Here is a 71,107-nt window from a genome sequence, read left to right on the forward strand (position 1 = left end):
ACTTGGGCTTCACTAAAACATATTTGGTTTTCATTAAAATGTGTCTTCAAATGCGGGCTGCTGGATTAGCGCAGAAGTGAAAGTCCAGAGGCATTTGGAGATGACACAGTCTTGGCTAGATGCCGGTTTTGAAGCAATCCAGTGCAGGGGCACTGGTGAAAGATAACCATTTTTACAGAGTTGCTCTAAGGTAGGACAAATTCACAGCAGAATGCTGAGATGATACATGAAACAGAAAGGAGATACATGAGATTATGGCAACACATGGGGACAAAATTAGCCAGCAGCTGTGTGCCACTCATATGAACTGAAATTAACGTGTAGTCACACTTCAATACCCACAAAGTGGCTGTAAGACCCAGGAACTTTTCCAAAACCCTAAGAGAAAGGAAGAGAGCTACAATCAGGAGATCTGGTTCCACTAAGCTCTGACTGGCTTTCATGGCTCCCCTGCACTCACTGTTGTAGCACAGTTGTACAGTGGACAGTCTTGGTGCGCTGGGTGCTCACCAGCAAGAGCTTCTGCTGAGGAAACACCAAACTGAAAGTCTTTAGTCTGTCTATGATCTTTCTAACACAATTCTGACAGAATTAGATGCTCCTAAGGTGAAAGCCCCGTAAGGTTCAGGTCTGAAATTAAATGTGGGCAAATGGCATCAAAATTAGTGCATAAATCCTGATCACAACCTCATGCTCACATAGGAGGTTTTTAGTAGGAGGTGAAGTTAGTTTGTGCATACAATCTAGGAAATCCTTAGATTCTATTAGCGAAAATGTTCTAGTTCCAGTGCACTGTTTTCTTTAAAAACTTAGAGAATCCAGGTAAGTCTATGTTAGGAAAATCTCATTCCCTAAATGTAGAATTAGTCTTTATACTATAAAATTGCATGAACTTCCTTGATAATATGAAAGTGTATTAGCTTTGACTTTCTGACCACAAAAAACTGCTGGTAAATGTGTTTTTAAAGACTAAGGGTAAATGTAACTGCAGTCTAAAAACTGCTTGAGGGGAAATTGCAGAGAAAACCAAAACCTCAGTAGTGGTTGATCCATGAGAAGAGAAGAGAGTCAGAGGCTGAACAGTTTTTAACAATAGAAAAAGTTTTTCTATTTAGTGGATGCAGGATAATGCAGCATTGGAAGACTATGGAGAATCTGTCCTTTGATATTTTCAAAGCATAGCCAATGAAAGTTGCAGCTGGTGAAACTCCTGCTTTAAACAGGACATTGGATCTGGGACCTCTGGACATACCCTTTTCAGCTAACACTTCTGTAAACAGTTCCTCTCGTGGATCTTCATTCATCTCAAGTTTAAATGAATGTCTGTTTCCTTGGTTTATCTAAAGATGTTACACTAAAGAAAAAGAGAAGGAATTTATGTCAGGTATTACAGGATTGTCCTGTGGCTTGTATGACATCAACTTGCCACTGTTTTATGAGTTTGCAATGTGACCCTAGAACAGACTTTGTACACACAAATGTAAGACACAACAGTAGTGAGAAGGTGTTACAAATTCATAGTGGCAACCTCTCCCTGCTTAAACCTAAGGCAGTTTCACATGACTAATGCTTGTGTGGAAAAAGTACATCATTATGAATTGCTTTGCTTTATATTCTTACTTATTTCAATTTAGAGGTTTTTTTTATTATTTTTTTGTTTATGTTTGTTTCTTTTTTCCCTTTTCTTCTATTTTATTTTCCCTATAAATGCTCTTACTTTCAGAACTTTAAGAGTTCTGGGGACTATCATTTTAACTAAATCAAACTTAACTTTGACTCCATTATGCAGCTGTATTTTACCTGACAAATTATTGCTGAGTCAGTTGAATCCTGAATTCCAGCATACTTGGGCTGAGCAATTTTAACAGAGAGATTAACCATGGCACCATGTGCAGGAGTTTGGCCTTATGAAAATAACTTCAGACAATAACCTATAACATATAGAGGTATGGGGTTTTTTGTTTGTTTGTTGTTTGTTTTGTTGTTTGTGGGGTTTTTTTGTTCCCTGGGTGAGATACTTTGGATTCAAATCTCTTTCTAGATCTGATCCCCAGCTCAGCAATAAAATGCTTCGCTTTTAATGAGCTGTGATAAAAACTACATTTTAATTAACAATGGGTGATGCAGCCACTAAACATGATGTTTTAGAACATGGGTTTCCTTCCAGGAGATTTCTAGAAACTCCTTATCAATTCTATTTGACACTAAAGAATCCCCACTAGTGTCTGGATTATGTTGCAAACAACTATGAGGATGGGGTTAACTTGCTCATCCAGCTGCTACATGTCATGTTTAGGTATTTGGCATAAATATGCATTTAAAATAATTAGACAACCCCTACACTTTTACTATTCTATTTAATCCCTCTGTTTGTACTGCTTCACGTTCGCTGTGCTTGGGAACATACCCGGCTGGAAACCAGTCAAGGAATAAAAAGGGGTTTGGTTGTAATGATCAAGAAGAAGGAACAGATCAAGGGCTGCTGCTTGATGAGGAATGCTTAAAATAACACAGCAAAAGAAGAAATTATTATTCAAATCTTTTTGGTAGGGCTGAACTATTTCTAGGAGATCTTCTGTTAGAAAAGAGACAGCTGAAGGTTCTCCTGTGCAGGAGCTCATTTTTCAGCTCTGATTTGTAGCAGTCAATAAGCTGTACCTGTGCTGAAGGGACACTCTCATCATGCAGGAATGGTGTCCAAGCTGAGCATCTGACGTAAATTGTCTCACCATTTAATTAAAAAATGTGTGGCCATCACCATCACCATCTAAATGCTTGTAACACACAATTATGTAATGTGTATTACCACTCACTGCTTAGACCAATCCTTTGTGCTGTGGCCTCTTCACATCTCTCAGCCCTCAAATTTCATAATTAGAAGTAAACATTCTTATTTTATTCACTTCAAAGAAACTGGTTGTTTTGAAAAGGGCAAATTCTCCACTGAGCCTTCAGGAAAATATATTATGATAATAGTAATTAATTAGGCATGCCCTTTTAAAGATCTCACAGAAGATTTCAGAAGATTTTAAGAAATTAATCCTTAGAACATTACTATGACTGAGGGAAGATGCATATTTTTTTTTTTTTAATTTAATTAAAAATATTAAGCTTTTAGCATAAACTCCTTGTCTATGTCCAGGAACAAATTTTGGCTGACTACAGATTGGAGTTCAACCAGAATCAATGATCTTAACCATTTGGTGCTCATATCATTAGAAATTTATTTAGTTGGCAAGTTCAGTAAACATAGTGGGGCTGACTTCATAATTTGACCATAATTTTCAGAAAACTGAAGAGTTGGAAAGATGCATCCAAGTCTTTCTCTGTGGGCCACAGTCTTGCTCTTTAAGTACAGATAGGTGTAGAACTGTGCAATGCAGAAAGCTGAAAAATTATGCAAAATCAAAAAAGATAACCCTACTTAGAGTGTTTTTCCATCAAGTGAGTTTTGAGAGTCTGTTAACAAGTCCTGAACAAGTTCTTCATGAGAAGATGCTGACTGCAATGTGATCTACAAATGTGAATTTAGGGGCTTAGAAATGTTTGACCTTCTCTGCTGTCAGGAATGTACTGTAGAACAAGATTTCTGGCCCTGCTAACACTTAAAGCACTTAAAACATTTCTCCTGAAGTGAGAAGATTTTTATTTGGTTTAATTAGCTGTCATGCACAAGTACCAGTGGGGGTTTGTTCTTCTCTGCTTCTAGAAATGTATTGTACAACTATTAACCCCCACTGTGGCTATTTGGGTACTTTCTGCCGTGGCCCATCTGACTGAAAGCCAACACTAGGTATACCTTGATCCCTAAATGTAATTTTTGCTTGGTTTAAGCTTATATTCTTTCAGAGGTTAAGCCAGGACACCTAAATTATCATCTCTGGGTGAAAGATTTCCTTGACTGTGTATGTAAGTAGATTTTTCATGTGACTCTTCACTTGTGGCTTTCCTGTCATGACTCTTACTCATAATGCACAAGCTATTTTTGTGTCTTTTCTGACACTTCACCTTGCAAATAGTTCTTTGTTCTCTTACACTAGAGACTGTTTAATTGGAGCAGTTTTCCTTATATGTGTTTCTAAAAATTAACCTCAAATCTGTCTCTGGAGGGTCCCCATGATGTGCTTGGTACAGCTTCTCTCCTGTGCTTCAAGTCTTTATATTGTAAATCAAATTTTTAAATTCACAGGCTATTGTGATGATTTAGGAGAAATTTCATGTGTCCTGAAAACAAGATTTGAATGTAGCTTAAGCCATGCTCTATGCTTGCTGTACTCTCAATATTAGAATTATTATTTTTTAGCTTTGGAGCTTTAGTCCCATATTTGTTAACAGCACAGGTGAAACAGTCATGTCAGCAGTGCAAGGATTTAACTTTTATCTGTTTAATCTAGCAGAAAATATGGGATGATCCATAACCATTCAAAGTATATTTTTAAACAGGCAAAGAAAAATAATTTATATTGGTTATAATTTGGATTACTTTGGGGGATCACAAATATTATAGTGTATGTATATGGGTAATAACAGATAACTGTGAAACAGAACAATTTACACAGTGGCTATGCCAAGCCAGTGAACTTTTCTGACCCTTCTCAAAATACAATGTTTTTTTTTATAAATATCAATCCATTTTATGCAAAAAACACTTTTGGCTCTCAAAAGTCAAGACAAATTTGAATCAGTGGCACTGTTGTGGAGGTAGAAGATTTTCAGCCTCAGTGGTTAAATATTGGTCCTTGATTTATGCAACTTTCTGTTTTAAAACTCTGTGTCAGAATGACAAAATTCATCAAACTTTATAAAAAGAAAGTCATTCCATACAAGAGGTCTTAGGGATGTCACCTCACTGGAAATCATGACACAGGTGATTACTGTGTTCTTCCAAGACTTCCAAGGCTTAAGCATTGCCTTAAAAAGTACCAGGTTGCAGGTTGCCGTTTGTGTCTTTAGCTGCAGGCATTGGTGCAGTCTATGAAACACTCAAAGGAAAAATCTCTGAAATCAAAAACCCTCAACAAAACAGTGGGGATTTTCACCACTCTCCTCCAAAGAGCTGAATCAGGATTGCAGATTCTGCACCATTTGCCAAGACGATGCCTTAATGGTGGTGAAGGTCCAGAACACACGGCCTGGGTTGAGTGGAATATTTGGTCCACACCCTGCAATTCTGGATTAGAGACCATTGTGCTAATTGAAGAATATTTTGTGTGAACATGGTGCAACCAACATTTGTGCAAACTAGGAACATTTAAGGGTTTTTTCTTAAGGAATAATTATAGTAAGTACTTATTTTTAATTAGTGGGATTACACTGCTCTTTCTTTTCTTTTGTTTTTAACTATTATTATTATTATATATTGTAAGAACTGTTTAGGTCATTCATGCTTAAAGAAAAAAAGAGGATCTTGTGTTCCAGCTCTGTGAAGGCAGAGATGATTTCAGCATTGAAGTGAATGACATGGAAGTGTCTAAAAAGGAATATTATGGTGAGGCCCTCACACAGGCAAGAAGATCCCAGTGGCTTTTTCCCTTGGTGAAGGCACAGAGTAAGAGCCCCTGCCCCACTGCCAGCATTTGCAGTATCTCATCCTTACCTGCACACACAGCACCCACTCTTTGCTCCGGCCCCAGTCACTCTGCCTGTCAAACCTACATATACACTCATCCTCAGAGCTTGTGTGAGGTAGAAAATTACACCCAGGAGGATTTGGGGAACAAATCCAGTTATTTAGTAGATTCAGTGAGATTAGGAAGTTAGTCTATATATAGTACAGATATATATATATATATATATAAAAGTATATTTCTATATTGTTTCTGGACTATATACAGCAATCCAGGCTACCCCTGCTTCTCTAACTAGACTAGACACAGGGTGCCAGTGGTACTGAAAGCTGCTGAGACATAGGGTGGAGCCATGCTTGGTGAACCAGGTGGGAAAAAACCAACACCTTGATCCTTTCAGTGTCCCCTGAGCAGCATTATGGCAAAAGATCTGTCATTCAGAGGTAGGTGGGGAAATGTGAATGGATTCAAGTATTGAAATGGGGGTGATCTGTCCAACAATCCCACTTAGGAGGAACTGCCCATGGAGGAGTCTTTCACCACAGCTGAGAGTTCGTGGCTAAACATCCTGTGATGAATGAGGAACTCACTTACAGACCCTTGTTCACTTTTCTTCTATGGGTAAGTTAGACAGCTGTTTCCTTGTTTGTGCTTTGTATGAAGGACCCATAGTTCACACTAGGAATTATGTGATATATTAAGAATTATTTCAAAGCCTTGCAGCACTTAGGGGAGCTATGAAGGTATGGAGTTAATTAACTTGAAAGTGACAATTAAGAAATGGGTGAAAAATCTGGAACTTAATTGGATTTCCACAGCATAGGGAAGCCTCTCTTAAAACTGAGCCAATTTTGTACCTTCTTAAGTACCTCACACTGGCACTCCCGTCTTTAGTGCTTCTTTCCCTCTTTGATCCTTCTGATGCTTATTTGATATTTCAATAATAATCAGAGTACTGGACAGCAGGTAGCTCAAAGGCAGGAGGATAACAAGTGGAAGAAGATATTCTAGTGGGAAAGGTACAGAGGATTTTTACACGATCAGGGGCTGAAAGAGATTCTGGTGATCATATCACTACACTGCATTTTTAATGTCTGTGCTATTTTATCTGCACCCTTCATTTCAAGGGTTGATATCACAGTCAGCTATCTTGGTCAGAAATCCTGCAATCTTTTCTTTTGGAATTAAAACTAATTTAAGGGAAGCATGACTGTGGGAACTCAGTGATTTGCTGAGGTCAGTGTAAACAAGTAACAAAATATCTTACCAGCAAGGAGACAAAGAGGACAAGGGGACTGGTACTACAAAGAGAATATGTAAAATGTTAGGAAAAAACATGCTATTGAGCAGAAAACAGGAATAACCTTGGGGAAACACAGATTTCATTGTAGAAAGAAATCTAAAAGCTCAGGGCTGATAGGAAAGGCAATATGAATGGTCATTAGTAAGAGAGAAAACTAATAGCTGGGTAGAGAAAGTGAACTGTTACCTGCATAGAACAGTGATCTACTATAAATTAAGGATATTTTTACTCTTAAAAGGTAAAATGATAGTAGAAAATAGAACAATAGATTGGAAAATAAATTGGTGGGAGTTGTTTATAAATCTTAATTGTTGTTGGAGTGCTGCCAGAGTATTTTCTGAATACTCCTTTTTGTAGAATTTTTCTCTTCCCCGTCTAAGCAAGTCTAAATAGTATATAAAATGTAAAATTCATCACAAAAGCCACACTCTCAGAGCTTTAAGATTCTTGACTAATTACAGTTGTTCATCCCTTTGAAAAAACACAACCTGTAAAAGTGAAAAAAATTACTCCACTATTAAGATCCTCATGTGGCTTGTTTTGTAATTCAAATTCAAATAGATATTCAAACAAGGAGGATACCCAGCTTTCATTCAACTGTGTTCATGAGGAAACTCTTTGTGTCTCCTTTAATTAACCCACTTGGTTTGAGTATATCTATCACAACCTTGGGGGATAGAGATTCCTTATTCACTATTTGCATGAAAAGAACTACACCTACACAACAAATCAACATCAGAGTACCAAACAGCTAGCAGCAATAAGAACATCTGCATACAAGACCTATCCTGCCAAATATTTCTATCTCACAATTCTGGCTAGTCAAACTGCTCTTCAGACTGCCCCAAAGTGAAATGAGTTGAAATAACAAAACAAAAAAGATTTACCTACAGAAGAAACAAATTTGTGAAAGAATTGTGAAAGAAACAAGTGAGCAAAAGGGATAAACAAAGTATTTCTAAAGGTCAACTTGTTATTGATTGTCTCCTGTTAACCCCTAGAACTACAACTCTGTTCCCCAGCACCATGCCATTTCACTCAAAATAGCCAGAAGAGGAAGATAATTGAGGAACAGAAAGCTCATTTTGTTTAGTTTAATTTCAGGGACCAGAATTAGTCAGATTCCTTGGTATTATATGAAATTACTAATTTTCATAGGGATGTGATAACTAAAGAATGACATCAAACAGGAAAACCTCACTATTTCTACTTGAGGTCTGTTGCCCATCTTTTGTACAGTTCTTTGTTCACTTAAGGATTTTCCTTCTTGTGCTTTTCCACTTCAGCTTCTTAAAAAATATTTGGTGGATGGCTGATTTAAACAACTTTTTTGAATTGACATAACTGACACACAGGTTTCCTACTTCCACTGTTGCTTGTTTCTTCAAAGAAAACTCTGAGACATGACTTTCCTTGACAAAAGGGAGGCATTTATTAATTCTTCCCTGGGACTTACCTATTTCCTTGAGTTATGTCAGAACCAAGTTCATATCACCTTCCAGCTTCAAATTAAAAACGACATTTTCTGTGTACTAAGACTGATTTCAGGCTCTGTGATTAATGTTTGCATGTGGACCTGGAAGACTAGATATTCAAAAACATAGTCATACTTTTTAAAAATTTAAACTATTTAAAAAATTAAATACAGTTCTTCTCAACTTCAGCTACTTAAATTTTAGGTCAGAAATTAAGAAGAGGCATAAGTAGTCTAAGAGCAGTTCTTCGTATTCTGACATAGGACTAGATTATAAATAAAATCTTGATGTTTCCAGGCTCCAGAACAGGCTGTAGGAGTGGGATTTGTTATGCTGGCAAATGCACCTTTAGTGAATGGGATGAACCTAAGCACAGGTGATGAGTGATGCACTCTTGGCAAAAGTGCTTTCATTTTTTGCAAAAGTCTGGTGGTTAGGAATGCAAAGTTAGGGGCTGGAGAGTGGTGTTCAGATTCTCTCCCGTCCTGTCTCATTTCACTCCTTTGTTGCTCAAAACACCATGCAGTGGAACCACAGAGAGGAAGACAGGACTTAACCATCATATATCCAACTCAAAATGCACTGAAGAAAAGAATCCAGTTCTGCTGTGCAAGTCTTCACCTTGGTAGAAGAAGATGTGGTTACTAGCAGATGACTGGCTATTCTTACCATCTTATCAAACCTTTTCCACTTTCACATTGCTGTGAGTTTCCATCCCTCTTAATGTTTTCTTGTGGAGCTCTTCCCCCCCAGATCTCTGCTCATAGCAGCTATCTTCTTTCACTCAAAAAACATTGAGCTTATGTGTAAAACTTTTTTTTTTTGTTTTAATTAAGTTTCTGTAAAGATCCATGATTGTGTGTCTATATTACTCTAAGTGTTGAAGTACAGTAGTTTCCCACTGAATTTATCTTGCCTTGTATCTGGGCCTCTTCTCTGAATGTTTTTCTCTTTTTTTCTTCCCTTCCACCTGCAGCAAGCAGCACTTAACTATTGTTGAAATATGTCCTAGATTGTCAGTGCTGCTCCTTCAATTTCCTTGATTGTTACTCATCTCCACCAGGAAACCTGGCAGACAGCACCACTTAGAAGAGATCTGCTCAATGGTTCCAACTGCAGCTCTAATGTTATGATTTGCTTTCAGTTCTTGATAAAATTACTATAATAATTTTATCTCACTCTTTAAAATAGGGCAATATTATCTTAATCCTTTACCTGAATAATTTGGACTGTATTCTAAGCAATGGATTAATCCTCTACTGTTTTGATTTATTTCTAAGGCCAGAGCTATAATAAAAAACATTCCTGGTCTTTTCTGCACTGCATTCCATGTAAAGCAGAAAAAGCTAAAAGCTCTTCTTCACAATGACGTGGAATACTGTAGGATGACATCTATGTGTCCTGTGTCTCATAAAGAATTTTTAATTTAATCATTTGTGATCATGTTTTTCCAGGCTATGTTTCAATTTGGACAGACTTTGAACACTTTTTATTGTATCTTCTCTCAGATAAATTCTTGGCGCCAGAGAGAATTACAGGACTTTGCCTTACAATTGATTTTTTATGCAAATAAAGTGAGGATGTGTGCAAGAGTATTCATATGGTATGCTGGCTGAATTGGAAAAATCCCAGCCAGCTATTCACTGCACTGAGTGTTGGACTTACTATTGTAGATTGAAATGTCTATCCCAGCTAAAAAAGAAGATAACTTCCTACACAGAAGGATACATACTCCTCAAAAGATGATTGCAGTTATTGTACTAGTTTTGATCTATATAAACATGGCTTGGGTTTTGTTTTGTATAGAAATTTAGCATAGAAATTACAACTTAAACACCCCAGATAAAAAGTTTAATTTAAGCAATTGTCCTGAGTTCTTATTGAAGTAAAAAAGCACGTCTGCTTCTCTTTACCAATCACATCTGAACAGAACAGACTCTTCAACCATAGGTCATGTAACTGAGCTTTCAGCTTTCTCCAAACATTAATAAATTACACCGAATAGCAAAACAATCTCATTAAGCCAGTTTTCATTCCCATCAGCTCAGCCTCACGTACTCCAGTTGTTTCTTCACAGCAGCTATCAGGAAATCAATCACTCAAAGCAGGTGTGCTGAAGTGGGAGGCAAGGAAGGAAGGTCGGGATCTGCAGTCATCAGTCAGAGATGTCAGTTCAGCCCAACTTTTCTGTTTTAATGAAGGCATGACTTGGGATAAGAGGAAAAATGAATAATGTGGAAACCTTGGAGCAGAGTAAGATACTTGATACCATTGAACAGCTCAGATAAGTCTTATTTTAATGAAACAAACACAATAGGAAGCCTGAAAAAAGTGATGATGACCGTGGCATGTCATGAAAACAGATACTCTTATAAGCTCTCACAGTAAGCAAAATTATAATCTTAAAATCCTGTTGGTTGCCTTATCCCTTACCAAAAAACCAGGATTTACAGTGAAAACCTACATGAGTCTATCACAAATGAACACAACCTCACGTTTTCAAGAGCCTACAATCCATTGTATTGTCATAAAAACTATTATGAACTGCCTTGTGGTAATACATCCATTCTCTTGCTTAATAAAGTCCAATTAAATACTTCTTGAAAGGAGTTTTATTGCTTTTAGGAGGGTTAATATACTATATTCTACTACTCAGCTGCAACTACAGCATTTATAGGTTTGTTTGTCCATCAAGCCTTCAGTGGCTGTTGAATTATTCCTTTTAAATAGGCCAGTGTTAGATCATATATGTGGTATGAACTAATTACTGATTTAGGCAGCATTGTAAGTGACAGAGCTTTTAATTGCTAGATGGATGATGAGACACCAAAATAGCAATGCATGAAACAAAGCAATTGAGAAATCCTCTCTTGGATCCTAACAACACATGCAAGGTCAGGCCTGTCAGATTCATGATTAAGGGTCGTCTTCCTTGTTTTGTTCACGTACTTTTCTGTGCAGAGAAACCCTGTGCCACAGGGAATCACTACAGAACATTTTCTTTGTAAGCAATGGGGTTTTCTTTTTCACTAATTTCACTTACTTTTATTCAGATTCTTTTGAAAGAATAGCTGGTTCCTTAGATGCTATAGATACAGCTGCATATTCCTGAACATTGCCTTACTTTTTCTGTTAGAGTACTGCCTGAAAATCAGTGCAAGGTTAGAAGAATCAGAAATGTTAATCCATTAAAACAATGCTGTTTATAGAACATTTCTTATATCAATTTCCTACATTTGTGTGTTTAGAAAATGTAGGAAAAGGAATTCATTTTCGAGGACATTCAGAAGTAGTGTATTCTGAGTTAAAAAAAAAAGTTGAAACACAGAACCCCCCACTGAAATATAACAGATCATTAACAAAACCAAAGGAGGAAATCTGCCTCTCCAGGCACTTTTTGGAAGTCTGTAATAATGTATTTTATGTAAAAGTATATGCCTTATTTGAAAACTCCTGAGACAGCACTGACTCTTGTAATTTCCTTTTTATTTCTTTACAAAAAAAGCTGTAAAGATTAGATTCCTTTCTGAGTATAGTTCTTAAATTATTACCAATGTGCCAGAATTGAGGAAAGAGAATATATCTTTTAAAAATATTATTTGCCCTCAAGAATTTTGTAATAATGATGTATTCCAATATTTAAAATGCATCCACTAGAATTCTCCCAAAACGATGATAATTTTTGCAAAAATTGGAAATTTTCAACACACACAAGCCCACCACAGCCCTCAGGACTAATAAATTAATCTTTTTAGAAGTAGGGGACTGGATTCTCTTCAATTTTTTTTCTCCAGTTTTTTGCTATAGCTCTACTAGTGACAAACTTTTCCTCAGAAACGAAAGTTGAGACGTTCTTGCTAAAGCTTCACTCTACAATTGAGAGTCATACCATCCCAAATATTGTAAGCTTCACAGGGAAATGATGAGCCTGTTGGGTAATGCTGATTTCAAGAGTCAAAGCTACCTGAGGTATTCCTGATGTTTTATTATTATTATTTTTTTTTTTCTCCTATACTGGGATTATATGGCAAGGTGTTGGTAGCCAGGGATGAAGGCTGCAAGTGTAGTTTCTCTGATAAGCTGCCAGAAGCTGTCCCCATATCTGGCACAGGCACCTGCAGCTGGCTCCAAGAGGGAGCTGTCACTGCCACCTGGGCAAAGACAAGGTGGTGTCATAGCTGTGCAAGAGATGGGAGGGACAGGAGTGAAAATATGTGAGAGAAAAGTCTGCAGACACCGAGGTCAGTGCAGAAGGGTGAGGAGGTGATCCAGATGCGCAAGAAGACAATTGCCTGCAGCCCGTGATGAAGACCATGGTGAGGAAGGATGTCCTTCTTCATGTTGGAGAAGTTCATGGAGGACTGTCTGCCATGGGAGGGACCCTGTGCTGGAGCAGGAGAAGCATGTGAGGAGTCCTTCCCCTGCAGAGGAAGGAGTTGGAGGGATGGCACGTGATGAACTGACCACAGCCCCCATTGCAACCCCCTGTGCCACTGAGGAGGAGGGGGTAGAAGAGCTTGGACTGAAGCAGAATCCAGAAGAAGGGTGTGTGTAGGAAGTTGGTTTCAGAAGTGCTTTTGTTTCTCATTATCCTACTCTGCCTAATTGGCAATGAAGTAAATTAATTTCCCTAAGATGAATCTATTTTGCCTGTGACAGTAACTGGTGAATGATCCTTATCCCAAAGCATGAACTTTCCAATGCATTTCTTCCCCTGTCCAGTCGAGGAGGGGAGTGATAGAGCAACTTGGTGGGCACATAGTGTCCAGCCAGAGTCAACCTATCACACTTACCTAGTTTTGTTTTTTTTCTTAGTTATTTTTAGCACCTCTTTTGAACCTTTACTTTTTTCCTACTTCCCCTCCACAGCATACTCATGAGTGAGAATTGTTAGTCAATTTGCTGTCAAGTCCCTTGAGGCTGTTCAGATAGTACGTCTTAAGTCTTGCTCTTCATTATTAACATCAGGGTTTCCTTTACCCTTTCACATACTCCTTGGATTTAAAAATTGCCTCTCAGCTTTCCTACAATTAGGTATTGTTTATACGTGTCTGGAACAGGATGATTGAAGCGAAAAGAAAAGCCAAGTATCTTTGGGCTACTGGCCTCTGAGTAGTCATTCTTGGCACTCATCTAAGCATGACTTGTGCAATGTCAAGGTCTGTCTCAGTCCCAATATGTTTCTTTTGCTCATGTTCTTACTTTCTGGCATAGCTGCTACTCTTCCCACAATTACTGCAAGGGCCATTAGAGACCCAAAATGCATGTGTGATTCCAAGTCCTCACAAAGTGCAAGAAGCATTCTTGTGACATTTTGTTCAGTATCTTTCTAATTTAACAGTGATCAGTTTTTGTTACAACTGCTCAGTAGGGCAGGAGGTCCTTGAGCAAAAGACGCATTTTCAGTCTTCCCACTGGATTCTGCATTCTGATTTTGATAATAATGCAAATATCAGTTGATTTTGAACATGAGTTTTTACTTAGGATCATTTCGCTTATCTCATTAATTAGAAAGACTGCATATTGCCTAAAAGAAAACTTCAGTTATCTGTTTAAGTTTGAAAATGCTGAAATAAAAGAATGTTCATTCAAAATAAAAAGAGATGAAAACTCTTACCACTCCACAATTCACAGGGGACCACTGCCTCAAGGAAGCAAGAGCAGTCCAGGCATTCATGCACCTTATTAAAGGATCCTTTATTTCAGAAGTGTAACAACGAGATTGGTGAAGCAGACAGCCTCTATATAAAAGCTTAAGAGTTTTAAATAGGAAATTCATGAATTAATGTTAATAGCATCCTCTGATGATAGACTTGTGGCCTGATTTTTAAGAACTCCCTAACAGGCGTTCCAAAGAAGTTGTGCTGAAGAAAACTTGGGCTAAACTGGAAGCCAGCATTTGTTCAAAAGACATAAGGCATATTCAGTCTTACATTTTCATCAGAAGGTGTTTTACAGACACAGAACTTTTGTTTGGAAAATAAAAGGCCAAAGAAATGAAAGCTAATTGAATTCTCCTGAGATGAAAAACAAATCTTAAGAAGCTTTGTAGTAGGAGAGGAGCTAGCCACTGTGAGAGCTCTGCTGGGAAAAACCCAGCTAATCCTGGTGGAAAAAATTCTAAGTTGTGTGGCTAAAAACCAGACAGAAATTCTTCTTACTTCAGTTTTCAGAGATAGCAGATAACTATTCACCTGAGCAATCTAGATCTAAGGGGTTTGGGGTTTTGCTTGTTTTGAATATAAAATGACTACATTTGACTACTAATGACTACAGCAATTGCCACTTGGCAAGATTGAAATAATCAAAAACTACTTTATTTTTCACTGTGTACATAATGTATAAAAAAATCACAACACTCTCGTTATTTAAGTAATCAGAAATTCCTTATTTTAAAAGTTTTTTTGGCAAAGCTAATTTCTCTGTTTTGAGGAACAAGTAGATTTCAATTGAACGGTATCTGATTTTTCAAAGGACAAACAGCAATCTTCTTAAATCAGCAGTATAAATTTCAAGGCATCCAGTACAATTTGTGACTTCTGAAGATAAAAATTTTAGGATTTATGTACATTAGCATATTGCAGTGCTTGGTTTTCAGAAATAGAGCAGAAATGTTGTTTTCAGACACGCTGAGACTAAATGCATGGAAGAGGCTTTTTCTCTGAAAATTTAAATAAAGTCAGGGAGCTTCTGCCTTTACACTGCCTTAGATTTATGTAACTTCATTACTTCAATAATGTAAATACTTCTGGATTCCTGTGGCCTGTCACTTGGTCTGGCTTCTACATCTGAAAGGCACTGAGTACCTCAGGACCCAGTTAGAGAAAGGGACAGCAGCTGTCACTAATGCCAGGCGTGTGGGCAGCAGGCAACAGGACGGGATAAAAATCCTCCTTTGACATTTTGCTTTGCGCCACTGGAGTTTCCAGTCTCACCGCCCTGACCCCGCACTGGCTTCCCCCAGGCTCTGCTGGGGCTCTGTGAACACTCAATTACCTGAATAAATCTGGCAGGGACAGGCTGTCTTTAAACAAGGAAGTGCACCACTTTGCAGTTTTTAAGCTCAGACTAACTTTGAACCTTGGAACGTATATAAAAGGAGTAAGAGTATATAAATTTATTTCTTACATTTATATTCATAACTTTGTTAGGCTCTCTTTTGATAAAAAGCAGGTAGAGCACTACTTCCAAGGGCTCTTAACTTTATAAACTCTATAAAAATCTATTTGTCATATCAGAGACTGACCCACTGAACTTTTAATGAAATATTTTGTTTTTCCCTTAGAAAAATAATTTGGCTATCCCACGGTTTTACCTGAAGTATCAATTACTCACATAATACACACCATAATGCTGTAGTTTCTGAAAAAGAATGTGACACACCCAATATATCCCATTTTTTTTATTTTATTAGAGATATGTTATGACAGATATAAATGTCAAATATTTGTTACAGTAATATTTCTTCATATCACTCATCATTGCATGCTCCTTGCTAAGCCTTAATAGTGAACTAATTAGTCACTAATTTATTTTGAGTCATAAATGTTTAATTCATGTTATGGCTCTATTATGTTTCCAAAACCACTTGACACAAACCATTGCTTGAAATTCCATCTGCACTCTGCTGCACTCCATGAAGCTTAAGCTTCATGCACTGGAAGCACAGGATGTTTGAAAACTTTTAATTGTTAATCAATTTAATATTAAATTGATTTTTACTAATTGCAACATGGTGGAATAAAGAACATGAAAAGAAAGAGAATAAAAACTTAGGGAATTAGGTAATATATGAGAATTTATGCTGTGATTATTTAACAAAGGGTATTATGAGCTCTTTGAACAGCGATGAAATTTATCCTGAGTAAAACCCAGGGACAATGTTTATAGGCTGTTTAAATCCTAGTCATTATATGAAGTCTCACTAACTATGGTCACTTTTTGAGGAGTAAGCTCTTTTCAGAGAAATAAGTCCCCAAATCAAATAAGTCTGAATTATAAAATGAGGATTAGAACAAATCAGACAAAGCTTATATTGTAATTTTGTTTCTGCTCCCTTCTAAGGCCTCATGAGTTTGAGTAGGAGACATACCTGAAATAATGAAATTCCTTTAAAAGCTTTGGATTCACTCGATACATGCCCTGTATACAATGTGAATTAAACATGAAATATGGAAGTGGTATTTAGAGGAGGGATAGCTGTAAAAGTGGGGGTCTCTTCATGGATGAATTTGATCATAAAACAGGGAAGATTACATACAAATGCAGGAGCCACATCAAAGAGAGCTGTAGCACCCCAGCAAGCACCTCACTTTAAGCAGTGCACCAAGCATGGCAACATGACAAAGAAATAGGTCTGTATTCCTGCCGTGTTCTTCAGGTGAGCAACCTGGATGGTATGAAAAGTATGGCCCTGCAAGGAATCACAACATAGCTTCAAAGTTAGGCACAAGTCCTCCCAGCCACATGCATTTCAGTGAGGCACACATGGGATTTTCCAAGGAAAAGGTAGTATTTTGCAGGGTGCTTGCATGGTGGAAAATGGCAAGGGGCAAAAAAAAGCTCAGCTTGACATTAAGTTTCAGGTAGATTCTTCAGAATTGAAGCAAGGCACCAGCATGTATGTTCATGTGTACATGAAGGCAAGTATAAAGTATTGGTCAAACCAGAATATTATTGACCTCATAGAGGAGAGCCTTCACATTTGACTAGGTCGAAGGAAAGTAAAATACCCACAGGAAAATATGCCCCCATGGTTACTATTCAAGAAAATATCTTCTCACAAGCCTCGCCAGCTCATGAGTCAGCATTTGCCTGTCATGCCAAGGCAAAAATTCTTCTCATTACATGCAGATGAAGAAGGAAAATACCAGGATCTGCTGGGTCTAAAAGTCTTTTAGTAGGTTTTTCATAAGGCAAATGGATGGAAGTTGTTTGCCATGAATGCTCTTGGGAAGCTGAAAAACCACCTCCACTGCAGCTGTTTCTGTCTCTTTTAAGGAGATCTATAGATGTTATTGGAATGTGCACACATTGTTTAGGTATGTGTGCATTAGAACCACAGGAACACTAAACTACAGTCAGAGACATTGTAGTTATCCTGATAGATATCAGCTGATAGGTGTCCGTGGTGTTTGTTTGACCAATACACCAGAATGCTCCCTTGGGCACACAGACTGAAAAATACAGTTCAGTAAGAATTGCAATGTGTAACTGCTGTTAAAACAGTGTCACACACAGAAGTACAGCAGGAAAAAAAGCTTCCTCTGCGGCATGAATGTGCAATGCTGAATGAGCACACAAGACTTTTAGAGATACTATTCTGACACGGTTATCCTCTGGGAGGAGGTGGGCAGACAGCCTGGTAGTGAGATTTGGGGAAAGGAGAAGTCTGAGATAGAATTGCGGAGTGAGAAAAGGAATTGTGAGAGATAGACTGGTGAAAAACTGACTAGAAAACCACTAAGAGAACAGAATCCAGCATGAAATAAATAATTTTGAGAAACTAGGACGAAACATTTATGTGTCTGCAATCCTCTGACTGCTACTACCCAGAAAGTCTTGGGAGTGTCCTGCTGAATCCTCTCCAATACCACTTTGAGAATCTAACAAGTGACTGTTGTTACTTTTTGCCTAAAACAGAGAAGCCTGTCTATAATTATACAGAGGGTGTGTGCTTTGCCACAAACATGCCTGGGGTGTTTCATGTTGTGATGACATGTTTACAATTCTGTAATCTTTAGCCTATCTAATTTTAAGGATTTTTTTTTTTTTTAAATGCTAAACACTAATGAGTGCTCTGACTTCTCAAATCATAAGAAAAAGATGAAGGATACATCCCATTTCCTTTCTAGCTGTTGTGGGTTGGAAGGACTGGTACAGCACTGGTTTCAGTAGCCCAGTACGCCTGCTTTGCCACTGAACCTGCCTGGCACTGTATTCAGAAAACTGAGCTGTTCCCAGCCTCATCTCAGATCCTTTCCCAGTTCTGGTGCAGGTAAGAGGGGAAGAAATTTTTCTTTTTAATTTTTTTTTCTTTTTAATTTTTTTTCTTTTTAATTTCTTTTATCTTTTCTTTTCTTTTCTTTTCTTTTCTTTTCTTTTCTTTTCTTTTCTTTTCTTTTCTTTTCTTTTCTTTTCTTTTCTTTTCTTTTCTTTTCTTTTCTTTTCTTTTCTTTTTCTCTTTTCATCTGTTTCTTTGGGTATGGCTGAAGCTGCTCAGTTTTAATTTTCTTAAAAGTGGGAGGACTTTGAAAAGAGTGCTGAATGACAGCTGTGCAGCAAATAGGTAATGGGTAGAAATACTGGGTGCTTTACTGTTCTGAGACTTTAGGAAGAAACACAAACAAGACAACAGTATTAAGCTACCAAACTTAAATTATTATTTATAATTAGCCTTTTCCGGTAAAACTTGTCCGTGGTGTACCAAAGAACACTGATAAATATGATTTTCTTTTGCAACCAGCTTTTTGATTAACTGATGGTGTGAGAAGTTTATGTACCAAAACTTCATACAGAGGGAGAAAAGAGAAATAAGAGAAGGAAAAAAGTATAAAGGGAGATTGGGGGAAAACAAATGTTAATGCTAAGGAACAAGGACAGAATTGATTGAAAGCAGTAAATTCTGGATAAATGGGGAAAGAAAACGCAGGGGATAATCCAAGGAGGGAGGAGACAAACTAGGGGAGATGCTGTGAGATGATAGGGTGGAAGGTGAGAGGCATACACAGAGCTGGAGGCGGGAGGAGATTCTTGGAGAAGGAAACAGGGGTAAAAGGAAGCATTTGTAGAAAGGAAGGCAGAAGTCTGGCAACAAGCTGGAGGCTGCAGCTGTGAAAGGCACACAGGAAGCAATCAATAGGACTCAAGAAGACCAAAGGTAGAAAAACAGTGTTTACATAGGGGATGGGTCAGAAAATATGCAGATAATGCAAATTTCGGGAATATTTTTTTATTCCTCCCTTTTCCTTGTCACTTGATTTTCTGTCTAACTTTAGAGAAGCAGAAGTTTCATAGAAAATCAGGTTAAGAGGTTTATGCTGTGGAGTTCCCCTTGAGTTAGTACATATGGAGTTTTATAGCACCTGTCGTAATAACTCACCTCCAAGGTCCTTATAATCCTCTGGGACAGCTATTAGCTCTAATTATGAAAGCACTTGGCAGACAGGCTGATAACTGTTGCTATTTGCTGTAACTTTCTGGAAGGAGGTCCTTTATAGGCTGTTCAAATAAAAAAAATAATACAGTGCTTAATTATTAATATTTTAATAATTTTAGAAAAATATCAGCCCTGCTATGATAAAAGGATGTAGAAAAGATCCAAAAAGACAGGCAGAGGAGGCAATAGCACTGTCACTTGGTTTGGATATTTTTTCAGACAACCGACTTCTGAAGCAAAGCCTGTGGAAATGTTAGAGAATCTTGTGAATTTGGACAGCTGTACTCACAGCTGGGATCCCTCATGCTGACCTGTCTCTATGCTTTGTGAAAATAAATAGAATAAACCCAAATCTGAAGAATTACCTCTAATATGACATGTGTTACCTGGCTTCCAGTACTTTATGGGGATTAAATGGGATTAGACTGTGTTTGCAAAGAGTTACTGCAAAGAGCAAAATCAATTAAGCTTGTTCTGGACTGGCAACAGGGACCTGATACATTGCCTCCAATTGCAGAGGCTAAAGGGGTGAGAGGCAAAGGCTGGTCCTGAATGGGTATTTTAGGACTGGTCTTTCTTGTAAAGCATAAGTGTGAGAGGGTATTACCTTGGGCTCAGAGCTTTCATAATTCCTTATCACTGGAGACAGCTTGCCTACAAGGGAGTTTAGAAGGTCTGTGCAGCTTTCTCTTTGTGGCTGATACAAGATGAAACTGTCTGGTGGGGCACTGGGCAGCAGGGTTGCTTCGGGTTGCTAGGGCAACTCTAACCTTCTGTTAATAAGGAGGTAAATTTGCAGGCTCTTCTGCACCTCTGCAGTTCCTTGTGGCAAGAGTTGTGAGAGCAGCTCTCCCTCCATACGGGTATGTGACCCTGCTCCTGGGCTGGAGGCAGATTCTGAGCACACAGCTGGATATTGTATAAACTTCTTGTAAGTGTATTATTGCATTCTAGAACTTGCAAAATGTTCCTAACTGCTAGTTACTGAAAGCAAAGAGAGATGTCATTCAGCCTCTATTTCTTGAATCTGTATAAATCCAAGAAAAGTTCATTCAGTAAAATTTATAAAGACTAAATATACTGGTAATCAAATTATTTCACTTGTATATCTTGATAATATTGTTTATATTGCTAATATTTCACTGTACATTGCAACTAGAAAGAAATACATTGAAATTTTAACTGCAGAAAATGTATTAATCATTTGCCATATATCTTATAATATAACTTGTACATGCCTTACTATCATAAGATAGTATTTATTATAAGACAATAATTTATTATATGATAATTAATTATAAGATAATTATCATTATCTTCTATATAGAAGTCTATTATATAAGCAACTAAATATATGTTATAAAAATATGAACAGAGATATCAAGTTTATGGCTCTATGCATTTAATAACTGATATAAAAACATGAAAGATACTGTAATAAATATTAATTACAGGAATTGTATAATTCTTAATTAAATGAAAAAAGCATATATATGCATTTCAGTGTAGTTTCAAAACTATAATTTTTGTGTAATAAATATGCTAATGTAACATAAATCAATTTCATATGGAAATCCCGAGATTAAACCAATAAATATAGCATAATCATATGCTATTTTGGTGATTTATTTTCTTGACAATTGACACAATAACTATATTTACTCAATGATTTTTTTTTTAACTTGGCAAAAATATCCTACTCATAAAAATATATAGTCTGTAGTTGCTTAGTTTGGGGTTTTTTTTTCCTATCCTTAATCAAGTGAGACTTCAAAAACATTTATATAATTGGGACAACCAGGAAAATTATCAGAAATGTAAGGAGCCTGGGTTAAATTACTGTATTTTAGGACTATTTTTTTTTTTCTGTAACTGATAGTTATATGCATATTTCTGTAACATATTTTCATCTGAAAGAACAATACCATATCTTTGGATTGAAAATTACATGATCTGAGAAGTTCAGGGTATCATTAGTTCCCTCATGTATTTACTGCTAGTGCACAGAAATTGCTGCTGGTACTTTTTCTACTGCTCTGTTCTTCATAGGTGTTAATATTTCTCAATACATCATGATACTACACAATTTTTCATAATCTCTTTAGTTTCTGCCAAGGGATCTCCTGTGGCAAGGGTAATTTTATTTTTTAGTGTTGGGGATTTGTTTTTTTTTTTGTCTGCATGTGAATTATGTTTGATTCCTTTATTGTGGCAATTAAATATCTTCTCAAGAAAAATATGAAAAAAGGAAAAAAAAGTCCTTTTTTGTATTACAAGAAGTTTTTCTCTACTCCAGCCACCAGTTCTTGTTCCCTGAGTGCCCCAGGGGTAGCTTCAGTAAAACTTTCTTCTTGTGCTGGCCTGATGGGGAGCAGGGCTCTTCCTAGTTGATGGTTTGGCTTTGGTGTTTGAGGCTGGACTGAAGCCCCAGGGAAGGTCTTCTGTACATTTTTGTATGATGAAGAACATGTCTCCCAGTCTGGAACATGTAAAATGAAAGATAAGGGTGTCAGTCATTTGACAGGTCTTTAATAATAGAGAAGTCACCAAGAAGTTGACCTCAAACTTAGGTCTTCACAGCTGGAAAAATCCCCTGTACGTATGTTGTTCTTAATTACTACGGAGACAAAATTACAGTGTAGCTGGTAGGCAAAAACTAACATAAGGACTACCCAGTCACTCTTCAAAACCACTGACATTGCCTGGGATGATTCATTATGGTGACTATTTCTCAACCAGGTATTGCACTAGTGAAAGATTTTAGAATTACTCCATTATTCTGTGACTTCTGATCTAAGGAGAAGAGTTTTGCAAGAAATGGAATATATCCAAGTGGGGATAAGATTTATTAAATTTCTCCTGACTTTCAGAAGATGTTTGCTTTAAATCTTTTTTCTCCTGCCATTAGAAGCCTCCTCTCTGTCCCCTCCTTGTAATGTCTAAGACAATATTTTTCTCAGTAGCATTGTCTTATTTCAGGGCTCAAACCACTTCAAATGTCATAGAACGAGGGGAGTAACAGAGATTGGGAGGAAGAATCTGTTACTGCAGAACACCCAAGATAAGAAGAAATTAAGGAAGACAGCCTGACAATGATAGAATTGTAAACACCAATGAGCACCAGGCCATCCAAGATAAGAAGCCAGCTCAGCACAACTCAGAAATAGTCAAATACTAAACACTGAATATATTAGATAAGCAGAGCATATAAAAATTAACAGCATATTAAGAGCCCTTATTGTTTTACTTAGGGTGATAGCTTTGTGGATTCACCACACAACACCCATCTTTGTGCAAATATGAAATAACAAAGCCCTTGGCTCTGTCTGTGGTTGACTCACTGCACACTGGGTGATGAATCCTAATTTTTGGGGCAACACTTAGGTTTCACTGAGAAATATCTCTAGCATTAATAGACCAAACTAACCCTTTCAGTAGGAGATTTTCATAGCCCTTCACTGTTCCAGACTCACAAGAATTCCGTGTTATAATATTACAGTTTCTGTATTGGATTCTGTTGTACTAAGTTCCTTCCTATCTATGTTCTCAGTTACTCTCACATGAACCCACAGGAGTGGGAGAATCAGAGTCTGGTCTATCCCTGCTGCTCTTGGGCTTTCTTCACCTAACACCTCAGCTAAAGTCCCTTGAAAACAAGTTTTAAAAGTGATTTTGAGGACTGAGAAAGGCAACAGTTTATGCATTACACAATCAATGGAGAAGAGCTCAAAAGCAGTATCTCCAGGGAAAAAAACTGAAGCAATTGGTTAGTTTTCCATCACCCATTTTCCCCTTAAAGAACTTCACTACAGTTTGATGGAGGAACTCACCAGTGACAGGAGCCAAATATATCACACTGTTTCCACTGTACTGCTGCCAAGTTGGCTTGAGCAGCTGGTATTTTAGGATGTTTTTCCATATCGTCAGGACACTTTGAGAACCACAAGGGACAGCACCTTAGGACCTAACACTTCACAGAGCTGGGAAAGCTACAGCTGGGAGTCTCTGGTGGGTAATGAAGGAGCTATACAGCAGTTTGAGAAGAGTCTTCCAAGATTTTGTGAGGAGAAATAAGGTATTAATGCATGTTGGGGAGGATTTTTCTCAGGAGGTTGAATAATGCTTGATATGAGTGGTTGGACTATGACTTGGGGCATGCACTGGCAATCCTCGAAGGCCATCACATCTTGCAGTAAAATCTGTGATGTGACCTGAGAAAAAGACTGCTATACCATGCCTGCAATCTTTGTCCCAACTTTCTATTAATGCCAAATGGTAAATATTTTGAAGTTTTCTTCTTGAATTTTCTGTTGTTTCACAACTTGTATGCATTTACCAGAACCTTGTGCAGCTGTTCTGGTACCATCAGTATGGTGCACTGATGTGGAAAGGAAATTAAAGACCTTTTTAGGGACTTTGAGTAGAATTGTTCTAACATTAACATTCTAATCATTAGATACCTAACTTAGGTCCATTGTTTTGATTCTTTGCAGTTAAAGGGGAGACATCAGTACCTCTAAAAGATATGCATTCCCTGGAACTGTTAAAAAATAAGTAGTTGTAACTCTTTGTGTTATGGTTTAGGGAACATGGTGGTACTTGGTCAAACGTTGGACTTGATGATCTTGGAGGTCTTTTCCAACCCTAATGATTGTATGATTCTATGATTCTATATATTCTTGCCTAAGAAAATATTTCAAGTACTTGGGATGAGTTATGTTTATTCATCTCTGGTGAGAGGAAAGGAAAGCAGTTTGTCTCCCTTAGGCCAGATGCCTGCCTTTAGCTGGATAAGTTTGTTGATAACAAATATTTGTCATTAACTTAAACAAGAAAAATTAATATGAAACGATACCCTTCTTTTATTTTAGAGCTTTATGGATAAGATAGTAAAAAGAAAGCTGAAGCACTAAAATATCTTTGTTCTTCCTTCCTTTCATGTGAGGTGACCTGACTGATAAAACTTTGTTGTATCCTCTGGCTTTTGGAAAATGAGGTGATATAAAATAGCAGTCACTGTGAGAAAAGATAAGACAGAAATAGGGAACATGAAATTCAGGAATCATATTAGTTCTGCATTATAATTTTATAATTTGTGTGTTATACATTCATTCTCCTTATGTGAAATTTGTGAAGATAGGCCATGTTCACTCTAGGATGGCTCTTGTGAAGTGGAAGTGAATTGTCAAAGCTGGTCTGAGTGGATAGCTCATGTGTTGCTTCTCATGTACTGTGTGATGATGTGATATGCAGAAGGTTTTGATTTCCTTAGGAAATCAAATGAACTTTCATGAATACAAAATTTCTCTCCCTATAAAGTAGTACCTCGTAGTACCCCCAGTACACACAGAGAGGCAGAAGTCTCACCCAGCTGGTGACGTATTACATATTTTCTTTTTTCTTCTCCAGATGATTCATTTTCATCATTCTCCTCAGTAGAACTAAGGGCACATGGGTGAACATGAGTGTGTTGAATCAGAAAGAGCTTATTTGGGGACAGAAAAACATGGTTGGTTTTTTGTTTGGTTTTTTTTCATGTATATATGTATGGTTTTTCTTTTGAGGGGGGCAGGTTTAATGATTTAATTTTTCACTACTGAGCAAGGTACAACCCTTCCTGTGGGACTTTTCTACTTCCTGTGAAGAAGTCAGAGGGCCACTGAGTGGTGACAACAGGATTTTCAGTAGAGACAATAGAAGCCACATAAAATAATGCTAATATAATAAACTGGGTATATAATAAATTTGTGCATAAACTTATCATGGAAAGGAAGTAAACATAATTCCTTCCACCTTTGTGTTAAAATCAGGGAGAGTACCCAAAAGCTTATAAAAATTCATGTTTTGGATGCTGAGAATATTAACCTCATCTTTTGCCCCAGGGGTTGGCATTTTACCTAACAACTAAAAAGTAGATTTTGTTGGGTGTTTTTTAACAGATAATGTCCTTTAAAAGTTCAGAGAGTACGAAAGCACAGACAGGACTTTCCTGGAGCATTCTAATTTGCTTCCTAATGTCATCTAACATATGCTAGCATTTCCACATATGGAAAAGAATTAATGTTAACATTAGTTTTTATAAGTTTCGTGATAAGCAGTTGAAGAAAAGTCCTGAGTGTAATAACTGGGAAACACAGAAATATAAACTCATGCTGTGCTATACTGTACAGCAAAGAATTCCCACAGGAATGTGGGAATGTTTATGTAATCATCTTGAAAATTCAAATTCTATGTACCATAAAGGTATGTCTGATAGAATGGATCTTAATATTAAAAAAAAAAATAAAAAAAAAATAAAAGGGAGACATAACCTATTTCAGAATCTCAGGGCATATAGGAAAGCAGCCTGAAGAAAGTGTTTCCCAAAAGGCTCACTATTAGATATGTATAAAAGCCATGAACAACACTCATCTCTCCAGCATTTTCTTGTCAGTAGTATGTTTACTTCAGAAAATGTATGTGGACTTCATTTGGAAATAACAACAGCATTTCCCTTTTTCTGCTTCCTGCAGTTTTCTGTGTCTTCATGAGGCATGTGAGTGTCATTTACACGGTTTCTCCTTTTTGACAACTTTTCCTTGTGGGCAGTTTTTCTGTTGCTGCACCACTGGGGACTCTGAAGAAGTGCACAACTGTTTGTTTTATGTGTTTTTCCTCTCTTGCTGTGTCTCTGCTTTCTCTGCAACCTCTGAACTCTGATACGAAGCCAGAGGACACAGGACCATTAAATACTTATGGTTTGTTTTAGTTTGTTTTTAAGATACAGAAATGACTGACATCCAAAAGTTTACAGCTTCTCTGTGATCTTCCCATCCTTTTAGCTGGTTTCTGCAGTTGACCCAGGCAGCCCTCATTTCACTGCCAAGCTCTGCTGCAAGAAGAGATTTTGCTAATTCAGGATGATAGTAGGATATTGTAAATCATAATGCTAGGTGATACAATTCAGCATGCATGTGTTGAAAACTGAACATCATTACATGGACAGCAGCAGATTCCAACAAAAAACCCCAGTAGATATTTTCTTCATGAGAGGTGCACACTGGCTCCTACACACTGCAAAAAGAGAAAAGGAGCATGGTAGGGAATATCTTCACAGGCAGCAGTAAAGGAGGATCCCAAACCAGAACATCCTCAGGAGGCCATCATAGGAGAACATGTACAACAGAAACTATTAATGACAATAAAAGTAGCTCATGGCAAGCACAGTGTGGAGGACTGCTTAACTGTCAGCAGTAAAACATCTCTAATTAGAAAACAGAGAAAGACAAAATTTCTGCACTTTTCAAGGATGAGAAGCTGGAGTTATTCAGGGTCACTAACTTGCCCTGGCAGTGAGCCTTGTACTGCACAAAAGGCTGTTTTCAAAAGACCAGGGTCACTTTCAGTCTTGCCTTCACTACTAGGAGGTTAAGACCTCAAATTCATTAATTTTCATCCACCTTAGATTTGCTTAGCAGAAATAGATTAGAAAAAGGCAGATTTTTCCACAAAAGCTAAACTTCCAAGTAGACCAGCATAAAATGACAGAACATCAGTCAGTCAAAACAAATAGAAAATATTTCTGAATTGCAAACTATTCAGTGCTGTACTGTCAAAGTCTGGACCTAAGAATCTATTTTTAGGAATATTTTCTCTGTCATAATTAAGCCAAATAAAAGTCACTTCCTCTTGCTGCTGTCAGAGGAATCTTTTGCAACAATCTATTCATTGAATTTACCTGAGACAAAGAGGTATTTATAAAATATTTATGCAAAAGTTTGCCAAACTGTTATTATTTAGTAGTAGACACTGTGATGGAGAAATATGTTGGTTGACAGAGGCGTCAGTGTAAAAATAAATGATTTTTAGATACATTCAGGAAAAGAAGCTTCTGGGATGATGTTCATTGAACTTCCAGTAAAATAGGAAGAGCCTTCGCACTTTGTAAGGAACTGTTGTATCTGATACCTGAAAAGAAATCCTATTAAAAATATTCTGAAATTTCCTAATTTTTATTATTTGAAAATACACTATCATGATGAGTAAAATAAAAATATGCAGATATGAAAGAAGTGACTAGAAGCCAGATAAGTAAGTTACCCTTTTGTTTCCTTGACCTTTGACTCACTTGGATCAAAACTGGATAAAGATTGCAGTTGCTAAGTATATTACCACGAGATGTAGGTAGTGGCTTTTAGTCAGGCTGCAAAAATAACCCCTTCCCCCAGCAGCAGTACAAGTTAACTTTTTCTTCTGGCAAAAAGATAAAGAGGGAACTGACGTCTCTTGGAATATATAACCACTCCCTCGCAGCTCCCAGCCTATGTGCTTGGTGGGGAGATTTAGCTGCTTGTCTGCTGGTAACTTGATGCAAGTCATGTGCTAAGTACTTCTATGTTCAGCTGAAAAATCAGTTGCCCTTATTCAAGGTGAGTCATACTATACAACATTTAAAATCAGAGGGTTTTCCTCAGGAATACTTTTAAGGTCAGTTGGGTGGAAGTTCTTGAAAATACTTATTTTTAATGCAAAATAAAATGGAAGGATTTTACAAAGCTGCTTGCAAGAAAAAGTGACATTTTACATGGATGAGTGAAATGGTTTGTTACTATGATAACATTGGTGTTTTATGTTCAGTATGGCTGGCTTTTCCAATTGCATTCTGTCTTTTGATATTTAATGTTCTTGAAAGTACAGTTCTGGAGTCATGTGAATTTATAAGAAATGCATATTTTGAAGTAATTTTTTCTAACATTTACTGTTGCAGCTAAAAAGCTTGAAACTATAATTTCAAAGAACATCAAATATATAATGAGATTATTTGTATTTTACAAGGGCTTGCTTTAAGCTGATGTACAGAAGCTTAAATTGAATAGTGAAGAAAGTATTTAATAACATTTTACATCTCTCCTATACAATTGCTTATAAATTGTCTTTCAGATATCTGAATGGACCATTTTCATTGTTATTAATTAATATTCTCTTAAAGATCTTTGAAACAATATTAAAAAGTACATGCCCAATACTCTAGAATGGGGTGAAAGATCTTATTAATCCCACAGTCAAATCTGAGTGTAAATGATATTAACAGCCTCATAGACCATAGCTAATTTTGTTATGGTACTTTCTATTTTGCTTAAGGAACATAATTTTCACTTGAATATAAATTCCTAGAAAGTGCATTCTTATTGGAAATTTCTACCTTAATCTTCATATTTTTAATTCAGTTCTGATAGATGAGAATAGTGTGTTGACTTCTATATGAATTAAATGTTATGGTATGAGTGCTCTTCACTCACAGTTGTGTAATTTATAGTTTGAATTGCATAAATTTGGATGTCTAGACTGCAATTACATTGTGCTTGGTGGGAGAAGGGTGAATATTTTTCAATTTGCAGAAGCTTGGAATAGACACAAGTTGTTAGCAATCACTTTCTTTCTAGCTGTTCATTTCTAGTACTCCTGAGAGATGCCTAATCTGTCAAAAAACAAAAAAAAAATTGGAAAAGCTTTTAGAAATTTAAGTGGAAATGTATTTGGTGGAAAGTATATTATTGTGGAATTTGAAAAGATTCAGTATGCAAGTTAAGAAAAAAAGTCTGATGATATCTAAAAGACGCCCTTATTTCTGAAAGATCTAATTATCATTTTAAATTTTAAAATGTGTGTTTCCACACTGGAAAAAAAAAAAATGCTTGTATTGGGGGAAAAATTGAGTGGAGTTAGGTACTTTTCAGAATCTGATTTAATTGAAATGCCTGCTTTTCCATACATTTGCTACAATATGTAACAGCAATCAGATTTTCAAATCCCCACAGGACCTGCCCAATTAATTGCCTTCTACTGTTCTGTCTTTGCCAAACTAAGGATCCTGATCTCAGCCTAGCTACAGCAATACAAGATTTGGCCCAAGCTATTTTCACTTAAAAGTTCCTCAAGTCTAATAAATTTCTAACTTAAATATACTTTGGAATTTGTGGTTAAACACATCCACTCCATCAAAAAGCCTTTAATGGCTTTGGAGTGGCAGAATGACCTGGTGGCAAGTGAACAGACAGACTGAATTTTATAATAAGGATAATAGGGATATTTTTCCAAGACTGCAAACAGTCTTTTGGTCATTCTGCTTGAAAATATCCAAGGAGAAATTCTTAACATACCAAACAATCTCAAATGTTCAGAAACAGACATTGTCAAAGGCAAGGGAGCCATGACCTGCTGCTGGTACAAGAGGTGGGTTTCCAGTGCAGTTAAAAGGAGGTGTCTGGTGACAGGTAGAAATGTGACATAATTGTGAGTTTAGGATGACAAGGGAGGACACATCAGTGGCTCGCTGACCATGGTACTGTTATAAATCCATATTGTGATATTGGCTTTCGCAAGTATTAAGATGAATATTATATAAATACTTTAAAATAAAAAGTTAAATAATTTTGGCTATGTATGTACTTTTCCTCTTGCTAACAACTTTTAAGCTTAAGGGAATTTTGTGGTACAAAGCAAGGAAACCCCAGAGGGCAAAGACAGTAGGGCCAAGCTGTTATCAGAAGAAGGACAGTGAAGACCAGGCTGTTATCAGCAGCCAGGACCAGGCTGTTGACATGAAGCCCAGCTGTCACCAGTGGCAGGACGAGGGGCCCAGACTGTTATCAGCACTGACCGCTGGCAAAGAAAGGAAATCAAATTCAAATAAAATGATGATCAGCAAAAATAAAAATCATACGAAGCATGCTCAGAAGAGGTGGGTTCAGGGCGTAACCATGCAAAATGCTTCTTAGAAAAGTTTGAATATGCATTAAACCCTCACAGCAGGAGGGGATAAAAAGAATGTTCCAAAGATATCAAGTGTGTTCCTGGCAGCACTCCAGGGCACCCGGCTGTTTTAACCCTTTGATTTATTTCCTTTGTCTCCTAATTTTCTTTTTGTTTATATTAAACTTTTTTTATAATTTATTAAGAAAAGTGAATCTCCTTTTTCACAGTAGCTAATCTGTTAGGGCACGTTGTATGTCCTTTCTGTGATAAAAGGATATATATCCATACCTGCTTTACTATTTAGAAATTCACGAAGCCCTTCTGATTCTTTAGTCCTCATGAGCAAACTGGTTGTTCTTCCACTTCATCTTTCTGTTTTCCTTCTCTCTGTGTTCAGCCTTGAAAATGTAATTAACTCTTAACTAATACCTGCTTGAGAATTGATTTAGAGATGGTCACAACATATTTACAAGCAGAAATTATTAAGAATAAAAAGGAGATGGAAGTGACATCTAACACAGAAAAGGGCAGATTTTTCTGTTAACTGGAGATCTAAAGCAAATAACTAACTTGAAAATCCTGTCTATATGATTATTTCATAATAATAAAGAATTAATTACAAATTAGGCAGATCTTTGTCTCAATTATTCATAAACAATAAAAAAATCAGAAAAAAATATCACTGGGAGTTTATACTTTACCACTTCAGCACGAGTGTCATTCTGATTTTCTTTACAACCCCTTTCACTAGGGGCCAATTTGTAAGATATATTAATATATATTACTAGCAATTCTTATTTTCCAATGACTAATCACAGACATTTTTCTTCTGAGACTGAATAATCTTGAAATTTTAGGCATTAACTCTTTCAAATATGAAGCTCTAGTCTTGCTTTAAAAACTCTGATGTTCTATAAGGCAATTGGGATTGATGAAATTAGTTGGTGACAAGAATTCAGCTGTAAAAGAGAAATCCAGTTGTGCCTTTGTCATGAAGTTGCTGAAACAAAGTTCTGGCTGTTCAGTAGAGGACCATGGACTAATAGAGATCTGGAAAGAGACTTCTTGTGGGTGCCTCCCTTTAGAGGTTGCCTTTCCCATGGAGATGCTGATGGGCTTTGAGGGCTTTCTTACTGGCACAGGGCAGAAACAGCCAGTGGAGCATAGCTCCTGCTTTTGCCTGAAGTGGGAGCCGTGGGCATGGCAGGCTGAGATAAAAGCAGAGCTCTCTATACCCTCCTCCTTTGGCAGAGGGAGATTTAAAGATGTCTACAGCAGGAAGAATGTCCTATGAATAATAACATCAGCTTGCCCTAATGTGACAGAGCCAAAAAAAAAAAAAAAAAAAAAGACTAGTGAAAAAACATTGCAGTTTGTTTAGGCAACTGGAATGAAGAAAGATAATCATATGTAACAAGCAATTAACATGGCAAAAGTACCTGCAACTTTTTTTTTTGTTTTTTTCTACCTGCAGCTGGCCACTGTCTGTTTGACTTGTTATCTTCCTACCTGCTCCATGTTGTGTGCTTTGTACTTTGAGCTTTGGAATTTGACTTTTTGTTCACTTTCTGCTTATATTAGCAGCTTCTCTAAGGAAGATCAGCGAGTCTGTTGGGGTCAAGAAGTGAGGAAAACCATCAAGCCTTACAGCAAGGATATTTTTGTACACTGTTTACCTGTACCCTAACAAAAAAGAGGAATGGCTTGTAACAGAAACTGTGGGCTCCTCACTGGGGCCATCATCGGTGGTGTACTGGCCATCTTTGGAGGAGTTCTAATACCAGTTGGAGATCATCTTATAGGCAAAGCAGTAAAAAAGGTACTTTTATTTTTCTCACCTTCCCTGGACATATGGTTTGTGGTTATTGAATAGTCATTATTTTTATATCTTATGTGCTGATTCTGGTTTGTTTTTTTTTTTTTTCTTTAACATAGTTTTTATAAATTAGATGCTCCAAACTTCTCTGGAAATATATGCAACAGCAAAAGTTTTAAAAATCTATTCATTATATTGTCACATTTACTTATTTGCTCTGTCTTGTGCTTCACATTAGAAGCTAAAATATGGTGTTTTCAGAATGCAATTTAGAAGTAAGTGGATTTTATTTTTGTTGTATTTATGATATTTTCTTTTTTCTTTATATTTTCCTTTTTTAATTTTTTTTAGAAGTTATTTTCATACTTTGGTGTTCACTCCATGCAGTTATATACTGCAAATAATCTAAACAGTCCTCTGCTGCAGCATCTAATCCTACACTTCATGGATTCAGCTTACATTCTATGATTGTATGATCCAAGTTGATGTTCTCCACATGACTGGAGGATCTAATAAAATGCATCTCTCTGTTTTGAGATTGAAGTAGAATGCTTTAGACCCGGCAGACACAGGTTTTTTTTCTGATTTTTAGATTATGTCCCTAAAATCTAGATTATTTTGTAAAGAAAACAGAAAAAAATTACTTAGATCTTTGATGAAAAGTGTACATAACTGGAGGTTTAAATTGTGGAGTAATCTGGAATGGCAGCCCTGGAGTGTCCACTGTGGTGACAAAATCTCCTTGGGGTCAGGGCAGCCAAGGTTGGTTCTCTGAATGTTAAAAATCTGATAATCTTAAGATCCTGGTCTATTGCTTTGTCCTGCTATTGTTCTTCTGTGGTGTTGAGGATTGTGGACATGTTGGAGACACTTATCCAAAGGCTCTTCTGGAAGAGCAGCCTTAGCTCAATAGCTGTAGAAGTCAAGTAAGGAGGTGGACACCTGAACTGTCAGGAAATGCTGAACTGTCTGTTGAGGCCTTGGCTATATTATAATATTATTTTTTTAAAAAAATTGAAAAAAAAAAATGCTCCTATATATCATCTTATTTTTTTCAGGTAACCCAATAAAAACCAGCCTGTAGAGAAATTTTCCAATTGTTAGTGTATTTTTTAAGAATTCAAATTTTAAAGTTCATAGAGAATAAAAAAAAAATCTCACTAGATAATGCCTCAAATGCCTTGAAACATTTTACAGAGGAATCACACTCTCTATATTTGCAAACAATTTTAGTTGTTTGCCTTATTGAGGAAATGACAGGTTTTCTAGAAGGCACATAAATTTAAAATTATGTATATCTCCTTATACTGAATAGTTACTTAAATTAATCCTGCATGTTGTCTCATATCATTCAATATTTTGAAAGCAAATTACAATGCTGGCAGTGTTATGTGCTCATCCATTTACAAACAGTAATGAACCAGTTATACAGCATGGTTTGTAAATGCCTACATACTCAATTATACCTGCATGAGTCCGTGATGGTAAAGCATTAGAGGGAGCAATTTTCCCCTCAACCACTTTTTAATTTTCTGCATTGTCATCATGCTTCAGATGCTTGTACCTATTTGAAGACAGCTTGTTTGATGTATATAAAAAAAAAAAAATTGTACCAGTAATCACATAAAACATAAAAGACTAAATTTGTAGAGACTTTATTTACTGAAGTAAATAGCTATGTTTTTTTCCTAAGCACAAGTCATACCAGATTATTGTCTTTCTGTTTAGTATGCTGATTATTCAGTGACGTCATGAGACTCTTGAGACAATTCCATTTCAGACAAGATGGGCCAAGGTCCAACAGCTGAAATATGTGATCAGTTCAGCAGATGCTCCAGAGGGACCTGAATTTATCTAATTCTGATTTTGCTGTGTTGATGAAAGGTCTGTTAATAAGAACAAATTTGTTATTCTTTGCAGTTATATTTAGGATAAATATGGAGCTGACTGCAAAGGAAACAGATCTTCCAAGCAGAGAGTGCTCAAAATACATTTTTTTTCTGAAATATTTCACTTTTGGAAATGTTTTTATGGAAAATCTTTGGTAGAAACAGATTAGTTTCCATGACAAATTTGTTTGGAATTTCTCAAGAATAGGGATCACACAACAGGAAAAAAACAGTGAGATGTTCTTTCAGATATGGCCTGTAAGCATTTATATGGAGCAGCCTGCCTAGGGAAGAGTTGTAGTCACCAGCCCTAGAAGCGCTTAAAAAATAGTAGATATGGCACTTCAAGATATGGTTTAGTGAACATTGCAGTCAAAGATTGGACTGGATGACCTTGGAGGTCTTTTCCAACCTTATTCAATATATGTTATTTCCATTTTTACTCATATGAGGAAAAATCTAAGAGAGGTCCTCAGCCACTGGGTGAAAACAAAACTCAGTATGCCATATTTCTAATGAAAGGTAAAAACTGTTTCAGACACAACCAGTAAAGGCAAAATCTTCTCTTAAATTCTTCAGCATCAAAGCTTGAAAAAAGACCCCTAGTTTTTCTTCTGGCTATCCTATCTTAGAAAAAATTCCAGTCTTTTTCATGGTAGTAGGACCAATTCTATATTTTTGGAGGAAATGGAAGTTGCTTTCAAATGTTATAGCTGGATTAGAATAACAAATGTTGAATAGTTTTAGGACACTCTGTACTATACCAAGACAAATTGCTCTAAATTAACCTGTTATCAAGGTTTAATCAAAAACTATTACTGTCAATTTACTCTAAAGCAAAATGAATCAAGTCCAGATGAACTTCTTTGCATCTCCCAATGAATTGGAGGAACTTTAATTTTAAAAATCGATGCAATCAATAGGTTTTTTTTGTCCTTTTCTGCTAGCAGCAGCAGTCTAACCATGCTTTCCTTAAGCTTCCCTTAAGCACACATCTTTACACTTTACCAGACTCGTTTCTCTTTTATTGTAGTCATTGAGAGATTAGCCAGAGTAAACACAGCAGGGTATATTTTGCTGGAAGGCTGCAAACTGGTTTTGAAGCAAAGAGAAAACATCTACAACTGTACAGAAAATCTCAGGTGCCCTTAGGAATTGGACAGAGACTCTGAGTCTGTTGGCTGCTATCTCCTGGCAGGTGGGTGATGCGTTCCAGCCATGAGGAGTCTGTGAGAGAACAACCGAAACCAAGTCCATGTGACATAAAACACCTGGATGCCTTCATTTGTTCCAAGTTATTACCAAACATCTGTGCTTCAAATCAGAACACATGGCTATGTTCTCTAGCCCTAGAATGCTTTACCTGTGGCTCCAAAAATTTGGATTAGTTGTTTCAGCTCCAACCTCCAGCAGAGGACAGAGTTAAAAAAAAAAAAAAATCGAAAAAAAATCATATATAAAAATATTTATATGTTCTGAATAGTATTCAAGACTCTTTAAAGAAACTGTCATTTGAAGAGCACACTCAAAATGACACCAGCAGCAGCAGCAGCTTGGCAGGGATCCACAGGAGATTAGTGCTAAACTATTTCAGCTCTGGTACTATTCATGGAAAGGTGCCCTTGATTTCAGGAGCAGAGGGCAAAAGTCCTGTCCCAATTTCTGCAAACACTGAATCTGTCCAGAGGGGTGAAAACTTTCCATAAAGGTCTTAAGGGTTTAGAAAATTGATCTTAGTAGAGTTATGAGTGAAACATAGAACTTTCCGAGTTCTCTACAAATACTTTGCTTGAGATTGTAAAAATATTTTTTAACTGACTCTACACATTTCAGTTGGACATTATCATGTCTGCTGTCATTAATACTAGATACAATCAAGTCTAAAATTAAAAAAAATAAAAAAAAGTGAAAGGAAATGAGCATTCAAAACAACAAATCAGAAAGATTTTATCTGATATTGTTGGAAAAAGATATTTTGACATGGCTCAATTTCTACTTTTTGCCTTTCCCTCCTTAAAACAATATTATCTTTTTAGGCAAAAGTCCCATCACTTCAGTTATGGGTTTTCTTTCCCAGCTAGGTTTAACCACTCAAAGCTATTGGTAGTGTATTCATTTGCTAGAAAAATCTTTATCATGACTTCTCTAAGTTCTTCCACTTTCTACCTGAGTGCACGTGCTCAGGAGGTGAACAGAAGCCACGTAACAATACTTAAAATATTGAACTCCTGATGAATTGATAATACAGAACAGTGAATGATTTGCCACAATGCCTCAGTGCTCTACTGGGTTAGTCTCAGTTATTTTTAGAAGTAAGGCTTTCAATTGTATCTATTATTATATTTATTCATTTGTTTCTACATATCTGCGATCTACGATTGTCCAGATTGTATCTCCTCAGCTACTGGAGGCATAGGAAACACCTTAATTTAAAACTCTGTTTGTAACATTCATATGCCACTTCTTTATACAAAGTAATGAAGCTAAAGCAACTGCTGGCTCCCAGCAGAACACAAAAGCTCTAACCACACATATTCCCACATTATCAATTTTAAGCTTTATTGAGTCCCAGAATTCTTTATTATCAAGGACTGAAAAGGAATAAAAGTTGTGATCCAACAAAACCTGAGTAGAAAGGCTAATAATAAGATAAAAATCATCATTTAAGATGTAATGAGTTACTCTTCCAGCTGCAAAATGGGAAAAGATTATTTGCTTTTCTTGATCTTTTTCAGTTTAACAGAATTGTATTGTTTGTTTCCTCCAGCTTCTGAAGGCACCCCAACATACACAATTTTGATACAGTCCAAAGTATTCATATTGCTTCTCAGTTCCCTGAAAATGGTATCTTTTGTCCATCTGGCCAGATTCTTTGGCAAGACAGAAACTGTCTTAAATTTTGTGGTTTTCATCAGAAATCACGATGGCTTAATTTACTTTGAACCAACAAAGTGCAGCAACCTTCTATTGCTGACTGCTCAGCACTTCTTGAATTTATGTATTGCTAGTTGACCCATCTCTAGCGGGGGGAAAATTGTCAGAAGCAAAAAGGGTCAAAGTTCCCACCAGTTTCGCTCAATCTTGCACAGCTGGGTCATGGCATGAACTTGGCTGTGTAGCAATCACATTTGTGTAGCTACTTTGGCTGACAAAAGTTAACTATTGCCTGAGATACTAGAGCTGATACACTGATGCAGATGGACTAGGGAGTTGAGAAGTGCTTTGTACAATCAGTTGCATATTAGTTTCCAAAATCACTCGTCCTCTCACAACATCCCGAAACACAGCAGTGTTAATAGGGAAATATGTAACTGCTCAGATAGGGAGAGGGATATTTAGGGATGGATCACCGGTGATCAAACAGCTAAAACAAAGGGCTTGCTGGTGTGATGGTATTAATTTATAAAATGAAGACATGAAAAAGAGCTCTAGATTTTATTCCACTTTAACCCACCATTTTCACTCTTAAAGTATGTGACAGGGAATCACACACACCTCTTTCGTGGGAGAAATATTATTAACAATAATGGCTAAATGCCACAGAAAATAATGGTCTTGTTATCTTCCTTCCCTCTCCTTCTTTTGTCCTGCTGCTTCCCATGTCCTTGTGCTGATTCCCTCTGCACAGACCCCCTGAGCCAAATGGCTAACTGGTAGAAAGGTAACACAGAAAGCAAAAAAAATGAGGGAATTATATTCCTCCTGTCTGTCAGGCAGAAACAGCTCCCTGAGCTGGTGCAAAGGACGAGGGTGTCACATAGATCAGGAACTGTGCACTGTGGGAGCCAGTTTCCCCTTGGCTGCAGAACTGGCAGGTGAGATCAGCTGTACCCTTGAAGCATTCCCCAGGGAGGAGTGTCCACAGTGGCATTAGCTCACAGTGAATGGTGGGCTGCAAACCCACACTTTGTGACCTGGCAGAATGCAGTGGCAGAGTTGGCACATCATCTGCACTGCTCCAACCCCTGGCAAAGGGTTATAAGGAGAAGGGGAATGGATGTGGGGAACAATTTCAAAATGTAAATAACATCACTTTAACAGATATATTGTCACAAGGTTGAAACCTCTCTATTCTCTGTTCCTGACTATTGTCTTCTAGAGAGATTAGTGTGTCTTATTGACAATATATCTGCTAGAAATGTAACCATTCTCCCACTCCAATTACACAGTGAGAGGTCAAATCCTGGCATCTGGTCTCAGGACCCTGCTGAGTACAGGCAGACTCTGGGCAGACTGAGTAGCACTTTTTATACCATCTTGTTTCTCCCAGATTATTTGAGCAATTCTCTGTGAAAATGAGGAAGGCAATTTCTGAACCATGTAAATTTGTCCCTCTTCATCCAGGTGGTGGGCTGCCCCATGCTGGGCCACAGCTGGGACAATCTTTGACCTTGCAAGGTTTGAGTGCAAGGCCTCAAGATGATAACACACTTGCTGCAGCAAGGTTTCCCTCCCCTCTCACACGAGTGCACACAAATTATAGCAGACATTCAGGCAGCAAGCCTGCTGCTTTACACCATCAGCAAGTGTTTGCACCTCCACCAGACAAACAGGCTTTTCACTGACAGAACTCTGACTGTGCTACAGCTTTCCAAAATGAGATATTTGTTTCTAACTACAGGAGCTAGTAACTGGCAGTATCTATTTTGTTTACCTGCTGATTGGTAAGTGAACTTTAGAGGCACAAACTTAAACTAGAATAAAAAACCCAAAACTAGAAACTTTCTATTTAAAATATCTTTCCTTGCTCTCTGGAGAAATCAGAACCTTTTAATTTCTGGACTTTGAGTTGTGAAAATTAGCTAATTCATCTTCAATCACTCTAATAAAGAAAAGCGTCTTTTATGTTAGAGACACGCAGCCTAGATTTTTCTTCTTACTGAGAAACACTTTTATGAATTTTTACTGCCATGGGGAAAAATTACATTATCCCAGGACTTTGGGAAAAACCTATTGAAGAGGCCTGATACAGACCAGGCAAATCAGGCATTCCCCTGACTATACATGGTAACATACTTTAAAACTCTCCTTCTCACTCTACAGTCCTGAGGCCTGAATTTCCATTTTTCATATGGCTGAGTGGCACAGACTTAAAGCTGTTGATTCCTCTACAGGGGTTCCTGATATACTGTTTTTTCCCTTCTTCCTTAAATCTGGGAAAATTTCCTAATAAAATGTTATCACAGTTAGAGAGATTTCTTAGAAAGTCTCAGCTTTGGTGACAAAAAATTTTTGTCAAAGAAACAATTCTTCAAGAGTACTATGTGATTTCTCTGGGTGCAAAATTATTATTAAATTATTATTTAGAACCTGAAAAATGCTCAAGCATAACTCTCATTTCCTCCCTTGGGCTATTTGCAATGTATGAAAAGTAATTTATGGATTCTGTGACCTGCTGGGTATCATTCAGTCATCAAAGATTTTCCCTTTATAAATAATCACTGGTTTTGGAAGTGTTTGAGAACTAAGGGAATGCCCCACCACAGCAATAGCAAAGCTTTGCTACCAGCTACATCAGCAGTTATATCAGCTTTGTGGTTTTTTGTTTTAGGGGGATTCACTTTTGCTCTCACTGAGCAGGAATGTCAAGCTGCCTCCAGATGTTGGCCAACTGGGCTGTACATCTCATACTGATGCTAAAATGGAGTATTTTTCTGTTTGCTTTGAAATCTTCAACAACCATCTAAAAAATAAATGCAACTTCTCACTTGTTTCTTTTGTGGATAATTTTAACTTTGATTTTTGTACTTTCAGGAAGCTGTCATTGTCAATGGTACCACTGCTTATCAAAATTGGCTTGTGCCAGGAAGCTCAGTTTACAGGGAATTTTGGATTTTCCATGTGTTAAATCCTTCAGAGGTTATCAATGGGTCTAAACCAAAATTTGAACAAAGAGGACCTTACACATACAGGTAAAAAAAAGACCCTTTAATATGTGACATTATATCTGCTGAAATAAAATTTATTTTTGAAATTCCATCATCATACTTTAGTTAGATATGACAAAAAATGCCTAAATTGCAGCTACACACAGCAATCCTAAATATTTTCTTGATTGTGTCTAACATAAGGAAAACACAAATAGAAATAGGTAATTTGATGTGAAGCTGCTTGTACTTGTGAAAAACAATAATTCATTTGCCACAATATCACAGAGACAGTTGCATTCCTTCCTGTTCAGTTTTCATCAGCTTTATAATGGGAGAAAATGTGCCAGATGCCCTAAAACCAAGAGATTATCTTATCATCCATACATCACTAATACTTATTTTAACAACATGGTTTGCTTTTGTTTTTTTCTTCTTTATGACATTTTTAATCAATAGTTTTTCTGGTTTCAAATTTTGCTTGGAAAAGCATTCATTTTTCTGAGTGTACTAGCTAGGATGTAGATGCAGCAGTCCTCCCACATTCAGGGGAGGTTTTATTATCTGTTTAATGTTAAATGTGATGTTGACGTAGCACTAGTTGATGCTTCTTGAGCATCAACTTATTAAGCCAAATATTTGCTATCACTGGCACCCTTGTTAGGAAATTTCTTTCCTATGATGATAGGATATTTCTTTCTCAATAACTTTAGGGATGTATATTATAGTCACAAGATAGTTTCCTGTTTCAGCATCTTCAGCCAAAATGCCTTGATGCCTAAAAGCTTATTTATTTCTCAATGGAAAGAGAGAACTTTTGTCTCATAGAGTACCTGGGAAGACAAAGGAAAGAGTTACACAGGAATCAGAAAAAAGACAGTTAAGAAATAATGCAGAATGTGAATTCCCACCAAACAGAAAAATTTTACTGTGGTGCTGCTGCTGCTGCTTTTTTTTCCCTCAGGGACAAATCTCAGCCAGCAGCCTAAATAAGACTAAGGAAGAGATGATGACTATGAAATGAAGGTTCTTCTCACTGCTGCACTCATGCCTTCCTAGGATATTTGGTCTACCCGAGTAACTGTGACATTCAGTCTCTCTCTCTCTCAATCCCATTAAATATTTAGTAAGTTACTATAGTGTAGAACAACTCAAAAGCACATTAATTAGGAAGAAAAATCACCCAACTTTCAGATAGGTGCTCTACTCATCAGGACAATAGTTAAAATTACATGTATACAAAACAATTCTGAGAAGCCAAGATCCAGCTGCTCTTCAGATAAAACCCACCTTCACTGGCTACACCTATACCATGGGAAAATGCTCTCTGTTCCTTTTGTACCCCCAACACTCATGCTGGAAAATCTGATCCTGGAGTGTCCTGAAGATCCCTTCTGGGCTGGAGCTGTGAGAAGCTTTCTGGACCTGCAGCATAGACTGTAATTTGATCCCTGCTGGCTGCTGTCCCCACAGAGGGGTCAGCAAGAGGGTGGAACTGGAAGAGTGGAGTGAAAACTAGAATTGCAGCTGAAATTTGTACCTTAGAGATCTCCTGGCAGGGCATGACTGGCAGAACCTCAGTGGGACTGAAAGATTTCTTATAAATATCTGCATGCATATTAAATATTATCAAAGTAACATTATGGGATTAACCTGTTTTGTTGCAACACATGTCTACCAGACTAAAATTCTGAGGTTTTATGTCTGTGCCACCCCATTCTAATTACATGCAACCATGAGATAGCTTATGAAATGTGACAAATCATAATTAATTTTAAAAATATACAAAAACATATAAGATCCATTAATGACATAAAAATTAAAAAAAAAATGAATTCTTTCCAAAAGAACAATATTTGTAGAAAATTTAATTTTTTACATATAATCACATGAAAAGCTGATAAACTTTTTGGTGGTTATACAATGTTCAACATTCATTTTACTGAAATGTTCATCAAATTCTAAAAAACCTTCAGTCAGGCATGGTTATGTGTTTTCTTAAAAATCAAAGATTAAAAATGTTCTCTGTTTGTGTTTTGTATTTCCAGGGTGCGATATTTACCCAAAGAAAATGTCATGGAAGGTCAGAATGGCACAATATCCTACATGTTGCCTAATGTTGCTGATTTTGTACCTGATATGTCTGTTGGGACAGAAAATGACAATGTAACCGTCCTCAATCTCGCCATTGCAGTAAGTACAGAAACAAATCCATAGTGTCCAGATACAAATGTTGAGCTGCTGGAGGAAACAGGGAGGAAGGTCATAGAATCATAGCATGGTTTGGGTAGGAAGGGACCTTAAACATCATCCAGTTCCTGCCCTCCTGTCATGGGCAGGGATATGTTTCACTACAGCATGTTCAGAGCTCAAAAAACATCTTCTTAGTTAATTTTAGCATGGGAATAAATCAAGAGTTTGTGGATGGGTTCCCTTTGTGTGTGAGGCACAGCATAAAGAGTACAGGGTGAATTTGCCATGTTCTTTCCATAATACCCTCAGGTCTGCTTGGCAGGGGAGGCTGCATTGGTTCCTACATGGAACCAAGTTCCTGCATGGCCTCGCCACCACAGAGCCCCATGGTGCAATCCTGGAATTCTCCTGTCCTACTGAGCATTAGTTATTCAAAGAAGAGCACAGGGATCTTTACATAGAGTAGTGCTAGAGCCTTTTAAGGCTCAGTCACAGGCTGAGAATGTTTGCCTTTGACTAATATTTAGAGTTTTCATACATGTATTCAGCCCTGGTTGCGTTGCACCAAATTTCTGGTGTCTGCATGAGCGCTCAGGATTGCTGTGAGGTGTCTGCAAGGGGCAGAGGATGAGGATGGGTGGTGTTAATGCACAACAGAACCATACCAGCAGTCACAGAGTCTCAGAAGAGCCCATGTTGGAAGGAACTTCCGAAGATCATCTGATCCAAGCTTTTGTGAAATCATTACTTGGAGCTCTTCAGAAGCCCATCTGGCCATGGTCCTGGGCAGCTGCCTCTCAGTGGTCCTGCCTGAGCAGGGATTGGACCAGATGGTCTCCAGGGGTCCCTGTGAACTTCAGCTGTTCCATCATTTCGTGATTAAGGCTGATCTAGTGAACTCATGTTCAGTCAAGAAAAACTGTCTGCAACTTATGGCCAGTAATTGCTTTGTTAAGAAGTGTCAGCTTTATGTAAAAACTTAACTTCAAGGGAGTTGCAAACCTGGGAACTGGATTTGGCAGACATTTCTTAGAGTCAGTCTCTTTGTTTTTAATCCAAAGCACATGGAGAATTTTATACTAAACACTGATTTTTTTGCTTTTGTAGGCTGTACCTGCCTTGTACCCAGGTGGTTTTATGCAATCAATAATAAACACTTGGATTTCTTCCAACACAACCATACTGCAGAACAGAACCATCAAAGAAATACTGTGGGGATACGAAGACCCCTTCTTAAAAAATATCCCCTTCCCTGGAGTGAAAGCAACTGTGGGAGTCTTCTACCCAGTAAGTGAAACCAATGAGGAGACAATGACTTCTGTCACCATTCTGTGAATAAAAATTCCTGCTCTGAGGAAGAAAATGCTATAATTTTGTTCAATATTTCTAACCGTTATTCCTTCTTGTTGCATCTGTTACAGTATAATGGGACAAGTGATGGACCTTACAATGTGTATACTGGCACAGAAGATATTACAAAAACAGCAATAATTGAAAGCTATAAAAACAAAAGGTATCATAATATTGTAGAGTAATATATATGTATTTGTAGAGTAGTATATATGTATTTTCAAGGTATGGCTTTTAAAACTTGTTTCATTAGGAGCTATAGGTAAATGGAAGAAACTTCAATGATTCAAAGGAAACAGGATCAAGCCAAAACCATCACTTTCTTTCAGCTATCAATAATTCTGTAAGGAGCTTGGACTTAAGACTGTTGTTGATTCTTTGATAAAAGTATTTACTTCTGTTTTGCATTCTTAAGTAGATAGACTCCTTTTATCCCCTTCTAATGGATCCTATAATTTATCTGAATAAATTGACATCTCTATCCTTAGCCTTTCCTAAGGGTCAGGCTTATTCTGGAACAATTATATTTGGTAATACAGGTAATTAAAGTGTTTACATGGCAGAATTTACTACATGCAGCATGACTTTTTTTTATGTTATAGGACTCTTTCATACTGGGAAGGTTACTGTGATATGGTTAATGGCACAGGTGAGCCTATTAAAGCTTTTTAAAACTTCAACACTTTTCTTCATATTTCAAAGGAATAATGAGTTACAATATTTAAATTAACTCCCCTGGGCTTGGCCAGTTCTGTATTCTGTGTATTAAGTATCTATATATATGCAGATATACTACTAACATTATAGATGCATGTGTGTGTATTTATTAAAATATATGAATTATTTATTACTGTACATCATTTTATATACACATGCACATAGCCTCTATATCTAGAGTAAATGTGGAAGATAAACAAAATTATCCAGTTCTCTTGTTTCTACTAATTATTTTCATAGTACAATAAAATTATTTTTTTTTTCTTTACTATAGCTGTTGGAAATTACCTTGGCATTTTAATAATGTACATTCATTTACACTTTTGAACATTTAATTAAATGCACCAGAATGAACATCCTGATATATGAATAGAAATTGAGGCAACAAAAGAGGAGGCTGTCAGGTGAATGACTTGTGGATCACTGGAAAATGAAAAGGGATGAAGAAGCAAAGTAGTTTAGACTTGGATGAACAGACTGTAGACAAATACTTTTGAATTTTCTTTTAGACTGCATATGTACACAGCTGAGTTAAGAGACATTTGTTCAAGGTGATATTTTTCTTTTTGAATAGTGAAAGCACTGCTGTGAGGACACCACAATCTGTGGAGCTGAGGCTGGCAAGTGTCTTGATGGAGGCTTTTGCAGAATGTTCCAGACCTTCAGTAAATGAAGGCCTTTGTGTTGTGTTGTTTTCTTTGGGGTTTTTCCTCCATTTTCCATGCTGCTTTACCTGGCATAGATAATTTTCCTGATAACCTAGATTGTGCAACAAGATTTTTTTGAAGTATTTAAATTTCATCACAAGAATCTGTTTTTCCAAAAGTCTGTGAGCCACAAAGGATTAGGTCCTTTTTAAATCATGCAATTAATTTTATAAGAAACAATATTTTCTTACATTCTAGGACTTCCTTTCTTATGGGGCCTAAATTTTGTTTATTTTTCTTCTGTAGCTGATGGAATAAACATACCCTGCTAATTAAGTGTTCCAGTACAGGGAAAATGATCTTTTACTTGTCAGCAAAGATTGCTGCACAGTTTACAAGGTCATTCAGTGCAAAATTGCTGCATTTGGAGATGCAACAGGTTTAAAAATTCTTGTAAGTGTGAGAATTCTACCTTACCTTGTAAGCTTTCAAAAGAAAGCTCAACGTGTGTAGTATAAGAAAATAACTAGATAAAAATATAAAACAATATACTTGTATGGGTCTTGACATGAATCCATGTTTGTCAATCTTACAAAATGCCAAGATTTAGAAACAGAGAGTGTGTTTAAGATGATCTCAAATCTTTGAAAAAAAGTGCTTCTGTCAGCAACGGGCAAGTGGCAGTATGTAATTTATCCTTCATGCTCTTGCCAGCTGGATTCAAAGATATCACAGATGTTTGCAATTGTTTGGTTATGGCTGCTGCCTAAGAAACTAAACAGAAATTGTTGCAAAAAACTAACAAATGTAGTGGTTAAAGGTTTGTTACAACACCTTAATTGGGAAAATGGCAGAGGCTCCTCTTACATAACTCTGGGTGCTTGCAATGCAGAAGTGCAAATCTGAGTGTCTGCACTCTTTCAGTGCAAGTGGAGAGAAACAACAGCCAAGTGCTACTCCTGTGACTTATTTTGCATATCTGCCATGGGGTGAAGTGGACTGTGCTCTAGAATTGGTTTCCTCCTCTCCATTAGTTCTAGAAGGACCTCAACTTAGAGAGGCCCATTTGAGCAATCTTTGGTGGAAAAGGTTTAGCACTGATTATTAAATACACAGTGTTGAAGTCTAAAGCTGTGTTTCTTGTAAGCCCTGAGTGTCATAAATGCAGTTGACTCAAGCATTTCTAGGAGGGTTTAGGTCTATAGACTGCATAAACCTCTTGCAACATGTTTTTGGCTCCATATTAAGCAGATTTTTTTTTCTTTTTTTTTTTTTTTTACTATCCTCTGTTTTAAATGGGTTTGATCATATAGCTTCACATCTGGGGACAAAAAAAACCAAAGCTGCTGTATCTTGGCTCGCTTTCAAAAACAATTATATCTTATCTGCCTGTCAATGTGCAATAACTTACATAAACATTTTCCCCACAAATGACTCAGTTTACTTTTGTCACAGCTTTACAGGAAAGTAACAACTGAGCTAGAACTTAAATCATGTTTTCTAAGTAGAATTTCTTTCAAGCTATTTTTTTATTTTATTCACAGATGGAGCATCCTTCCCACCATTTGTTAAGAAGGATCAGGTACTTCGCTTCTTCTCCTCTGATATTTGCAGGTAGGCTGCTCCCTTCCTGGAATGTGTTCACACCCACGTGTGTCATTGAGTGTTTTTGTTTTCAGGGGGAGGCTGTGGTGGCTGTGCTTGGGCTCAGGACAGCCAGGCAGTGCAGCACAAACTTTTCATCTAAAACACAAGTAACTTGTGAGTTGTGCTCGTGGCTCAGAGCCTGATTCTACCACTTTTATGTCAAGTAGCAAGATAATAAAATGTATTTTATTTCAGATAGTTAAAGATGTATACTCAGAAAAATGAGACATTGTTAGAGACCCGTAAAGGGCACTGAGGGCCACAGGGTTCAAAGTTTTGAACCTCTTCTAAGATCAGGACCCAGCCTTGTTTGGTCTGAGAAAGCAACAGGTACAGCAGGGTCTATTTAGGTCCATCTTTGGCATGTCTGGAAAAACTCATCTATGCAGAACAGTATTTACTATCATTCAGTAGATACTCAAAATTGTTTTCTCATGGGATATTTCTACATATTTTATGTATTTACAAACAAACAATCCTGCTTAATACATCTCATGCTGATGACTTTTAAGCCTGCTGCTTCTCTTGGGCTATCCAGTGTCCCCAGGTTCTCCAGTGGGATCACTGAAAGAAATGTCAAAGATTTAAAGTGCATCACAGTGTATTTACTTTGGGAGGTTCAAACCCTCTATTTATTTTGCTGCCTGGAAACAGATACTTCCTTTTTACTAGACTTAAAGTGGGACTTTGCTTTGCAGAGTGTTTGTTTTCAAAGACCAGTGTTTTTATATGAAGTTACAGGGTTTCTTTTTTTGTGAAGCAATTTTATCCACAAACTGGAAAACATTTCCCAATTCATAGAAAAGCGAAATCTAGGCAGGGGAGAAATGATAAAATTCTTTCGATTTATTGCACACAAAGTTTGATAGATAGCTCTGACCATTAAATTCTCACAATCCATGAGCAGCAAAGGACAATAACTATTGCCCAAAGGTCCTGCAGAAGCAGGGTCAGGAAGAATTTCTCTGTCCATGTTCCAAAACCCATCTTTTGTTTGGCTTCAATACAAAGTGTTGGTGTCCTGGTTGCATTAAAGTGTAGCAACCATGTGTCAGCTGATATTGAAATAGCAAGAAGAAGCTTAAGTAGGATTCTGTTTCATATTCAATGGAATAAGGTTATATGCAGGATATTGTCTGCATCATAAAGCTCAGATTATTATGAGGTCAGCAAAAAACCATATCAGAGATGTTTTATATGGATAAGCATCTCTACTGTAATCCTGAAACTTTCAAAAACCTCATAATGTCTGTTAAGTAGCTGTGTGTAGGGAAAAGAGATCTCAATTAATTTGTTTATTCTGTCTGTATTGTTTGTTATTAATATTTGATTTTTTTTCTGGTGTTTTGTGTACTGACATGCTTGCCTCTGAACTTCTAAATCTTTTTGTGAAGGTGTGAAATATTCTCCACCACAGAGAAACACCTCTACAATTCACTGAACAATGTGGCAGGAGCCTGGATGTTGTGTCCCTGAGGGGGTTGTTTCTTTTGACAGAGGCATCTGGGAGACCTTTCAGAAGCATTGCCACAAATTTAGACTTTTAATCCAAATGGCTGAAATACATTTATCCTCTTTTGTGTTCAGATCAATCTATGGAGTTTTCTCCGAGAAGCAGGTTGTGAAGGGAATCACACTGTATCGTTTCATAGTTCCTCGTGAAGCATTTGCATCACCAACTGAAGTTGGAGACAATTATTGCTTCTGCACGGATCGAGAAATATCAGAGAACTGCACATTAGCTGGAGTCCTGGACATCAGTGCCTGCAAAGCAAGTATGGTGGTGACACAGTATTGCCACACAAGGTGTTTAACTGGGGACAAGGCTCTTCTCCTGGAGCTGAAGTCTTACTCTGATATTCAGGATTCTGTGAATTCTTCCAAAGGTTGCTTGTGAGAACCCTCACATTTCTGCAGCCTCATTGCCCAGAATGAGGACTATGGTATTTCTGTATTTTGCATAGTGCTATGCAAGGTGGGGATACCATAGATTGTGTACTGAAACTGCAGGAATGTGTGTGGAGAAGGGACAGGAGGGGCACTGTGTAAAACCAGAGACAGTTCTGCACCTTGTGTCTGTGGCAATTCACACACGTGGTGGGGGTGGGAATGTACACAGTTGTATGAATGTACACAGACAATACTGGCTTAGTGTGGTGTTGGTAAAATAAATATATACTGAGTCTGCATCTGGTGCAGAGTGAGCTGCAAGAGGTCCCTTCAGGCTAAAACAAGATCATGAAGGTGGGGGGAGAGAGTGACAGCCATATCCTCACCACAGCATGAAACTGGGAGCTCTGCCAGCTCCACAGTGTAGACACAGGCTAAGCAGGATTTGTAACTGCAGTTTATCTCACGATGAAAATTTTCCTCAGGACACAAAATAAATCACAAAATGCTCAAATTTTGTATTTTTCTTTTGGTTTGGGTTGTGGTTTTTTGATTTTTTTGGGGGGGTGGTGGGATTAGACTATTAATATTTTTATCTGGATTGTACATCTATGTAGCAAAACTATGTTTAGAAAACAACCAGTGAAGATGAGTGCCAAAGACTTCATGATTCAAGAGAGTTTGTTGGTTTTTTTTTCAATAGAAAGACCGGTATATATCTCTCTTCCTCATTTTCTTCATGCAAGCAAATCTATATTGGATAATGTGGAAGGCCTGAGCCCAAATGAAAAGGAGCATGAGACATATCTAGACATAGAGCCTGTAAGTCCAAGTGTTTAATGCTTGTACCTTGGGAAACTTTCAATGTTTAAATTTAATAGTAGTAGAGCTTGGCCTTTTACCAGAGGGATTAGCAGAAGATGCAATATTTTCATGCTTGCTTTTCTAAGGTCCTCTTTCAAAGTGGTATGGTTTTAACAGGGGAAATTTAGAACAGAGCTTTATCTCATTCTGACCTTCAAAGTTTGGAAAATCTGTTTTGATTTTTACTTTATGGGTAACATAATGGATTCTGCAAACTGTGAAGTATGTTGTAGCTTTTTTATGATCTTCAGGTACTTTGCAAAAATTTCTGTGTGAATTTGTGAAAATTTCTGAATGAAATTTCTGTTTCCTCTACATTTAATTTTTTATTTTTTTTCTTTTTTTTATAACTAGCCATTTTTTGATAACTACTATCTCAATTGAAACTAAGTAAACACAGATGAGTTTCTTTCCAGTTGCTAGAACTCTGAACAGTACAATTTAAATAGACCTAATTTAAGTCTTTGTGACATGAATTGTCCAGCAGATCTACCAAACAGAATGAATTTGACTTCTTACAAATTTACCTTTATTTCTGTTTCAGTGATTCAGATCTATAGGTGTACTTACCAAAGTTTTGTGAATTGTATGATGAATTCAAAGGTTCCAAAATTCTATTTTGCTCTTAGTTTGAATGAAAAGGTAAAATTGATGATTTCTCACTAAAATTAGGCAGTTAAGCTATATAACTTCAATGAGGAGACATGAAGTTAAATCTTTGTTTCACCTTATTTGGAATATAGATATCAACCATATTTTCCTAAATGTTACACAAAAATGTCAAGAATCACAGCCTTTTTCTGTGAATGATAGAGAGCAGAAGAAAGATATGAAGAACAGATTTGACCTTTGTATACATCTGTTTGTCCTGATAGGAAAGGTTTTTTTTCTGCCCTATGCAAGGTAAATATCCTTCATTTTGAAAAAGAAAATGTATCTGATTTTTTGCTGGAAAAAAAACCCTGAAGTATATTTTTATATGAAATATGTCATGTCTGATTTAGTAGTTGTTAACGTTGTCTTCAGGTTTAAATGTAAATTACAAAAGTAACTATAGTAAAGCCATAAAATTAGAACTTCTATGAGAAATGAGAAATCCTTAGAAACATTACCATTTGATAAGAATTAATCCCTCAAAACTTAAGGAGAAAATAATCCCAAAATGCTTTTTGACGCAGTCCATATTGTAGACTTTGACATCTAAGAAATTTAAATTAATGTTTTGTTGGATTTTTTCACTGGTTTTAGGTGACTGGTTTTACACTACGATTTGCCAAAAGGCTGCAAGTAAACCTCCTTGTGAGGCCTTCAAAGATTAAGTAAGTGCTACGTCTTTATTTTATTTTTAAAGAATTTTTAAGTGGTCTATGAGAGTATCAGTAGAAATGTCTTGGACAAGAAAGAATAAGAATATTTCCCCAAAGCTTGTTCAAAGTAAATCTTCCTGAGCAGGACACTGCCCAAGTATTTTAACACACATTTGATTTCCCTACAGAAGTTTACAAGACAAAATGTTCTCAAAAATAACATTCTGATAAAACCCAAATGGGAGCCATGAGGATGAACAAAGCGACAAACTGTATTTTCTGTAATAAATCCAATGAGAAAGAGAATTTATGTATTCCCTATCACAAGATAGTTTTATCATAAGGGTCAGTGGGTCTCTAGCTGTTTTGATTTTCCTCTTCATTGGCCTAAATGTACATAGATAAACATGCCTTTGGCATCTTGTAAATATGAACACCACACAGATCTTCAACCCTCTCTGTGTCTGACTGCGCATATGCAGAAGATTAGACAGAAAATGATAGTTGCTCAATATGTAAAATGGCTGTTATTTAGTTTTGGTTTGGTTTGGTTTTTTTCACTCCAAAAGTATATTTAAAAGGGACATCTGGAAACCAGATAAATATAGTTAGAGAGGAAAAATGTTTAAGTACAGAGTGGGCTTATATAACAAACTAAAAGTAACATACTGTACTTGTTTTCTCATTTCAGGCCTTTAAAAAATATTAAAAAACCCTATGTGTTCCCTCTTCTTTGGCTAAATGAGGTTAGTAAATTTTATGTCTATTAGCATTTTCTGTTTTGAAACAAACAAACAAATAAACAAAAAAAAACCTACCTAGCTATTTCAGTCTTGGTGCCCTGAAACTGGATAATTAAACTCATGCTGTGATTCTCACCACACCAAGAGTATATTCAACAAGAGAGGTCTTGCATATGTACCTTTGACTGATGTTTTCTTTGCACTGTTTCAGTCTGCTGTTATTGGGGATGAGAAAGCAGAAATGTTCAGAACTAAAATCTCCGGTCGGCTCCAGATGCTGAGCGTGCTGCAGATGGCGTTAATCATTGGAGGCTCTGTGCTGTTCCTGGCCTTCATGGGGTCCTACTTCATATGCAGGTCGAAGAAATTAAAATAAGTAAGTAAGAACTTAACAGCTCAGTACTCAGCAGTGACTTCTCAGTGTTCCAAGAGTTCAGAATCATTACCTGTTTTGTTGTTCTTATTTTCTTACATGCTAGAAAATTCAGTAGCTCTTCTGTAGGAAATCATCCAGATAATTGGCCTAATATTTTCAAGTTCTCTTCCCATCATAAGTCTTTCAGGATGCTCTTAACTCAGGGGTGAGCATTGGGTACCACATCAGAATGCTTTTGTTTGTTGTGATTTCTTTATAGTCACTGTTTTGTCCAAGCCTGTTAAAGTGCTCAGAAGTGTCCTTTAGCACCTTTCTGAGACCGAGGCCACACGGCTGCAGGTTGCTGTGCTCTTCCAGGACATCCACCTGTCAGAGGTTCAGAGAACCCACTGTAAATAGCACTTTCTATTGAGTGCTGGTTTCTCACTTCTTTCTCTCAGTGGTGCATCTCTGTAATGTTAGCCTGAGCACCTCCTGGACATACCTAACCCACAGAGGCAAATCTGCTCCCATCAGGGGCAGACTGGCCAAGTGGTGGATTGATGTGCTGATATCTGGGGAAGCAAACAGAATTCTGAAGTTATTTAAAAGAAGTGCTGAGACATGAACATTATAGTGATAAATATACTATACTATAGAGGTATTCTTAAGCTGAAGACTTCACCATATGCTGAATTCTGACTTAATTTCACAACAGGTGAAAAGACTTCAGAAGCAGTCAATGTTTAATTGAAATTTCAGCTAAGCAGCTTGTTAAAATTCAGAGACAAAAGGTATGATGATTCAAGACACAGTTAATCCATGTGCTGTGGAATTCAAAATGTTTTTCCATTTTGAGAAGACCAGCTTACTACCCCAAATAAGCTGAAGTTTTTGAAGATCCACAATTCTGACATCACTAAATAAGCCACTGTGGAAACTACACTATCAAAAGACTTTGAAACTTTTAACACATTTTAAATTGCATTCAAGCAGACTGAAGTTGAGGTGCAGTTGGATTTTAGTCCACCTTCTGCCATTATGCAACTTGCTACTCATTTTCTTCTGGATTTGCAAGAAAAATGAAAGCCACTTGCTGATGTTCCATCTCTGAGCACAGACTGGGAATGAAAACAATTTGGAACTCATGCTGTGTTCTAGATGCTCTCATTGCAATATTTCTCTCTGTTCCTTCAAGGAATGGAAGCTGCTGCAATAGATCTGCTCTCTGTCCTCTATTCAGGGATGTGAATTGCATTGAATGTGAAGTTTATTATGTAAAGTTACTAACTGTAATACATGAAGTTTATAAAAGACTTACTAAAATATGTGGTTCATACATTTTATATGGAGATGGCTCATAGATACACCACAGTCATCCATATGTTGATGGAGCTCATTTGACATGTGGCTCCACAGCTGTTTATTAATCTGGACCACTCCCTAACTTCCAACCTGCTCCACTGCTCTTCCTGTTCCCTCCTGTGAGCTTTTATTTCTGGCTCTTGTTTGAACACCAGCCTCTGCAGTGCACTAAGCCCACTTGGCCCACTTCTCCCTTGGAGAATGATCTGTCACGTGACAGGCCAAGAGAAAATATTCAAAAATGCTTCAGAGACAGGAAACACTGAGATAATGATTTTGATCAAACATCAGAGGGTTCCACTTGCTATAGAGGCACACAAATGAAAACAGGTAGCACCAATTACTTACTGATAAACCATCTGCCACAAAGAAATTTGCTAAACCATTTGTTTAATGAGGTGTATCAGCCTGTAGACAGGTAGCAAACACTGACATCTCCATAAATCATTGACGTTTTCAATTTATCTGAATGCTGTATTTTATTCTGAGAGTAAATGGGGCAAATATGGAGTGTTGCAAAGTCTCTTTCCATGGATTCAATAAATTCAGATCAAGAGCCTAAGTTCAGCATTTTCTAAGATTTCTTTTTGAATCTTTTATCCCCTTATTTAAGATAAGAAAAGAAAAGAAAAGGGAAATCAAACATTTCCCTTGAGAGGTCAGCCTCTCATATCCTGCTGTTTGGAAACAATGCTACAGTGGACTTTAAACAAGAAAGGTTTGTCTTGCTATTAAAGGACAATGTCTTTGGCTGAGTATCTTTAGTAAGGTGTTCTTACCTTTGGAAATAAAGGGAAAATCAACTGATTATAATGCTGGTGTTTTATTCCATTGTTCCTTATGGACAAAGTCTTACAGCAATCAGCAGAGCTGATGAGTCACAGAAATCCCAAGATATTATTTTGAAGGTGAGGTACATGGCTGCACTCTCCTTCCAGCTGTGAGCTGGAGCTGCCAGCTACCAGGGCAGCTGGTGTGACACTCGAGGGAAGGGCTGCTCTCAGCCTGTGTATTTGACTACTCATGGTGCTGGCTAGTCAATGAAAAACACCTTTCTCTCATATCCACATTATTGCTGGTGTCATATGTGATGCTCTGTTCCCATATTAGTTTGGGGACGATTTGACACAACTGAAGCCATCCCTAGAGTCCTATTGACTGGTCAAAAATTGTGAGGACAGCTGAAGTAATTTAGCCACCTCTCTGAGATAAACACAGCTCTGCTGTGGTTCAAGATCTAACAGCAACTTTTTATAATAAAGTGTCCTTTGTGTCAGGATCTAACATGAAAGGAACAACTGCAGTGCTCCTGTAGTTTTTGATATGCTAATATTTCAGCTTCATTTTATTTCACTTCAAGTACATTGTCAGTTAGTGTTTGCTTTACCAGTGTTCTTTAGTACTATGTGGTGCTCCAGCAGCAGTGATCCAGCAAGTCAGGCCATGATTTTAAATGTCTCAGGGCCAAATTTTATATGGACAATTTTATATAGAACTATGTTTGTCCATATGCATAATCTCATTGATTTCAATGCAGGTTTGGATTTTAAACTATGTCCAGCACCTAGACTGCACTTGAATTGTAATTTGTAGTTCTTTATCCAAAGCATCAGTTACAGTTATTGTTAATTTATGATACTAAGGCTAATGTTAAGTATTTACATTTGTTCACACAGTGCAGGGTAAACTGTCATTAGAAACATTAATGAAAATACAAATAAAATAAAGCTCAAATCTTTTTTTTTCTGATATCCTTATGTTTAATTGTAAATAAAAATTTCTGTGTTGAATAATTAAGTTCTTGTGTCTCTTTTCTTGGTATTTTGGGGTATGTTTTATTTTTCTAGAAATTGATTTTATAAATTAATGGATTACTGAGGCTACAGCTAACTTAGTTAAATCATTTTACTCTGGCACACCTCAGCTTCCTAGAAGGGCATGTTGCTGCGAGATATATTAGAAATATCAGTGGCATACAACATTTATTGTCTCTGTTGGTTAGAAACCAGTGCTAATAACACCAACGTCGTGCATTTGATCCTCATGTGGTCATTTCACTTAATAGTTCTATTCAATGATCCTTGTGGGTCCCTTCCACCTCAGAATATTCTGATTCTGTCATTTATGTTCTGGATCACAAAAAGGAGAAGACTTTGCTGAACACGGTGAGCTCAGCATGTCTAAACTGAGGCAATTCTAAACAAACCCAGGAAGCCAAGCTCAGAGAGAGGCACATTTTCAAACCCTTGTGTTGGCAGGTGTTGGTACATCCACTGCACAGCACAACACCAAGGGAATTTCCTGGCTCTGCTGGCCCAGCAGGTTGGGTGGGAGGCAAGACTGGCTATGCTCATGCCTCCTGTTCCCCACAAGCCCCAGGTCCTTATGTGTGAAAATTGCCGGTCAATTTGAAAGGCAGATCTGACCAAAGATCTAACAGCCCACACACTTACACCCAGGGCAGGCGTGCCAGCTCTTGATCTCTAACTGTAATTATGTATGTGTTAAAACCTGTTCTTCCCACCTAGCCTACCACTGTCTGTTAAGGTAACATAAACATGTTACTATACCTTGAAAAAGAGAAAATTAATGCCTTCTATGTTCTTTTAACTGTGAGAGTAGGGAAGGGCTTGTTTTATTCATGGGTGTACACATCAGCATAATTAAAAAAGAAATTAAATAACTAATAAAATATGCTTACAGCTTCTTTTTCTTTCTCAGTAGCCATATAAAAACAGAGACCAGAAAGACAAATGACTTGTACATAGCAAATGTAATCTGCATTTATAAATAAATGCTATTCATTTTCCATTCTCTGTTCCCTCTTTGCCTATCCACTGGCCCTGATGCTCTGTGGTTTCACCCTCTCCCGAAGATGCAGTACCTGAAGCAGGCAGTGATTTACAGCCTGCCCAGGCAACACCAGGCTGGGACCTTTCTCAGTTCTATTTTGTAAGAGAAACCAAATGCTTTGCATCAGGCGCCACCCAAAGGGCATCCAGGTTTTCATAAGTTCTTTTGCTTCACCTCATCATAGGCAATCAAAAATTATTCTGGCTATAATTAAGTTTTGCTACCTCTGCCAGCTAACATCACCATATAAAATTACAACACTTTTAAAGCAGTACACAAAAAGTCCATCATAAGTGTCTGCTAGATGACAGGTTGTTGAATGCAGGTCTAAGACAAATTCTAATGGACATTAATATTCTGGAGTGTTTTACTAAGACCAGGGTTTCCTTTGAGTTCTATGAATTGGTGTTTTTACAAAACACATTGTTGGTAAGAGTAGGCCCACCCAAAGTTTCCAGGACTACTTATTCCACAGCATCCCTTGTATAACACCAAGGATTTGTGGACAAATCAGGAATTACATAGAGCTCTGTGTGTGCTCTTTCATGTGATTTAGATTTGCAATTTTATCTTTACCAGAATATCTGTGCATAGGACTGGGAAAGTCACATTTTTGACCATGCTTTGCCCTTGTAATTTTTCCAAATGAAAAGCTCCCATGTGAAGGCTTCTGAAGTTAAATTTCTTGATTGATGCTTTCATGATAGGAGCTAGACCCAGCAGCAGAAAGTAAAAGCCTGCTGGAGGTGCAGGTACTCTTGGGTAGAGACATTTCCTGTGTTTTTACCAGACATGTGGAGGCATTTCCTTTTCCATGAATTCACTCCACAGGTGTAGCTATCCTTATATTGGTCAAACACCGGGGATGTTTTGTAAAATCAGAAGTTATCACTACAGTGAAAGCACCCCCAACCCACCAAAAAAACCCAAAAACTACACACTGTGTCATGGCAGGAATTACATTTTATTCTACTGTCTTGACAAGCTCAGCCTGGTTGTCTTCAGCAGGAGAAAATGAAGAACATTACTGACATTCACAGAGTCACACTGACAGAAAATAAGGTGGAAAAGGCAACCAGAAGCCACTAATTATTTCAATTTTTTCCTATGAGTAGTGGGAATGCATTAAGAAAGAACTTCTGGCAAAGCATATGCTTTAATTCAATGATAAGTCAATGCCATTAAGAGCTTAATTCAGGAAATCTATTCCAGTAGACATCTAATCTTCCAGGCAGCAGAAAAAGTATTTCCTGAGCACCCAGGAGTATCACCTGATGTACATACATGTCATTTTGGTACAATCCTGAACAAGTCCAATAGACTAACACAGTTTTTCTAGCAGTAAGAATAAGTTAATAGCCAGAGTAATCAGTCATAATGTGGAATATGGGCATTCCAAAAGCTCCTATTCTGATGTGAATCCATCTGGATTACACTAACTCAGATGAAGAACATGCTATGGTTGAGGTTATTCCTTCACACAAAGCTTAAGACTTAGAGAAAGATGATTTTTAGTCCACAAAGATGAAGGGGATTTTGGCTTTGTTGGGATACTGGTTCAGAGATAGAGGACTCTGTTAGTTTTAATTTTTACTGGGTTAGAATCAGAACTAGTCAAAAACCTAAGGCCAGAAACTCTTGATTTCCCTTTCTATCCTGGTGCAGAACCTCTTAACACAAGTGCTGAATGCATCTTCTCCTCAAGGAAGGAGAAAGGTGGATCAGTTTTTGGAATTTATATTATCTATTTCTTAGAACACCAGATTTTATCAATCCAGATGAAAAACCAGACTTTACCCTGTGTTTAACCTGAATTGCTTTCTGGAGCCAAGCATCTCCTAGGCATTGGAGCAGCAACTCTCAAAACATTTAAGTAATAAAATTCTGTTTAAGGCTGCTTTCACCCCAAAGAGGGTATTCTGTCTGGAATCCCTGAGTGAAAAGGCTGGTGGTCCCTGAAATTTTACACAAAAATAAAGGCAAATATACACAGATGGTTTAGCATGACAATGCCTCATGCCACTGTGAAAACTTTCAAGAGTGTATTTAACTCAAATTCATTTGGTAAGAGAGTCCTGCAAGCCTTACTTCACAGCTTCAGGAGCATAAATGGTCAGTGGCCATAGCTGTGGTGGTAGAGGTTAGATCACTCCACATCAAAACCTCCCAGATAGCAAATTAAAACCATTATTACATAATGTCTAATATCTCATTATGCACTAAAAGCTGAAATTTGAATCTTATTAATTCTCACAAAGGATTGAAACAGAACAAGTCAAGCAGATATCTGAGTTTAAACCATTCATGAGTGGTTCTACCTTGAATTAGTATATTTGATTTTGTGTTTCAATCTATCCAATGCAGCACACAGAGAAGACAATTTAGACAACTATCTCTGATCAATCAGATCTGACTGAGACCTGTTACATAGTTTTATTTAAATTTCTGACAGGTGGTTAAAATCACCTATTTGGTCATCAACTCTAATAGACCAGAAGTTCTCAGTATTGCACAAAGGATGATGAAATATGTTTACAGACACAAAGATGTAATTGCAGTGTCCATAGCTCATGGTATACAGAAGCTAACAGCAACTCTTCCAAAACAAAACCCAAAGAAGTTTAGGAGGTAGTGGGACAACAAGAAGTGACAGGGCTTTCTTCAGATGAATATAATTTTCAGGACATCTTTTTCAGTAAAGCATTGCCTGTAAATACTATTTTCCAAGTAACTGCAATTATAGCTTATCTTGCTATTGTGGCACTGCTTTCCCTCCCTCATTGTGCTCAAACTGCTGAGATGTACTTCAGTCTGGAACAGATTTTGTAGCTTTAATTGGTTGCTGAGTCTTGTGTGCATACATTACTGGGAAATGTTAATTGTCTATTTCAGCAACTCATCTACTGTGCTCTGCTTTCTCCCTCTTCCCTTTAAAGTAAAAGTTGCAAAGTGGGGGATGAAATGTAGAGGTAGGGAAGAATGAAGGGCATCTTACATGGTGATGGGAATGACTTTTGACAAAACCCAATTGAACAGCCATATCAGCAATTCTTGAGTGCCCCCTTGCAAAGTAATGAGGATAATGGTGCTCCAGAAGACTTGGATAGGGAGAACAGCTGCAGATACAGGTAGGGATGCGTAGGCTGACAACTCTAAAGTGAAAGCCAGTGTGAAGAGCTTCATAAGAACTAGAAAGCTGATCACAGCAAGCCTTGGACACTAGGATATCATGGTCCTTGTATGACTGGAGAGTTTGCAGCCCCAAGCTGCTCACTACTGATACTCCTCCAAGTGTAGATGTGTGCCTAACATGTGCAAACCAACCAGGGAAACCAGGAATGCTCAGAACAGTCTCAGTTGACTACTATATTTATATTGCATATAAATGCAATATATCTCAGGACAACTCATTTTTATTAGTACCTGGTTTAGGAAGTCATGGGTCTCCCACAGAGTCCATATCATACCACTTCTCACTTGTGGATACCTCAAATATTCCAGAGAATGTCCTGTGAGAAGTCTTGTTAGTTAATTTAACAATCTTTTTCTATACCTGCATTTTTCAAGACTGGGATTTTTAACTCAGTTATTGAGCTGCAAACCAGGCAGAAAGAGGGGTTATGAGCACAGGAGGCCACAAAAGTCATGTAGGAGGTTAGTCACTGAGCCTATACATCTAGCTTTGGTAGAGTCCCTTGAGAAAACTGGCCTTGCCTATCCTCATCTCAGACCCTCAATCCTCCCTTGATAAGCAGCCAAGCTACATTACTCACTGGTATGGGACCAGGTATTCAAAATTTAAATATTTTTCTGTTCTTTATTCAGACCTTAGCCCTTTTATGGTACCTGCCATAAACCTCTTTCTGAGGAGAAGAAATGAATTGCAAGAACACCCAACTAAATATTTCAGGAGCAGTTTTCTATTAACTTCTCTTGCTAATCTCTTCTAAGGTTTTTTTTTTGTTTGTTTGTTTTTTTGTTTTTTTTCACAGTTGCTTCTCGGATATTCCAAAACAGTATTTTGGAAGAAATGCTCTCTTGCAGCCTGAAACCCTGAATGCCATGGTTAGATATAAAAAGGCATATTTTACTGTTTTGAAAGTTTTGGGTATTTTTGTTCCCCATGTGTGACAAGCCAGCTGGCTATAAGGTGGACCCACTGCTGGCCAGGGCTCAACCCATCAGCGACAGTGGTAGTGCCTCTAGGATAACAAAGTAAAGAAGGGGGGAAGGTTGTTGTGCAGGAGAAATTGCTGCTGGAGAGAGGAGTGAGAATATCTGAGAGAAACATCCCTGCAGGCACCCAGGTCAGTGCAAAGGAGGGGCTGGAGGTGCTCCAGGTGCTGGAGCTGAGGTTCTGCTGCAGCCCCTGGTGCAGCCCCAGGCGAGGCAGCTGTGCTCCTGCAGCCCAGGGATGCGGGAGCACAGATCCACCGAGCAGTGTAGAAGAAGCCATGCCAGAGCACATGGATGCCCGAAGGAGGCTGTGGCATTGTGGGAAGCCCACAGTGGAGCAGGTTTGCTGGCAGCACTTGTGACCCTGTGCCACACCATAGCAATTGTGTTCCTGAAGGACTTCAGCCCATGGAAGAGATACACTCTGGAGTAGTTAATGAAGAATTTCAGCCTGTGGGAGGGATCCACATTGGAGAACTTTCTGGAGGACTGTCTCCCATGGGATGGAGCCCACCCTGGGGAAGGAGAAGACTGTGAGGAGTCCTTCCCCCAAGGAGGAAGAGGCAGCAGAGGCAACATGTGCAGAACTGACCACAACCTCCACTCCCTGTCCCCCTGTGCCACTTGCAGGATGGAAGTAGAGAGCTGGGAATAAAGTTATGTTCAGTAAGAGGGGAGGGGTAAGGGACAGGTATTTCTAAGATTTGAGTTTATTTCTCATTTCCCTACTCCAATTTAATTGGTAATACATTAAGTTTGTTTCTCCATGTTAGGATTGTTTTGCCTGCCCAGGACAGTAAGTGATGACTGATCTCTCCCTGTCCTTACCCTGACTCTTGAGCCTTTCATTGTATTTCCTCTCCCCCGCCCAGCTGGGGAGGGTAGGGATAGACTGGCTTTGGTAGCATCTGATGTCCAGCCAGGATGGTCCACATGCATCCATGCAGCAAAGCCTGGGAATGCCACAGACCGAGCAGAAGTGGCAGAGACCAATGCTTTACAACCCTGAGTCACAGCCACAGTGTAGGAGTAATGTGCAAGCTGTGGAGCACTCCCAAAGGCAAACAGTGAAAAATTTTGAATGAGAAATGAGAGTTACATATTTGCATTCTATTTTTGAGCAAGTACTGAACTGAAAGAGGAAGCACTGTACAAAGGACACCTGCAGCTTGTCCTTTCTGTATTTACAGGGAGGGGGCATGGAGGACTTCTCCCTGAGTTCTCCTAGAGAAGGAAGGAAGAAAATGAAAGAGCTCAGAGTTTCAAATTTCTCCTACTGTGCCCTCACAAAATTAATTCGTGTTCCTTTAGAAAAAAAAAAAAAAAAGGAAACTGGGGAATTCTAATAAGACTTTCTTCCTGCCACGGCATAATGATCTTCCAGCCTGACTTTTCTGAAGCCTCCACTTCCTTTTTCCATTTGTTTAGTGCCGGGAATCTCAACTTCCCGGCTTCACCATGCAGTCTCAGGGATGTTCACTAGATGGCAATGCAATATGTAGGAAGCTCCTAATTCTCCAAATATCCTGAAATATCCTGTCCAGAATGGCTCACCCTGCACGGTGTTTTGAGTGATACACTTTGGGTGTACTGAGCCTTCGGCTGAGGACTATTTTATTTCGCATTAATCCAGAGCATAAAAAAATTGCATCACATCAGTGCCTCACACAGTGTAGATGGTTGCAGCATTTCCACATGAAATAGATATTACAGGCTCTTACCATATCATCAGGGCATCAGCTCTCACTTTTCCTCCTTTTCTCCAGACAAAAAACTCACCTGTGCTGATTTTTCCTGCTCCTTGGGGCTATAAGGACACCTGACCATGATCACAAGTATTTTATCTCAGTTTTGCTAGAAATGCTGTCGTGTCTAGAAATGGATTTATATAATTTTGAATTTAAGATGTTTGCTTAAATAGGGATACAATATCCCTCTCAGATATTCTGTTGTAAATCAAGGCTCTAACAACTAAATAGCATCACCTTTACTGCAGGACACATTTGGTTGCAGAGAAAGGAGGTTATGTTTCTATTTTTTGTATGTGGGAAAACCAAACATATTTACAAAAAATTAATGGCTAGATAGTTATAAGTTGGGAAAACATATGGCAGCGATATCCATTAATACACTGCAAACTTGACTTCTAGCCTGCCTTCAAAAATGTGTCTACAGAAGAGTAAGCAGCCTATGAGTGATTTCTGACCCTTACTGTCAAAGCAAGAGTTAAAGACCTGGTGAGAAGCAGCTCCTCAGCAAGCTGGATGGGTCTAGTTGAAATTATGATTAGACTGCTATTTACCTGTGTCCATTATTTATGGAAATGTATTTATCTATCCCTCTCTGTGCATTTTTTAAACCTAACATATATGTAGTTCATGGAGTTATGGAGATAGGACAGCAGTGTCCTTTATTTAGAAAATCAAACTTATTAAAATTTTTATTTCTTTTAGTAACACAATTATTCAAAATATAAAAGGTTTTTGAGAAGAATATTGAAAGAATTGCCCAAAAATTTGCTTCCCTCAAAATAACAATTTTTAATATATTTTTTTCAAGTGATTTTTTGGTTTTGATACAATTCAGGGCAAATATGTGAAATTTTGAGTTCTCCCTGAAATTCAATCACATTAGAATTGAAGATATCACCAAAGAAGGAAAAATATGGTTTTTTTGGGTTTAACCACCTTGATTTCCAGGACTGATTTTTTGTGGATGCGTGGAGGGATGATAAATATATATATCTGTGATTTTTATATATAATTACAGACACAAAGAGAAATATTGGAGTCTCTGTTGAGAAATCATGGGTTATGATGTCTCATACCTGTGAGATGACATCCTAATAGCCAGGTGAAACTACTTGTAACACTCAAAAGACCCTTTAAATTATGGCATATCAGTTTATTTTCCAAAACTGAATGACTTGAATTGTATGGACAGAGAGTGAGAAGTAGAGTGTAAGTAATTTTGCAGAGAAATGAGGACCAAGACGTTACATCAGAAGTTCTCTCTGCTGCTAAACAGACAAGGTGTCAAATGCTGGGCTCATTTCCTTCTCTGTAGTTACAACATGCAGATGTGGATGTCCTAAAGTTATGGTTTCTGTTGGCTGGTCTACCACTGGTATGAGGAACATATTGAATGTAAGTGTGACCACTTGTCGCTCTGTGTCATGGAGGTTTCTGGTGACAATTTTAGGATGAAAATTTGATGCTAAATTTCACTGTCATGTAGTATAAAATACCTCTTATGTCCTTTTCATATATATATTTACCATATTGTTTTATTAATAAATTTTAAACAATAGACCTCCACCTTTTACTAGTCACTGAAATTAGTTTTTGGCACACCTGCCTTTCACTGAAGAAAAATGAATTTTTAATATCTTTACCCGTACAAGCTGAACTTGGCACAGAGATAATCCTGTGGAGACCTGGTACCAACTGTAGTGAATGCTTTTGTGTTGTTGTGCTTTAAATGATTTAGAAACTTGTATCCATTATCCAAATCATCTTCACGAATGAGCTTTGCAGCAAGTCTTCTCTGATGGAAGCACAACACATGGTAGTTTATCTCCCTGGTGAGGACTAAGCCTTCATGCTGGGTGCCTGGAGGGCAGAGAGAGTGTTTCCAGTTCTGAGGAGGTGGTGGAAACATTTTAAAATTACAGATTTACAATGTGAATTAAAATTTCTCCATTACTGGCTTTGCCAAAGGAGATTTCATAGGCAGTTGCCATGGTGTGAATTCATCTCCAGCTGCTGGCTCCCAAGGGAGCACACACAGCTGCTGATGTACAAAATACTCGTTCTCTGCTTCTGTCCCATCACTCTGTTTCCTCCAGCCCTCAGCAGTGACTGCCATGATATCCTCCAGCCTGGCATTGACAGCTAGCAAGAAAAGCCATATTGTGAAGCAGGAGTCACTGCACATATGACATCATTACAGCACACCCACATAAACAAAAAGTAAAATTGTTTTACCTTGTACAAGGCTGAGACTCTCCATTACACCATCTGCAAACACACCCATGTGTTACATCACACTCTCCCCACCCATTTCTTCTGTCTTGATATCCACCCATTGCTTTGATAATGACTCTAGCTCTCTGCACAACCTTACCTAGAATCCTCAGGTAAGCAGGGATGGGGGTTAAAAGCCAGATGGCAGTGAGAAAACAGAAACATATTTGGGAAGATAAAATGTATCATGTCCCTCATGAGGTATCATCACCCATGTGAAATGTGGCCTCACACTCTTGAGCAACTTTACCATCATAAATAAACAAACAAACTGAATGCAATAGGGAAAAATATGCATAAACATGTTTTTTGGACATGGTCTATATTTTCCCTGCAGAATGCAGCCCCATACACAAGACTGATAATGTCTTTAAGTTCCCACCAGCCCCTCTGCTTAAAGAAACCTTGGTTTCTGTGAAAATATGTGTCCAAGGCTTTTCCACGTGGAGTATTAGGGATTTATTCAGTGTATGCCAACAGTTTAGTCAAAATATGGGGTGACATTTTGTTGCAGAATGCTGCAGAGTCTGAGATGGGCAGCCTTGTGCTGGCAGTGTGACTGGAAAAGGCAGAGACATTTGTTTCCTGGTGTCATCAATTTCTGAACATTACAGGATTAGGAAAAGGACTGGAAAAGAGTCACAGGTTTCTTGACAGGACTGAGGTGTTTTATAACTGTGCTACCAAAGGATAAAACACCTTTACACCTTTTCCAGGCCATGGTCCCTGCTCTTGGTGTTTGCAGGTGGGACTCAGAGAGGGACTTCCCTTGGGCAGCAGTTCTGTCTTCTGCAGCTTAAACCTCCATGGGCAGGGCATTCACACCCAGATGTTCACAGAGGTCCAACCTCTGCAGCACTGCTGGCATTTATGACCCCCAATAATTTCAGTAACCTACAGGTAGTCAGCTACCCCTGGACCTTGGGCCCAAGGCTCAGGTTGCTTTTGTTGGAATGAGCCATGAAAATGTGAGTCCAGGGCGATAGATCATAATGCCTACAGACACCCACCCAATCCAAAGAGCAGCTGAGGAGCAAAACCCAAACCTATTTACAATGGACACATTTCAACAGCACAGGCTTGGATGGCAAACCAGACGGCCCACCCCAGCTCCCAAAATTCCAATGAAAATTTTTCCTTTAGTGCAGTCAGTATCAGTTCAAGACATTTGGCCTTAATGATAGGTTTCTTGCAAGCAAAAATTCATCCACTTTGTCTTATTTCTGTGTTCAGAGATGGTGCTGCAAATGAGTAGATTTGAAAACAATGAGAATTTAGCAAAGTTCCAAATAAAGCCTCCCAGGAAAATATTTGCTCTTTATTTTATGCATTTTTCTACTGAAAATCAGTGGCTAGTAATCAAAACTTAATAAATGTACCAGCTTTAAGCATCTGGAGAAATCATTGTCCAAAGTAAATTGTATGCTTTATGTATTGTTTAGCTCTGGTGTGGTCACTTGATTCCTGAGGAATGAACACATTCTGTGTATGTAGGACAAACTCTTCACCCTAAGAACGCAATCTAGCAAGCAACAGCTGTCTAAGGTTTTAGCCAACAGAACAGGAGAAGAAATAATAATAAGATAAAGCTAGAAATCTGTATTTACAGCTGCATTAGCACTTAATAACATGAATTTCTTTCAGATTCAAGAAAAAACCTGACCTTTAAAAGTAGCAAACTAGGAATATAAATGCAAAACACGGCTTGATTCTGAAAGCTCTTATAGAAAGCAGGTTTTATTCTTGCAGTTCTTGTCAAGACTTGGACCTGGAACCACAAAGCTCTGCTTGCAGAGCATTTCCAGGCAGACAGTAAATCTGCCTGCTTTGTGCAGTTTGATATGACAGCATGGCTCGTGCAATCCTTTAAGCAATGAAAATACGCCCTATACTGCAAGATCGTGTCACAGATAAAGGAAATCTCTATTGCATTGTTTTTCTTTTCCACAAGGATGCTAAGGGTATTGAAATGCTCCAGGCTCATGCGCATATGGTCACTTATTGATTGACTCTGTAGATCCAGTTACAGCAAATGACATTATATGCTCTCCTCCCTAATTACTTAATGAAATCCCCTTGTGCTGTGACAATTTCCATATCAAAGTGGGTGGATCATGCATAAATATAATGACTGGGACTGAAGCAATTCTTTTAAAAGCAGTGGCACAAGGCCAAAGGCCATTTCCTACAATTAAATAAGGTAATCTAAAATCAAGTTTTATCATGTGCTGTGGTCACAGAGGTGTGCTGGGTAGCCTGAGTTACTTTTCAGAAAGAACATTAAGTTTGTGTATCTCTTCTGTTGCAGAGGTCTGGAAGCTGGATAAGGTGGAGGAAGCAGTTTCTGTGAGCAGATCCCCAGAAACAGAGAGGTCAGTGATCATTCATGTGTATCTGCCAAGCAACTCAGTTATCACTGCAGCCTTTCAGCTGCCCTGCCCTGGGAGTCCTGCCTCTTCCCTGCCTTGCTGACCTAGAAGAAGGCCATAATTTGTGTATCTGATCAGGGCCAAGAGCAGAGGACTGGCCAATGTGAAACAAGTAGCTCCACTCACAACATTTGTTGTGTTTAGGGCTGCCCAGCACTAGAGAGAAAGTTTTGGGTTTTATCTTGGAATCAGACTTTTGCATTGATCATGGGACCTATCTGCAGGAGAACTTTCTCTTCAATATGTTGCATCTCTCGCTCTGGATGCCTAAATCTAAACTCCCACTTGACCTACTTTCTGACCACAATCAGCTGTCATCTGCCCACAGGAGAGCACAGCAGTCACCTAAGCTCTTAGGAGTTTTGAGGCTTTCCACAGCAGATATTATTCTGATTAAAAAGTATGAATCTGTAGCTGTTCTCAGATTATGTACAAGCCCAAACAAACACATCCAGAGGAGGAATCCTCTCTTCCTCCCATTTCAATCACAGATCGTGGCCTAACTCAAATGCCAATTTCTCCCCAGCCAAAGAGATTTTTTTTGCTTCTCTCAACCAGTTTGAAATTAGCTCTCTTGTTGCATCTTGAGCAGGGGTATCCAAGTATCTCATGCCTCTTTTTTTTGGCTTTGCATGGGAAAAAAAAATAAATAAAGAAACCTTAGAAGCCTCAGCAGTACATTGTTCAGGACTGTCACCTGAAAAATACTCTGTTCTCTTTGAGCATTTAAACCTTCCTCTTGTTCTGATTGGACTGAAGTCCAGCCCAGAGATTCTTTCTAACTCATACTACACAGAGCAGCCCAATGCTGTGGCCTGAGACTTGCTCAGCACCTCTTCCTGCTGTCAGGAGGACTGACAGCAGCAAATCCTGAATGAATCAATCAGTGAGATCTGCATTCATGTGGCACATCCTTCTGCAATAATTTGAAACTTACTCCTGCAGAAAGTGTGTTAATGTTTATTTGAAAGCCCTTTAACTTCATCGAGGTGTTGTTTCTCTCAGTGTGTTGGGTAACAAACAGCTGTATCAATATTATCTTAACAGTAAAGTGATTTCCCTGTGTCAGTTCTCTTCTTTTTTTGTGTGCTTTCTACAGTGCATGGGCTGCAAAAAAAAAATCTCTTTGTAAATTCAGATTTAAAACTGGAGGTGAAAGGGAAACTGCTGCCATTTTATAAACGTGGAGCTACATCCACAGCAGTGGCTGAGCTGTGCTCAGATTGCTCCTGTCCCTGGAAATCGCTGTGCACTGGTGGGATGCTCAGCAGGCAGCTAGCACACATCAGCAAAGGTGAAAATCATCTTCCCAAGGCTAGTTATAAAATATCAGCAATTGTGTGCTTACAAACAGAATACGAGACTGTATACATTGTGTTTATTTAATAGAACTCTTTTTTTATCAGCTTAAACCCATTTTTTATCTTTGTGGAAAAGCCAGTATGCAGTGTGGGGTCAGTGGTGATAAGAGACACAGAAAATATTGGAGGTTAAATGTCCTTTGAGACCTGCATTTTCATTTCAGCTGTTGCTATGTGTGTGTAGCTGTCCACAGACCAGAGTGTGAGATCTGGAATGACATACTTATTTTGAATTGCAACCAATTTTCTGACCAGCCAAATGAAAATATAAATTCAGGCTGTGCTCAACTGTGTTTGCAGCTCTGCCGTATTAATTAAATTACACATTTTCTTCAGTCAGTGGACCCAAGTGAGCTACAGGCAAACAAGCAAAGAAAAACACAGAACCACCCTGCAAAGACAGTTAGAGAGATCAAGGGTCAAGATGTGTGGCAGCAAGAAAAATTAAGCTGCACAAATGGTATAAATTCCTTTATTAAGGAAGACAAACCTTCAGAGGTACAAAGCCCTAGAACAAGGCCAAGTAGCTGTTACCTATGGCAAAGGAAGGGATTTTTAAATTAACATTTTAAAAATTTCATCTCTAAACACAAATCACTATTTAATTAGTAGTGCACTATTAATAATTTCTAGTCCAGGACTGAAGTGTAGAACTGCCTCATTTTACAATTTTTAAGTGAAGAGGCACATTGTAAACCCAAGTTTTAAGTAGTCTCTGATCAACAGTAACAAGAATGTGAGCCATATGCTACTCAATGTAATGTAGCATGTTCTAGCACCATCTAGCCAACTTCAAAGGCAACTTCAAGGCAGCAAACAGGTCCCAAATGCCACATTTCATCAGACTGGCAATAATGGTGTTGCTGGAGTTGATGGACTAAAGAGCACACAGGACAGCTGGGCTTACAAATTCGTCTGTGTGTCTCTGTTTAGGTTTAGGACTGCAGTCACTCCTGAAAAAATGTGATTCTTCCTACAAGGGAGAACATCCAGTGAAGAAACTGTTTAGCAACCTTACTAATCACCCAGAGCAGAGGAAATAATCCAGAGCTTTGGGGCATGGAGATGATGGAGAGGAGTAAAATTATCACAGTTATGACAGACATCTGTCAAATAAAATCAGCATCAGAGTGCATTTTAATTTCTACATAATGCCAGAATGTGTAGGAGATTATTTAATTCTAATTTCAGGGTTTGATTTTTTCTTAATGTTACTGAGACAACAATTTTTCCCTTTTTTTTTTTTTTTAACATGCATTCTGAATATTTTCTCATTACTGTGTGTTTGCAATAATTTAAATTTGCAATTTGTATATGGTAACTATGACCATAGTAACCTAAAATAAATAACACAGAAAACAAATGTTCTCTCAGTGATTTGGAATGAATTTATCAAGAGAGTTTATAGATCACCCTTGAGCAGGTGGTGAGAAAGATTTCCAATTCAGAAGACCCTGGACAGAGGAAAGGGCGACTGAGCATGGTTCTTAGAAAGCTAAATCCCACAGGCCTTATTCAGCCCTCACCATCCAAGCTGAGTGACCTCAGTAGGAGTTTTCACGAGGAACCTGGCTTAGGGACCTGAGAAAGGCACTACATTGGACTAGACTGCAATTTCAAAAGTCTTAAGGAAATACTTGCTGGATCTTTCCTGGGATCTGGATAGGAATAGCTAGATTATGGATGCATTAGCCAAGGAGTTTATGGCATTGCTTAAGACTCAGGGTATGTTAGCATGAACTGCCTTGACTTAATTCTGGTTCTTTCATGAATGATATATTTTCTGCTTCTATTCCAGTAGCTAAATTTCAATTTGAAAGTATATTTCACTTTGTTTAGTGAAATAGGTATGCAGCATGCTGTAAACATTTAAGAAATTATTCTTTACTATTCTCATCTTACAGCTGAAAAAGGTCACTGCCAAGAATTATTTGCAAATCAGTGTTCCTGGTTTCTGCACGTGCCCTTCTTTGGGATGCTGGTATAACCCAACTCTGTGCATCTTAGAGCTTTGTCCCCATAGAGGGACTTAAAATAATGGCCTGCACCCAATGGTTGCTTTGCAAAATTCTGGTGATGAAAAGCAGCTGTGAATCAACTTAATCAAGCAGTGAAATGCTGTTTATAACTGTCTCAGCTTTCTGGGACAGCACAGAGTAACTGGAGTAAATCGAAGGAGAGGCCCAGCGTTGCCAGTCTGAAGCAAAGGAAGTGGGACTGCACCATTTCCTTCTCTTTCACTGACAAGTAACACAAAATCTGGTGTAAACAGGGCTGAGGGGATGCAGCATCTGGCATGGCACGATACTGTCTGCCACACTCAGCTCTGCCTTCACAGCCAGGAACAGCTCAGTCAACAGCAGTCACTTCAGAGGTTTCCCTCAGAGGGAGATTTATTCTTGGCAGCCCAACCTGAGTGCTCTTAACGCAGGAAGGCTTGTACCATTTCCAAGATTTCTGCTGGCTGAATTTACAGTTGGCTGGAGGATACAGGGGAAGTTTCTGTTCAGCTTATATGGTTTTCGCCATCGTGTCGTTAGCTCCTTTCAAAATAACAGCTTGCCTTCTTGACAGGAACGAATAAACTGGCAAGGCAATTCTTTCTTTGTTAATCTCTAGCTGGTCTCCAGCAACACTGGAAAATGAGCTGTCTCTAGCTCCATTTGGGGCTCCTTGGCCTGTGTGTGCTGAGCCACACAGCCCCTCTGCAGGGAGATGACTAGCATTCTCCAGAGGGCCAGGTGGTTACCAAATGGCACCAAACATTATTCCTTACTTCTGGAGCCCTGGATAGCTCAGCAGGCATGGTATTCTCTGCTTTAACCATTTCCTCATAGCTCAGACATCTCTAGGTGGAAAGCATAGCACAGGATAGATCCATGCACAGGAAAAACCCATATACAGGTAAATATCATTAATCTTTCTAATCCTTAAAAAACTTGCAAAGGGAAGAAAACTTGTAAGCTCCTTTTCATCCCATATATGTGAAGGAGGCACCTGGATTTGTTGCTATTAATAATAAAATGTTCTTTCTATTCTGTGGCAAAAGGTTTGCCTCTCCAAAGAACAGAGTCTTAGGAACAATTTTTGTGCTCACTGCTTTGGGTACCTTAGACTAATTATTTTCAGTAATAACCTCAGTTAAAAAATAATTTTTCCTACAGGTAATTAAATTGAAGGTGTTTAAGACTGGCAATCTGACAAATAGATCTGTATAATATAATCCATTGATATTTTTAATCTATATCCTTTACTATATCTCAAGTTCCCCAAAACAAAGTCCTTTAGCTAGGAGACTTGTAGTGACAGGTATAGAATAAACAGCACTCTGCAACATGAATGTCGTGCTGAAAATAATAGAAAAAAATATTATCTT

The 71,107-nt window shown here is 37.9% G+C and overlaps 1 protein-coding gene across 4 annotated transcripts; it reads left to right on the forward strand.

The window, feature by feature from the left end:
* The first annotated feature begins 19,108 nt into the window (after positions 1-19,108).
* On the forward strand, positions 19,109-54,684 carry CD36 (CD36 molecule (CD36 blood group)). 4 transcript variants are annotated; one of them, XM_014255182.2, is made up of 14 exons: positions 19,109-19,224; positions 31,819-32,056; positions 39,697-39,854; positions 41,858-42,002; positions 43,110-43,289; positions 43,424-43,515; positions 43,955-44,001; positions 46,261-46,330; positions 47,951-48,138; positions 48,957-49,075; positions 50,366-50,436; positions 51,116-51,170; positions 51,379-51,543; positions 52,241-54,684. In XM_014255182.2, exons 2-13 carry the CDS (start codon positions 31,937-31,939, stop codon positions 51,541-51,543), a joined length of 1,410 nt encoding a protein of 469 aa, XP_014110657.1. In that variant the 5' UTR covers positions 19,109-19,224; positions 31,819-31,936; the 3' UTR covers positions 52,241-54,684. The 4 variants fall into 4 exon arrangements, with proteins under 4 accessions (XP_014110657.1, XP_014110658.1, XP_005526083.1 ...); XM_014255183.2 differs by lacking the exon at positions 19,109-19,224 and adding an exon at positions 23,448-23,578; XM_005526026.3 differs by lacking the exon at positions 19,109-19,224 and adding an exon at positions 27,771-27,911.
* The last annotated feature ends 16,423 nt before the right edge of the window (positions 54,685-71,107 follow it).

This window comes from Pseudopodoces humilis, chromosome 5, assembly GCF_049639895.1.
Source record: "Pseudopodoces humilis isolate 2021_Gansu_Grassland_sample_001 chromosome 5, ASM4963989v1, whole genome shotgun sequence".
NCBI classification, from domain to species: domain Eukaryota; kingdom Metazoa; phylum Chordata; class Aves; order Passeriformes; family Paridae; genus Pseudopodoces; species Pseudopodoces humilis.

Excerpts from the sequence above, each read along its gene's own strand:
- CD36 (XM_014255182.2), top strand. The coding sequence starts at position 31,937 with ATGGCTTGTAACAGAAACTGTGGGCTCCTCACTGGGGCCATCATCGGT. Across the intron at positions 32,057-39,696 it reads TAGGCAAAGCAGTAAAAAAG|GAAGCTGTCATTGTCAATGG; the intron begins GTACTTTTATTT and ends TTGTACTTTCAG. Across the intron at positions 43,290-43,423 it reads CTGTGGGAGTCTTCTACCCA|TATAATGGGACAAGTGATGG; the intron begins GTAAGTGAAACC and ends CATCTGTTACAG.